This window comes from Vigna unguiculata, chromosome 7 (assembly GCF_004118075.2).
Source record: "Vigna unguiculata cultivar IT97K-499-35 chromosome 7, ASM411807v1, whole genome shotgun sequence".
NCBI lineage: Eukaryota > Viridiplantae > Streptophyta > Magnoliopsida > Fabales > Fabaceae > Vigna > Vigna unguiculata.
The window spans coordinates 2821761-2893849 of NC_040285.1; the positions used below are offsets into that span (position 1 = coordinate 2821761).

Here is a 72089-nt window from a genome sequence, read left to right on the forward strand (position 1 = left end):
AAAATGTTTATTTTAAACTGTGTGAAGTTAGTATTATGAATTAATCAATTTTAATACTCATTTTGTTAGTTAAGTTGAAACATTGCCACGTGATTTAGGTGTTAAATAATGATATCTATTAAGTCGTTTTATTTTATTACTCGGACTGACAGTATACGTTATGCTATGACGAAATTTATAGCAGTGGTAAAATAAAAAAAATAAAAAACAAGATGAAGAACCAAAAGAGTGATTAAAAATATTTCAGAATCAGTTAAAAATAATGTAATATTAGTAACACAATACAAATAAATGTTCTATCTTTTGTTGAGTCTTATATCGAAATTCTGTAATTTATTGTATATTCAATTTGGAAACTTAATTTATTGGGTACTTAAAATAGGTAATAAATTTGGGCCTAAAATTTGTTTAAACAAACATGATTTGAGTTTTTGCTTTATGCACCCCCATCATTGTTAACTTCACCCATACTAACTTCGCCTTTCTCATTGCCACTGCACCACGTTGTTCAGAAAAAAGTTCATTTTGGAAAATACTTTTCGAAATGTGTATCTTGTTTTTTGAAAAGTTTGTTTAGAAAAAATTATTGAAAGATAAATCCTTTTCAAAATGTATTTCATGCATAAATCCTATTTCATGCGTTACAGAAATTCTATTCCATAAATCTGAATCCATAAACCTCGTTCTAAAAATCTTGATTTGAAAATTTCAGAAGTTTTGTTTCAGAAAAATCTCCACTGATAATTTTTTTCTATAATCTAAGGTAACATCTTTTTATTAGTTTTTTATTTTCTTATTTTCTCTTTTTTATATTCTAAAATTATTTACAAGATATTTATCGTTTTATATTCTAAGAAAAAATTATCAAAAATATAATCGTGCATCTAAAAAATCACTTTTACAATAGAAGAAATAATTTATTTTGAAAATTATGGAGTATAAAGACTGCAGGAAGAAAAAGTCTTTCATCAAATTTTGAATGGTCCAATTATATATTTTCAAATGATAGATATTAAAATCGACTTTACATAAATAGACCTGGTATTTTTTATAAAATTAAAACTTAAAACCTAACTTATTATTTGCCAAACATATTTTGTAGAGTTTATTTGTGGTTTTTGAACAATGATATTTTGACTATTAAATTTTGACAATTTTTTTTTACAATATAATATATCATTTTCTAAGTGATTTTAAAATATTAAAAATAAAAAAATAAAAAATTACTTAAAAAATATCACTTAAAATTATAAAAAAAAAATTAAAATTTAATAATCAAAATGTTCCATAAGGACAAACTAATATGTCAAACTCGCCTTTTCAAAAACCACAAATAAACTCTACAAAATACGTTTGCCAAATAATAAGTTAGGCTTTTTAAGTTTTAATTTCACAAAAAAGACCAGGTCTATTTGTATAAATTCGGTTTTAATATCTATTATTTAAATACTTCAATAAGATAAAAAATGATGAAACCAAGATTTCAATATTCCAGACAAAAATCACAGTATTTTGTTTATAATCAAATTCTTTACGGTACACATAATCAAAGAAGAAAAAAAAATCTCTCAACTTTTTCAATTTTTACTTCTCCAATGTGATGTTTAATATAAAGAAGTCAACTTATTCCTAACCTAGCATAATTGGTGTACTAGGGGCATTAAGATACAATAAATTAAATTTTAGAGTTAATTTGTAGGTGCATGAGTTAATTATAATCAAAATACTTATAAATATAGATAAACACATAAGAATAAGGATTAATTTGAGTATTAAAACATTTTAAAAGACTAAGTATTACTAGAAATACAACCACTTTTAACCAAGATTTAATAATTTTTGGAATTCAATTTCTCTTAATAAACTAGAGGATATTTTTAAAGTACAACCACCTAATTAAAAAGCTTTGATTACAAATGAGTGTGATAAAAGATCATTGGATTGTTAAGTAAAATAAGTAAAATTTTAAGATGGATATGAGATGATAAACACTTAAGGTTGCCATGATGTTCTTTGGAAAGATTAAGGCATGATAAGAAGAATATTTTTTTTTAAGAATTGACTATATCTCATTGTGGTTATTGTTCTTTAACCTTTATTTATCTTGAAATATTCAATATATAAATGCTTGAAGAAAGTAGTTTTTAGAAATCTAAAAAGCCTAAAACAAAAGTATTTTCTTTATCTTGAATTTATCCACACATAACATCTTATTAGTAAATAAGGGATAAAGACATTTTTTTGAATCGTGTTAAAACAAACACAGGGATATTTCGAATTGTATAATGTTAAATTACAATTGTGAAATGTAACGTCCCAAAATAACCTCAAATAAATAAAACATCACATATATGAATATTAAGAGACTATGGAGTTTAAGATATAAGGGTATATCATACGTCAGATATACCCAGATTACAAAAAAAAAAAGGACTCCACACTGTCCAAGCAGAAATACTCTGGAAAAAAAATAATTAAACTAGGTATTATTCGGAAAAGGGAAACGTAAATAATAAAATTCTTCAGTGATGGGCCCCACAGTGGGCCCAATATCCATCCAATCCATCAAGCTGCAACATCCCTATTACCATTACTACTGATAGGGGTTCTCGCATCTGCTCACATGATCATCACAAAGATAGAGGCCACACATAACACACAAGCAAGCAAAATGGTAAGCTAGCGAAGAAGTCATCATATCATGCACTCAACATACCATTTCACATTCAGACATACATAGTAGACACCCACATGTGAAGTACCCATTAATATAAAACCCCAAGTTTTAGCTATCCGGATATGTAACTGAGGCACCACCACATAGTAGTGGAATTATGTCCTAGCAATGAGGCGTCACCGCGAGGCCTTCACGGAATTATACCCTTACAGGAGGCACCACCACGTGGCCTTCGTGGAATTACGCCCTGGCTCTGAGGCACCACCACGACCCTCCGTGGAATTACGTCCTTTTGTTGGGGCACCACCAGGGACTCCCCATAAGAGGGTCCATGGAATTACGTCCAATCGATGAGGCGCCACCAAGATCTCTCACTACAAGAGTCATGGAATTATGCCCTACCCATACTTTAAACATGTTCCACCCACCAATCAAGAATTTCCCATGACATAAATATCATGCATAATCAACAACTCATACAACTCATGCTTTCCAATTCATACCCAATAAAATAACATGCTATTTCCATTTCAAATGTAACATATCAATCATGCTATCATCACGCAATCCCTCTAGTAAAGTATTTGGGTCAGATAAACAAGCCACACATCGGTGAACCACTCAATAACAACATCAAAAACTGCCTTCTGCCTCGCTCAAGCTAACAGGGCTCGCTCAGGCGAGGGGAACCCTCTCGCTCAGGCGAACCCCATCTCGCCTAGGCGAGGGTCCGACAAAGGGACAGGGGACTCTGCGAGGTATCACTCGGGCGAGTCCCTTCTCGCCTAGGCGAGAGCACTCATCGCTCAAAACGAATACAAGTCGCTCAGGCGACAATTCGAGTGGAAAGTCTTGGGCGAGCCTATGATAATCTCGCTCAGGCGAGACTAGCTCGCTTGGGCGAGAAAACCAGCACTCGCCACTGTTTTCTCATACAGTAGCCAAAACCACAAACCAACACATGCTTTGACTCCAACCAAAACGGACACAACGCCAACCAATCCATATAGACACAAAATGATGACCAAAACAGCGGAAAACACAAGCAACAAAAGGTTCTAGCTTCCCTTACCTGGAAAACAAGTTAGCGGAACACTCCAACACGAACATAATGAACACGACGGTCCTAAGAATGGCCAAAGAGCTGAAATGAACGGTACAATAGAAACAAGGACGGGTTATTACCAAATCCTAATGGTAAACAGTGGTCTTAGACCCAGAAAGGGGAAACATGAGCTGAGAAAGACTTACGCGGAGTAGGAGCTGGGTTTGAGTTAGCTCGAGGAAGGTTTAGAGCAAACCCTAAAAGAGTGTTTTGTACGAGAGGCGCAAAGATGACGGCTGATTCTTCTGCAAGAGTGAAAGTGCGAATTATGGTAACTAGGAACGATTTTATCTGCTGGACCAACCCTTAGACTCACTTACAAAGACAACCCCTTTAATTTAGGGCAGAAAAGAAATATCAGATTTTAATGGGCCTTACATGAACTTATTGTTTGACACTACAAAAAATGTTCTTTGAAACGAATAAAGATCACAATTGAATTTATTACACAAAACACTTATATTTTACGAAATTACTCAAAGTATTTTTTTTAAACATAATATGCTCTTCCACTTTTTTCTTCTCCTCATACACCATCCCACCTTTAACGATGATAATATCTTAATTCACGATTTTATTAATAAAAATATTGTTTTATGAATTTTTTATTTTTTATTTTTTAGAATTGAATTTAACACCAAGATATATATATATATATATATATATATATATATATATATATTACTTTTCTTTTATATATCGTAATTTTAAATTTTAGTTTGAATTACTAGTATATTTAGTTTAATTAAAAGAAATAAGAAATATATGAAATAATCATTTAGTGTATACACACATAAGTTTACAATGAAAAAAGTTTGAACTACAGTAACCAATGAATGGTCAGAAAAATGAAAGTATAAATGACTCCTTCTTTTGCGTTTTGAAATCTTCGTCATTCCTTCAAAAGAAAGAAGAAATGTGCATCACTAGATATTGATTTTTCTAAAGGGAATCTGCATTTGAATATTAAAAATGGAATAATAAAAGGATAGTGTCATTTTTTCTCCCTTCTGCATAATTGAATGGGTCCACCAAATGGCCAAACCTATGTTATAATAATAATAATAATAATAATAATAATAAAATGAAAGAGTTGAATAATTTAGTTAACAATTTATTGCTGTCATTATACATGCAAAACAATTTGTTTAATTTGATGCTAACAAGTTATATTTAATTGCAAGTGTTACACTCTACAAGATTTTATTTCACCTCCTAAAAGATAATTAATTCTTATTAAAATACAGCTACATGTTAAATATAATATTTATTTATTTTTAAGTTAGTAAAATTTGTTTTTTTATTGAAAAAGTATAATTGTGTTACGAAACTTAGTTACACACTACATCATTGAATTATTCTGAGCATAAAATAGTGAAAACCCATAATTGCCCTCACCGTCCTAATGTGAAAAATAATTAATATGTTTGGGAGAGCATTGAAAATTTTGATTTTGGAAGAATTAATCATTAGACGCATAGCTTCTCTTTGGACTTAAATTTTGTAGTTCAAAATCAATTTTATAACCAAACAAAACATGATTTTATTTTAAAAATTAAAGTCAATCTGACATGAAACCAAAATCACTCGATGTTTGTTTCATAATTTTATGTTTATTAACTTAAGACTACTTTTCCAATATTACTGTGCTACACTTTTTGAGAATTGTTTTTTTTTTCTTTACCAATACTACTGTGCCACGTGCAGGGCAAGCAATTATTGGTTCTCAAATTACTATTGGTTTTGCTCTAATTCGAATATACTATTACGTTTGGGAGATATATGACGTGTTTATAAAATAGTAAAATTACTAAACAAAGAAGCTCATAATTAATAATATAAAATAGATAAAATTTACACACTATTATAATATATTTATAAAGTCGTCCAAAATAATTATAATTATGCAAACATAAGAAGGAAACTCAAAATTTTTAACTATCGTGGATTTTTACCTTGTACATATATCCTATCAAATATTTTCAAGCCTTAAGCTAAAGGTTCCTCAACATTCATTTATGCATTAATTATCATCTCCTCACACCACATTGGTGATTATAGCAAGAAAAAGAAAACAAAACATAAGACCAACAAAAAAAGCACATAAGGCAAACTAGTTGAATAAATCATACAAATATATTTTTAAACATTTTATATGTGTATCAGTTTCATTGCAGAATATAAAACACAATCATTTAACATATATTATTAACCAAACTATTGTAGACTCTATATTATTCGAATAAGTGCACATGATTTAGACTTAAGAAGCCAAACACTTGTGGTGATATAGACTACTCTACTGAGCTGCTTTACCGAATTACCACACATAAGATTAATCATTGTTACAATCATAAGAATAATGGAATCATCATCCTTGTGACAAGACCTCCTACTACTCTCACCACCTAATTATTGTCCTCTACATGAATATGAATAGCTAATAGAGTTCAGGATAGCTTCACAAAATGCAACCGTTATAATCTCAAGACACACCTTAGTGAACACACCTCAATAATGGAATTTCCTCCCCAAAAAATACCTTACAACAACTCAAAATATACCTTTCTATCATAATATAAACCAATCATATACTTTATTTTACAATTCCACGACATTCAAAGAAAGCAAAACAACCAAACAGTGAAAACCAGCAAAATTGGACATATGGCGCTCAGTGTAATTTGCCTCGTAAAGACCAGTGCTCAACACCCTGAAATTAAATCACTCTCAGACCTATAGTGAACACTAGCGCTCAATGCCACCTAGATGTCGCTCAACGCTAATTAATTCGTAAAATTTGGCGCTTAGTGATGGAAAATGTCCCTTAATGCCATATTAGAAAACATCAAATGCATTTTGTGGTTTTTAGGCGATCCAAACCTAATTCATAGTTCAAATTGGTACTCTTATTTCAGGATTGATCTTTAACAGTTTTTATAACATAGAAAGGGTACCAATTCAACCAATGACTCAAATTCATTTTTCTTCTAAATATCACTAAATATCAACAACATACAACAAGAATTACAATTCCAATTAAACATGATCATCCAAAATCATACCAATTCAAACTTTACCAATCCAAGCAAATGCACAAATCATAAACACTCATTTAAATACAAGTTTAATGATGGTTTTCCTTACATGGTGAAATTGCTCAATTGACTCTAACAACGCCAAAACCTACCTCAAGTCTCAAGGTACTCTATTTACAAGTAGAAATACCATAGAGACGATCAAATCATACTATCATGACAATTGATCAACATAAAACTAAAAAGAATACCAGAAGGACGTATGTGACCTTAAAGAGAGACACATGCAAGGAAGAATAGAAATCAACCAACAAAAGGGTTGAAAATCAACTTATTCAAACGGAGAAATTGATCGGTCACACTTGAAAATCTCACACGAGAATCAAACAAGCGGTCTCTGATCTTCAAACAGATGATCGCACTATTAAAATTTGTATAAAGAAGAAAGAGGGTTCTATAGAACTTGTTGTTTCAGAGATTAAATGTTTTAAAGTGATGAAACTCATTTATGAATTTTCTATTTATACCTAAATATTTTATTATTAAAATAATTGAGTTTCATTATTTTAAACACAATACCAATTTCAAAATATTATTTTCTAGGCTTTTACATTTGAAGGTCATTAAAGTTAATTAATAATTCGATTGGTAGATTATTTTTACCAAGACTTGTTTGTTTCAATTTTTGACTTGTAGTTTGATGACGGAGTAAGATTTTCTATTTATTTATTTTTACATATCAAACCACTTCATTTTTTTTTTTGGATAATGATTGAGTGAGCCAAAATAAGTTAGATTGACTCGTTTTGTCACCCTAAAACTTAACACAAATGTTACTGACACATTTATTTCTTAATTTTGATTCATGTTTTTTCTTTTAAATCATCGTAGTGCAGATTTATATTAAATAAATTAAGCATTATATTTATATCAAAATAAATTTTACAAACTACTAACTAAAAGAAACATAATATTTTTGCATAATAGGAATAAAAAATTAAGAAAATTGAACAATTTTTTTTATATAAAATATTTAAAAGTTTACATTGCAACACTTAAAAAAAATGAAGGAGAAGAAAAAATAAAATAGAAAAATACTATGAAAAAAATATACTGATAGAATTATTCTAATCACGCTTAATAGTATTGTTTGGTATTGGTTCTTTATCATTAAATCCTTAAAATATTTATAATGCAAAATTATAACATGTCATATTTAATAAAATTAGAAATATACTTATGTCAAAATATAGTTTATAAAATATTAAAACTAATAAAAAAAATTAAAATGCAATAACAACATAAAGAGATAACAAAATGTTTTTAATATTTATAAATATTAATATCATTTTAATCCTTAAAACAATATATTTAATTTTATTCTGTCTAAAACTTAAAATGCAAACATTATATTCACTACACTACCAACATTCGATGTTAATAAGGTATCTAGACTTGGTATTAGAGATGTAAAAAAAATCCGTACTCGTGAATATTTATGGATCAAACCGCAACGGGTAGGAAACAGATATTAAAAATGGATATCCGCTATCCGCAGATACGGATATTTTTGATACCCGCATGTTAATGGGGCGGGTACGGGGATCATAATATCCGTACACGTGGATATCCGTACCCACCAAACTTTAATTCACAAAAATACCATTATATATATATATATATATATATATATATATATATATATATATATATATTAGTAAAAAAACATTTTTATCTAATTTTTTCTAAGCTGCATATCTTGTCTTGTCTTTATTCTTTAGCTTCAAGTATTGCAACACTGTCTTCTTCCATGTACACCCCTTGACATTCTTCTCTTTCCTTCATTTGAAATTGGGTATATACATCAAATACTATATAGACAATGACATTTATGGTTATGCTTGTTGTCAAATGATGGAATCAAGATAAGAATACTTGACACGTGGCAATTGAGGTTTATTATTTGTTTATTTTGTTTATTTTTTAGGAATCAATTCGAGAAGGTGGGATTGTTGATTAAAGCACTAATTAAAGAATTTTCACTGTGTGTTGAACGTCATTTTATATTTACCTTTATAATTATTTGGACTTGTATGAACTTGAGTTTATTTGAACTTTATTTAAAATTAATGATAGTGATATATTTTATTTTATTTGAATTTATGATTAAATATTTATTTTTTAAATAATTTTGTAAATACCCGCGGGTACCCATGGATACCCACGAATATGAAAAAAACATACGGGTACCTACATAACGGATATCCGACAAATATAAATACAAGTACGAGACAAATATTTATCCAGCGAATAAGGTACGAGGGAGTTACTATCCACCGTCCAGATAACATCCCTACTTGGTACAGTAGTTATATCATTAAAATGTCTATGACGCAAAAATTGTATATAAGAATCATATGAAAATATATAAAAGTAACGAGGTTTTATCAATGCTAATATATAAAATGTATATAAGAATCATATGAGAAACTAACGAGGTGTTATCAATGCTAATATATAAAAGAGAGAGACGCACTATTTGGTAACTTTCTCCAATGTCATTTTAATTGGAGAATTTTTATCCTCTGATACATTAGAAATAATTTATTTCTTTATTTAATAGAACAAATAATAAAACATTTTTATTTTAAAATAACTAAATAACTTTTTTTGGATTAATCCATATCTTTGGAATAACTTTTCTGAAAATGTTTTAGATTTTACTTTCCACAACTTACAATACATTTATTCTGGAACTATTGTTCCGAAATATAAATTCAATAATATAAATATGGAAATATTATTTGGAAGTATTATGTACGGTTATGTTTCGGATGATTTTTTTCAATATTATATTTTACTCTTTTTAAAATAGAAATCAACTACTATTTCATCTTCCGAAACAATTAAGAATAAAAGTGGAATTTAAAAAAAATATCGGATAACATGTGTTCCGGTACATGTATCATATTTCATTTAAGAGAAAGAATAACATTGATATAAAATATATTTAGTGAACTTAATGTAATTAATATTGTTGATTGTTTAAATCATAATAATAATATTATTATGGTAGTAATATAAAAAAAATAAAAATAAAGAGTGACTATAGTATAATTACTTTTGGTATTTGAACTATTTTAATTTTAAATATAACTAAGAATAAGATAGAAATATTATACATTTATTCTCTTTATATATTATTAGTGGAAAAAATGTGCTTTCACTGAGTCATAATTATAAAAATAAAAAATAATTATATATTTACACAAAATAATCATAAAATAAATAACTTTTAGAAGTTATTGTTAATCGTTAATTGAATTTTAAAAAAAATTCGATAACGTAAAAGCTAATTAAATCGGTAATTAAATATATATACTAAAAACAGTGTTCTCTAATTTTTATATATATATATATATATATATATATATATATATTAATATTTTTTTTGTGAAATATAAAGACAAAATTTTATTTATGTATTTTATATTCTTTCTTGACTTTGACTTTACTACGTGTAAAATAAAACTTCAATTGCTTTAGTTAAAGAGATAAGATAAATAATATAAATATGTAAAAACTAATATTATTTTTTATTAAATTTTGAGTTTTTAATTTAATATTATAATATTTTATTCAAAAAATTATTTGTAGTTTTACTTTATAAAAATATATTCTAAATAATAGCATCCTTAATAAAAACGTATTAGTAAATTTATAAAAATAATATATGCGTAGGTATAAATGTATATATTATGTTTTAGTTTACTTTTCTGAGAAAGGTCACCGGAACTGAAAATGAAAACATTATTCAGTTTAATATGATTTGATTTGAATCTAACAAAAGGGCATTAATTCAGAAGAATTAATACCCATTAAATTGTATTAATATCCATTAAATTGTAAGATTAAAAATAATTAATGTCTTGAATTTTAAAATAGTACATACTTAAATATAATATTAAATAAATATTCTTTTACTTCTAGTTTTATTTTAATTTTTGATAATATTAAAATATAATTATTTTATTATTTATTAATTTTTTAATTAGTAATGTATCAAATAAATTATTAATAAAAATTATATTTATTTATCTTTTAAATGAAGAAAATTTCATTTCATTTATTTAATATTATAGTTAATTATGCAAGGTTGTAAAATTTAAGACACATTAATTATTCTTAATTGGTGTCGATTTTTGTCAATCATTCAAATTAATTTTCTTTTTTTACGTTTAATTATATATTAATTTTTAATAATATTAGAATATAGTTATTTTATTATTTAATTAATTTTTAACTTTTTATAGATATATATCAAATAAATTATTAATTGGAATTATATTCAATTTTAGATATTTTATCTTTTAAATAAAATAAATTACATTAATGATAATTATGTCAATAACTATACAAATTTGTAAAATTCAAGATATATTAAATAAGATATATTTGAGTCAAAATTTATTTGTTGACACACTTAATTATGATCTATGATTAACATTTTTCATTAAGAACGTTGTTTAAGGTATAACTAATAAACGTTAAATGATATAAATGTCCATAATTAAATGTAATATTGCAGTTTTATTTTATTTAGAGAAAAAAAAATCATAAGTAATATACATTTATAATTGATGATTTATTCGATACACACAAAAAGGTAAAAAAATAATTAAACAATAAAATTATTATAATTAATCATAAAAGAAATTAATTAACAGAACTTAAAATATGATTTGGATTTTTAATACTGATAATATTATTTTAATCAGTTTTCATCTTCTTTATTAAAAAACAAATAATAATTTATTTTCCATTAATTTAAGTTTGTTTATATTTAATTATATTTTAATTTTTAACAATATTAAATATAATTATTTTTTTATTTAATTACTTTAAGTTTTTTTTATGTAACAAATAAATTATAATTATAATTATATAATATTTGTGAATAATTTTGTTTTCTAAATAAAATAAAATTGTATTAATAATTATTTAGGTTAAAATTTATTTAATATTTTAATTAATTATAAATTTTTATAAAATTTAATGTTCATTAATTATGCATTAAATAATATACTTAATATCATTAAAATAATACCGTTAAGTAATAAATGTATCACTAAATGTATACTTAAAAATATGTTAGTATGTGTGGCTGAATTTATCTTTTGAATGAAAAGTAGTCAATAGATATAACATTTTGTTTAATAACATTTAACTTGCATGTAATATTAAACTTAAACAAATGACGTTCTTAACTAAATCGGTGACTAGGCAATAGCTGAACTAAGCATAGTTATGTCATTGGATTGTTTTCACATTCAATAATTTTATACACACACTGTAACTATTATTTCAATTTCAATGTTTTTCTGTGTTTATAAATACAAAAAGTTAATTTTTTTAATCGCAAAAAATATTCATAAAATTGTGTTGTATATGAATCAAAACATTTTCCTAGGTAATCATTAGATGCTTCAATGCCGGAAGGGCAAAATGGTCTCTTACATTGACGTGCAAATCAGTGGGTCGGGACCTGATTCATTTCCGAGAAGGATAAGAGAACCTTGGCGGCTTCTTAATGGGAAAAACCAGAAGATTCCATTCCAATCTCTTTAAATGGGAAACCAAAATTGAACTGAGAATCTTACATTAAGAAGAACGAGCCAACGACAACGAAGTGGTGGTCCCATGTTCATAATTGAAGTGTTAACAACGTGGGTCGAGAAAGTTGCCGGAGAAAAAAAAAAAAACAGAAAAATTAAAACAAACAATTAGTTTTGGTATTTTGGTTGACCCTTTGTTGATTTGAGGTAGCTGGCATTTTAAAGGAGCAACCTTTATAATTTAGTTGCTGAATTGGGCAAACTGGTGCTTGCCCACGTTGAATCTCCGAATGAGGTTCTGTGTTTTGGTGATTCAGATCCGAGTAAGGTGAGTCAACTGTCTGCAGATGTCAGAATACTAATGTAGGGTCATGTGATGGTTGCCTTTGTTTATTGAACTTGTGATTCTTCAGATTTTTGTGTTTAAAATTCAAAATGGGTTTGTGCTTTGCAATAGTAGTAGTAAATTGTTTCCATTGTTTTATTCTCATAATTTAATAACGAGGACAAACAAAGGCTTTCGTAGTTCTAAGCAATTGGACCTAGTTGAGCTTTGTATGGTGTTGATCATTGTGAGGAATAGTGATTTTATTGATGCTATTTCAGGTTATGATGTCAAGGCAGCCTGGTGAATCAGAAGGGTTTGAGTTTGTTTTGTAGTGTAGTGTTGTGTTGTGGTGTGGTTAGTATGGGAAGGGACATGTTAGATTTGTTCTCCGTGAACAAATGGAGATGTTCTTGGTCCCTTGCAGCGACAATTGCTTCTGTTCTGGCATTGGTTTCTGTAGTGCATTTGGTTTCGTTCCCTTTGACACCTACTCTCAATAATTTTAAGATAGCTCAAGACTCTTGCATCTCAGCTAATGTTTCGGCAGAATTTCCGAGCAAACGTGATCAGGAACAACCTGCAGTTGATTTCAAGCTTCAGTTTCCAGCCGACTTGCACGGAGCAGTTGTTTATCAGGGTGCACCATGGAAGGCTGAAATTGGCCATTGGCTTGCTGGTTGTGATTCTGTTATTAAGGAAGTCAACATGACTGAGGTGACAACTGATGCCATTTTCAATGATTTTGGTCTCTTTTTGTGTAAATTCTTGTTTTCTTCGACTTTTTAATTTAGAGGCTTCATGTTTCTGCCAATTAGTATTTCAGAAGGGGCATGGTTGTTATTGGCATTGACTTGATATCTTGTTATATAAAGTAATTTTTTGCCTCCGTAATAATATTGTTGATTAACAGATAATAGGTGGCAATAAGTGTAAAAATGACTGCAGTGGCCAGGGAGTTTGTAATCGAGAATTGGGACAGTGTCGATGTTTTCATGGTTATTCTGGTTAGTTCGCTTCTCTCCTTCTGTTATTTTATTAACCTGATACATCATGCTTACCTCATGTTTAATGAGAAGCGAGTGTTCTAGGATTTACTCTGACAACCTTGCAGTTTTAGCTTGATCATATAATATATTAACACTCTTAATAATATAGCTATGATGAGGCATTGATATTCACCCTCATGCTTTGGTGGCTGGTAAATCACACACACTCATTACCTCCAGGATACTGCGTATACTTTAATCCGAGTACTCGAGAAGTCACTTTTCTAAAATGAAGGGGCGTTGCTACTGGATAGAGTTAATCATTTAAATCCAGGATATATCTCCAGCAACATTTATTTTACCAGCTAATGACTGATGTGTTTTTTCCTGTTTGTGGACTAATATTAGGTTAAATCTAGAGTATATATGTTATTTGCTTGCTCATTCTTACTTGATGGCTCTACTTCCATGTCTGAACCTTAGCTTTGTTCACTGGGGTACGTTTCCCTTCCTCTACTTCCTTCTGAAGGACCTTTGACAACTTTATTGTGCCTCTGCTAGCCTGTTTCCCAGTGTTCAGACCAACAGACCCACTGTTAGGAGTGCTCTCATTTGTAGACACCAATAACTTCTCTCAGGATTTGCACATTAGTACCAAAGTCTTGAAGGATGAGAATTGAATTCAAGCCACAAATGAGGAAATGAGTGCATCACAAATTAGTCAGATTGATATAAAAAGTGCCTTTGTACATGATGTAGTATTGGGAAAGAAATGTATACAAGATCCTGCCTGGATATGGTTCTCTAATGGAGGGAACACATCGTACAAATTGGAGAAGATTTTGTTTGGACTCAAACTGTCTCCATGTGCTTGCCTTGAGAGATTCAATGAAGCCATGATATACTTGGGACACGGGCAGAGACAAGCTAACTATTCCCTTTTTATAAAGCATTCACAAGGCGGTAAACTAACACTTCTCTTAGTGTATCTGAAGATGTGGTTATTTCAGGTGATGATGCTGAAAGCATATTTTGTAGAAGTTAGTATCACAATTTGAGATGAATGATCTTGGCAAACTGGAATACTTTATTGGGAATGAGGTTGTTACTACTATAGATAATAATAATCAGATTGGGATTGAACAAGGAATTCCAACAGTTGAAAAACGCCAATATGTGAGGCTTGTTCGAAAGCTCATTATTTAGTCCACACCCAACTTGGCATAGTTTATGAATTTAGTGTAATTAGCCAGCTTATGCATGATCCATGGTAGAGACTTTTTCAGGCCATAACTAGAATTCTTCATTATTTGAAGAGTACTCAAGGATGAATTTCTATTTAAGAGCAAGGGTGGACTATCATTAGAGGTGTGTACAATTGTAGAATATGTTGGATCCATTGTTGATAGGAGATCCACCTCACAATAATGCATTTTCTTAGGTGGTAACTTGGTGAGTGGAGGTGCAAGAAACAACATATGGTTGTAAGGTTAAATATCAAGGGTTGTGGATGAAGGTAATTCTGGAAGACCTCAAGAAAAAATGGAGCATTAAGAGATTTTCTACGTAACTACAAATCTACCATTATGTTGTTCATTAGAATTCGGTCCAATATGGTATGACAAAACACAAATGGGCTTACTTCATGGACAATGGCCTCATAGCAGCAATATATTAACTAACAGTTATATTAACTAAGGAGCTTTCCACACAGTGCTTCCATGATCTTTCTTGCAAGCAAGGAATAATAGACATCCATTCACCAAATTGACACTAATAAATGTGATGGGAGATATTTAATGTGTTATTTGTGCGTCACGTGAACAAAATATTTCCAAGTAAATTTGTTTTTGTTTTATTTTCTGTAAAAATAGTAGGTTAGAACTAGTATGTGTGTCTGCGTGTGTATATATATATATATATATATATATATATATATATATATATATATATATATATATATGTATGTATATGTGTGAATGTATTATTCCCCCTGTATACTAATCAGAAAAATTTTCAGCTTTTTTAATATTCCAAATCTCTTAATTGTCACTTCTAAGTTTTAACTGATTATTTTTGTTGCTATTGACAACAGCATTTTCTGGTATGATTAAAACAGAACAAAAAAAAAACATAACTTGTCTCTACCGTTTCCTGAATATATTTGGTCATTGCACAAAAGCATGTTTAATTCACTAGTTGGTCTGAACTCATGTGATAATTTGTGGGGTGACAGGGGATGGATGTGCTGAACAACTGCAACTGGAATGCAACTATGAAGGATCACCAGATCAACTATTTGGGCGATGGGTAGTCTCTATTTGCCCTGCCAACTGTGACAAGACAAGAGCAATGTGCTTCTGTGGAGAAGGCACAAAATATCCTAATAGACCATTGGCAGAGACATGTGGGTTTCAATTTATGTATGTAAAATCAGATTCCTAGTTTTGAGTTTCATTGGTGAAGTTTTTAAATTCGTATTATTCAAGACTCACTCCTTTTCATCTGTTTCAGTCCACCTTCTACACCTGATGGTCCCAAACTAGTGAATTGGACACTAATTGACCAAGATGTGTTCACAACTAATGGTAGCAAACGGGGTTGGTGTAATGTGGACCCAGATGATGCATATTCTGGAAAGGCAAAAATTAAAGAAGAATGTGACTGCAAATATGATGGTCTTTCGGGCCGACTTTGTGAAGTGCCTGTAGAATCTGTTTGTGTTAATCAATGCTCTAGACATGGTCATTGTCGTGGTGGATTTTGTCAGGTGATTCTTTTATTTATTATTGGGTTGGGGCACTTGGATTTTGTTGTCTGTTTACTGGAAGAAAAGCTTTGTCAATCCTCTATTGTTTTCATTTTCTATTTGTAGGGATTGACTAGTGGTAAATAAATTACTACTAAGGCATATATGATAAAGGAAATTATTTTAGAACATTTGAGCCCATAGTGAATATTCTATTTCTTAGAAAAGTTGGACTGACTATGTTTATTTAGAAATCAAATACTTGAAGCTGAAGGAGAATAAGCCAATAAAGAATCAGTTAAACAAGTCAAAGGAATGAAAGATCAGTGAAGGACTAAAAATTCATGAACAAAAATGTGAAGCTAATTGACATCAACTGTTACTAGAATGGACTCTGTTTGAAATACTAAATGCCAGTTATTACTTGTCCAAAACATTGTGTATATGAAACTACTGTCATCTTTTGGTGCTGAATAAATTCAATTTATGTCCATTCATTGTATATAGATAAAAACATTGTGTAGTGTGAGAATGCTCACTTCCATCCAATGTCAGTAAATAAGTTGAATATAGTGTATTTTCAGTGTGACAATGGCTGGTATGGAGTAGATTGCAGCATGCCATCTGTCATTTCCTCTATAACAGAGTGGCCTAATTGGCTTCGTCCTGCTCGGATTGATATTGCCGACGATATTCATGCCAACGGAAAAATGATTAATCTCAATGCTGTGGTGGCGAAGAAAAGGCCTCTTATATATGTTTATGATTTGCCCCCGGAGTTCAACAGCTTGCTTCTTGAGGTCAGAATAATCTGAATGTCACTTTTTGGTTACATCTAAGATCAAAACTTTGATTCTTTTTATTGCTATTTTCTTATCTTATTCATTTTTGGTTTCTGCAGGGACGCCATTTTAAGCTAGAGTGTGTAAATAGAATTTATGATGACAAAAATGTAACAATATGGACAGATCAATTATATGGTGCCCAGGTATTTCATGACTTCATATAGGAGCATTTCATTTGGTAAAATATAACACTTATAAGAGTATATTTATCCAGTTCGGCTACATGTCTGCAGATGGCAGTTTATGAAAGTTTGCTAGCTAGTCCTCATCGAACATTAAATGGTGAAGAGGCAGACTTTTTCTTTGTTCCTGTTCTTGATTCATGTATCATAACTCGTGCTGATGATGCTCCCCACTTGAGTATGCGGGTATGTTTTACTAATTGTTGTTTTTACCAGAATGTATCTCTAGAGTGTCTGTTATTGCATATGGCATGTGTATAAAGACTAACTGCATCGGTGTTTCAGCCTGTCCATGCTCACAGAGCTTTCAGATCATTCTAAGATATCTGTGATTAATTGGATGGCGTGTCAGTCAACACTAACATCTATGTTATGTTCCTGAATAGTGATACTTTCAAAATGGGAAAAGACAGTTGCATGTGATGTTCTTTTCCCTTTTAGAATGGAAGGATATTAATATCCTGAGTTATCTATTACTTCTTTGTTATATGAGTGTGTGTGTGTATATATTTATGAAGTATTGGTTGCAGATTCCATGTTTTTACTGCCATTTTTCTCCTTTTGCTACATTTTATTTTATGACATTCAGGAGCATATGGGATTGAGGAGCTCTCTCACTTTGGAATATTATAAGAAGGCATATACTCACATTGTTGAACAATATCCTTATTGGAATCAGTCATCAGGAAGGGACCACATCTGGGTAATGAGAATTGTTTATCCCATGTTGATAATTTTTTTACTAAAAATTTATATACTGCATTTGCATGTGAGAAGCATATGCTAATTAGTTTGCATTTGTTTCTGAAGGCAGTTTTTTTCTTGGGATGAAGGTGCTTGCTATGCTCCTAAGGAGATATGGAATAGCATGATGTTAGTTCACTGGGGAAACACAAACTCAAAGCATAATCATTCAACTACAGCCTATTGGGCTGACAACTGGGATAAAATTCCTTCCGACAAAAGAGGCATTCATCCATGTTTTGACCCTGACAAAGATCTCGTGCTTCCTGCTTGGAAAGTTCCTGATGCTAATGTGTTGACTTCAAAACTTTGGGCTCGGTAACGTTTAATTTTCACCTCAGTCATTTGCCTTTTCTTTTCATGGTTGATTTTGTATTCTATTCATTTGAGTTATTCAAGTAAAACAACGCAACCATCTAAATATCTGTTTACAGGTCCCATGAGGAGCGGAAGACACTGTTCTATTTCAATGGGAATTTAGGACCAGCATACCATAATGGAAGACCAGAAGATTCGTAAGTTTACTGGTGAAATATTTTTGAATCTGTAGAAGGAAGCAGTTATATGGCATATACATGTTCTCATTTTCCTAATTATTAACCTTGATATCTTGTTTGCTTAATGTTTTTATGAAATTGAATAGCTTCTCACTTTGTTGTCATCAAACATTGTTGGATATGTGGGTTAGATATTATTACATGTTATAGAAGATATCTGGTTTCAATTTTTCTGGAAATGGTGCAGGTATAGCATGGGTATCAGACAGAAGCTGGCAGAAGAGTTTGGATCAAGTCCTAACAAGGATGGAAAACTTGGGAAACAGCATGCCAAAGATGTCATTGTGACTCCAGAGCGTTCTGAAAACTATCACCTGGATATAGCAAGTTCTGTTTTCTGTGGAGTGTTTCCTGGAGATGGTTGGAGTGGTCGTATGGAAGATAGTATTTTGCAAGGATGCATTCCTGTGGTCATTCAGGTACTAATTCAAGCTCTTTTTCATTTCTTAACATTCACGATTTCAATGTCCATTGATGAGCTTGTTCATAATGTATTGGATATGATTTCTTATTCATCTTTGGAATGTTCTCATCACTTTAGATCCACGAGTACATAAGAAATGATTAACTCCTATTGATTAGTGTTAAAAGTAGCTTATATTCTGTTTTCATGTTAGTAGTCTGTTATATGTTTTATCAGTAATTATTTAATGACTAAAATTACCAATGATGATAACCACATTCCTTTTGGATCTTTGTTTTGTTGTTCTGTAGGATGGGATTTTCCTACCATATGAGAATGTGCTTAACTATGATAGCTTTGCAGTTCGATTATCTGAAGATGAAATTCCAAACTTGATAAAGATTCTCCGGGTATTTATTTTCCCAGTTTTTTCTCTAGTTATTGAGTTATTGCATAATTTATGATAGACACTGCATAAAGTTGTCATCCTTGGAAACATTGGTTGAGTGATTAGAAATCCATGTCTTGCAGGGATTCAATGAGACAGAAATCAAATTCAAGCTAGAAAATGTTAAAAAAATATGGCAAAGATTCGTGTACCGTGATTCTGTTTTGCTTGAAGCTGAAAGGCAAAAAACTGCTATTGGACATGTTGATGATTGGGCAATTGAATTCTTAAAACTGACTGAGGATGATGTCTCCACCACTTTAATGCAGGTATTTTTCTTCATTTGTCAAAACCATTTGACAAAGTGTAAAATAAATAATCTTCTAAGTGTGATTATATGTATATAATGTTTTGACAAAATGGTGTTTGTGTTAAACAAGATTTTGCATTACAAGTTACATAATGATCCTTGGAGGAAACAAGTTCGTCACAACAAACAGTTTGGATTACCTCACCAGTGTCTGGTAAGCACCAGCTGAGGAACTTGGTTGATGTGAAGACCAAGATCAAGATACTTCTATAGGAGCAGGGGAAAGGATAAATTTTCTGCTTCATTTTTGCGAGTCAATTTTCAATCATTTGTAAAAGTTCATCAAGTTCCTTGTAGATGTTTCCATCTCCAGTGCAGAAAATCATACATCATTCTTTGTCCCTTTTCACATATATATAATTAGTGCATTTTACAGTTCTTTTTTCAAAGGGTGCTACCATGTGCAATTGTAAAATTATGTCATTCACATGAGATTTTTATGGTGAAAGAAAGAGGAAGAAAAATGGTTACATATTTGTTTTACCTGTTACATTTTTGTTCCCTGGATAGTATCATGAAATAGGGTTGGCAAGGTGGTGTTATGCTGTACTCAGTAATTATATGCTTATGCTGATTACGTATTTATTGAATGTTTTGGGTTTTTCCATTTCTTAATTAAGTTTAATTATTAACAAATAAGTGATATAATGATGTTCAGTTCACTCAGATAGGACAATGGCAAAGACATTAATACTTTTTGGCCAAGTAGAGTGGTGGATTTTGGTTATATATAAGTACTTTTCTTATTTTATTATCTTTTATATATTTAGTATCTTAAAAATATGTTTTGAAAGTTTGTGACTGATTGTCGCTAGGATAACGTGAAATTATTATGGAGAATGATACTTTGCCACTCAAACAATTTTTACACTCATTAGGTATTATCTTTCATTACTTTTCATTTTTTTTTTCTTTTTTCTTTGTTAATACTAAAATTGTTAAATGATAGTTATTAATGTCAAATCATATTTTTTTCCAATTATTATTATATATTTACAGTACTTATATCAGGAGCTTGCAGTGTAGTTGGTGCACTTTTTGGTTTGGACATTTGAAATAAATAAATTTGTGGGGTTTAGTTTGATATGATTTGGACATAAAATAAAAAAAAAAGTTAAATATGTTTTTTTTTTCAAGTTGCATCGAAATCTGGAATTAGTCTATTTTTAAAATTTTTGATCAATTTAGTCCTTCATCAATAGAAATACGTGAATTTAATCATTCTAATCAAATTTTGTTAAGTACGTTTCAAACGCCTCTCATGCTAGTATTTGAATTGTTTACACCGTTTGACACATTTTCGCTTTAATGTTAACTCAAATATTATTATAAAACACATTTGAGATGTCAAATAAACTTAACAAAATATGGTTAAAAATACTAAATATGCACATTTAAAGATGAAGAACTAAATTAGTCAATTTTTTTTAAGAAAAACTAATTCCAAATTTTATTGAAACTGGAGAGACTCAAAACATATTTAATTCTAAAAAAAAATAAAATCAAAGTTACATTAAACCAATTTTTATGGGTTGTTTTAAATCAATTTTGTGGTTTTGTTGCATAATTTTTTTTTTGTATATATAAATCTTGCTTTTTTACAACAATGCTATATTATGATCAATAATTTTATTTCTTATTTTGTTATAATTAGTTTTCTTCAATATTGTGTACGATATTGTATAATTTGTTTTATATATCAACTTTTTTTTATCAGTATAAGAGATAGAATGAAATATAAAGACCGAAGGTGTCTATCCTTCGCAACAAAAGAAAAATAAAGAACAAAAGTGATTTATATTATTTATATTTATACATTGTAACATAAATATTGTGGATTTACATAAGTCTAACAAACTTCGTGAACACATTTATATAATATTACACAATTCTAAATAGAAATATGAAAATAAGTACCTTTATATTTTAATTTGTTTCAATACTATTTTCTTCTGCAACTATATGATAACTCTCTCATCGATTCATTCATATGTTAAGCATATTAAACTACTTCTCTGCTACAAATTTATATGAATAAATTAAGCTAGATATACATTTTTTTTCCACACATATCTATATAATATAATAATATATGAATAATTGGTTTTAACTTTTGAATTAGATCGGAGATGTTAAACCGCTAAAGTGCAAAACTAATCAAAGCTCTCTCGTATCTAAATAAAAAAAATCAAAGTCGATCCAAAATTTTTGTGTGCTTTAAAACGATTATAATTTGTTTGGATCAATTTATTATTATTATTATTTTAAATGAGTTATGATCTGATCACTCTTAATTTATCCAAGACATTTAAAAAAAAAATACAATTATTTATAATCATGTTCTACTAAATTCCACAGTCTTCCCCGATACACCCTCGTGCACTTTCGGGTTATATAACACAAAAAATTTAATTATTTTAATATATAAAGATATAAGTATATGCTCCTAAACCTTTTTTTAAGTATATGCTCCTTAATATTTTTTTCTAATCTATCTATTTGTTTTTTTTTCCTCTCACATATTTCTTTTATGGCTTATTTTGAAAGAATTTGTTAGAGAATCCTAATCTCCTCTTATAAACTAATATCCATCAAGAAGTTGGGTTGAGTTTTATTTTATCTTTTAATTTATTTTATTTTATTACAATTTCACATAATTAACCAATAGGTCCTTATATTTTATTAAATCACATTTGGATCAATCATAATAATTTAAACGAGTCATATAATAGAATTAATTCATCAATTAATTTCAACAAATCATGTCAACCTGAAATGATTTCATTATAGATGAACTAAAGTTATGTTAAGTTATGAGGATAATGATACTTTAACCTACTTTTTTTGACTCATTTTTAACCCACCACTCTTAGATCATCATATCACATCACTAGAAAAAATTAAAATAGATGATCTCAGGGTAATGAAAGTGATGGGTTAAAAGTGGGTCAAAAAAAGTGGGTTAAAATATCATTTTTCTAAGTTATGATAACTTCTACGAAAAATGATCTTGTAGTAAAGTTATATTATGTTGGCACGACTTCAGTTCTTGAATGAAATGAATTGAAATGATGTGATGACTTCAATTTTGAATAAAGTGAATTGAAGCCGTATCATACTGCGATGACTTCAAGAAATTAATTGAAGTCGTGTCATGCTATGATGACTTGAATTCTCCATAATTAAAATTGTGACAACATGACAAGATTTCGTTTATTTCATTCAAAATGTGAAATTGTCTTTTTGTGATGACCTTATTTTTAGATATTTTTTACCAAAATCATCATAACTTTGCACGATTTCGGTTCATAATAAAGTCGCTTCAGCTTGACACGACTTCACGTCGTGAAATCGTACCAACCAACTTGACATAACTTGTTCACATGTAATTTTTTTTCTTCTAAAAATTACACAAAAATGGTGAAAATACTCACAAAAGTGAATATAAAGGTGCTAAAGCTGTTTTACGACTCCATTATTATTATTATTATTATTATTATTATTATTATTATTATTATTATTATTATTATTTTACTAATTGAGATCATGGACAACAACTAAAAAACCATGCTTCGAAAAGAAAAAAACAAAGTATTATATGCCTTTAACAATTCTTTTATTCATATCTAAAGATTAGATCCCCTAAATCAAAAACATGCTTAATTGTGATCTTCGAGTTAAGAGAGAGCAAAACATAAGATGAAGGAAACACAAAAGCAAGCTACACCTTTTTAACCAAAATCCTTTTTGTTGAAGACTAAACTGAGCTCCGTTTTTCTATGATAAACTATTTTCCCTCCCTCTAAACATTGCTAGCTGCCAACACAAAGAAATTTTATCCTAAAAGACACAATCAAAGTCCAACACCTTCTGATCATAGCCATAACATTGGTTGAACACTTGATCCACCCAGAACCTATGTAAAGTAGGTGTATTTTCTTCAGTAACTTAGTAGTTCCAAATGGAAGAGGAGAAAGTAAGATCCTCGTTTGTGTCATATGCTTCAAACTGAATTTCTTCTGATGCAAGATAGTTACACACAACTTCATGGTCATGCATCTCAATCAGTTCCTCCCAGTTAACACTACTCATGTCAGAAAACACTCCTGGTTGTTCATTCTCATCTCTTGATGCAGCTTCTGACACTGTTGAACTTCCCGAGCTATCAGTTTTCTCATCTTTTAGTATTCCCATCTGTTGAAGAAACTCAAGCAGGTCTATCTCACGTTTCTCCTCAAAATCACCATTTACTTTTTGCGGTGAAGCTTGAGAATCTTGGGGAAGTGAAGGGAGAATCTCTGAATGGTTTTGGCTGACCAAGTTCTCAAGTTCCACCACCTTTGAATGTGGTGGTTGAGTTGGTGCAGGCACCCCATTGTGCTTAAACTGCTGCAGCTTCTGGTGGATGACATGGAGACTCGGTTGAGCATTGAGGTTGAGAAGTCCACGTGAGGGGAACATGGAGATGAAGTTGTTGGAAGGGAACCACTTGAATTTTTGAGATTTGGTGGAGTTGATGATGTTTGGTTGCATGTGGGGGAGGTTGAGGTAAGCATCAGGGCCATAGAGTCTCCTTGCAGCTTGATCATAGGCCATTGCAGCTTCTTCTGCTGTGGCAAAGGAGCCAAGCCAGAGTCTTGATCTTTTCTTAGGCTCTCTGATCTCAGCCACCCATTTGCCCCATGTTCTTTGTCTCACACCTCTGTACTCACAGGAAGCATTTTGGGGGCCACCTTTGCCTCTTGTGGGGCCTTTCTTCCATGGTTTCAGAGGGGAGTTTTTGCAACCCTCCATGGTTACAGTGATGGGAATTGAGCAAGGAAAGGTGGTGGTGGTGGTGGTGATGACACACTTGGAATTGATGCATGATGAGGGAGGAATGGAGCGGGATATGTAGGAGCAAGAGTCAAGTTTTGTGTTAAATGTTGTCACGTTTGGAGAAGTGGCCATGTGACCGTTGTGCTTTGTGAAGACACAGATATTGCTTCAAGTTTTCATTTTTATTTTATTTTTTTTCATTTTCTTCTTTTTACATGGAATTTTCTGGGTTGAATGCATTCTTTTGTTGTTGTTGTCAACTTTGTAAATTACACGTGTTGGTTACTGTGACTAAGTGTTGCATGTTCTTACATGTGGTGGATAATCATACTTTTGTTGTCAGTTTTGTATACAATACTTTAGCTGTCTAAACCAAAGATATCTTGTCTAACCGAAAAGTTGAGCAAAGAATAAACTTTTTAATAACTTGTGCTCTTGGAATTAAGGTCAAACGCTTTTTAATTGATTCACCTAGTTGCTTTTGGAAGTCACGGATAAAGGATTGTTATGGCAGCATATATGCCAAATATTTTTCAAACAAAAAATAAATGGACATCTTAGAATAAATGTTATTTGGTCTTCTGTTTTTTCTTTTTTTTTTTCATAATTTTGGTCGCTCTACTTTTGGATTTTGTCATTATATATATATATATATATATATATATATATATATATATATTATAAATGAATATTTGTTAAAGTATAATAAAACTAAAAAATGAGTGTTTCTGCAGTATATATTAAACTTTGAATATATTAAAAATAAGTCAGGAAAATATAATTTATATACAAATATAGACATTTAAAAATAAATACTTGGAAGTGCAGATATCTTAGTATCCGTCATGGACCGGTTAACACTCGAATATCCAATTGACTAGTCATTTTCATAAAATAGCAAGTCCAAATATTCCATTTAGGAACTTGGTTTTCATCCTTAGTTCTTAGTAGGATCGATTATCAACTGTTTAAAACTGAACAACCTACGATTTTGAAATTGAATTGACAGGTCAAAGGGGTTTTAACAGCACTTCGTCTATGTTGTCACCTAAAAAACAAATTATACAAACACCAGGCAAGAGAACCATCTTGAATTATGCAAATATACATAAGTTTATCAGTTTCTGATGTCTAAACACTTTAATTAATAGCAATGTTACAAGATAAGGCTTTGTAAATGAAGAGCTCTATAATTGATCCGATGAGGAAAATGGAAGAAAATATGGTTATTAGATGTGGAGGCAGTGACTACAGTATACATGGAAATAGTTTTTCCAAGTAACTGTGAGTGCTTTGAATGAACTCTGACACTCATCTTTGGATTCTATAAATTAGCTGAATTTGACCTCAACGGAAGGATTATAAGAAAGATCCACCTCAACATTTTCCAATATCACGAGCCACATTTCACATGTTTTCCTGCTATACACAGCCTGATTCTCGAGACCTACTTCACCTTTATCCCATGCTTTTCCTCTATTTACCCAGCTATGTCATCTGTGAATTACATTCTTATCATTTAAGTCTTAAAAATTACCACTTAAAACCAAAGAAAACGAATTTAGAAATTACAATGAAGTGATGGCAATGAAAAATTGACGCTGAAGGCAACGGTATGACACAAATATACATCGATTACGAGACAAATTAGAGACAGACTATTTGAGGAAAAGAATGAAATCAAACTTGTAAGTGAAAAAGAAAATTCACATGAAACATCTGGGTAAAACATATTGAGATATACCATGAAGATTTCACATTTTCACTAGAACCTTATAATACAAGCGACTAGTTTATGTGAACATTTACACCGAAAATTGATTCAAAATGGTAGAGCTGAATCAACAACATTGGCAATCAAAAGGTCTGGGCTGATCAACCTAGTTGTTAAATGGCATGTAAGGCACCACTTCAATGATTCCCTTCTCTTGGCAAAAGATTGTGCAACTTACTTGTAAGGGTAAAGGCGATGCCGTAAATGTAATAGGAGACTAGCTGTGACAATATAAATATCATCTGCCAAGTTTCTTGAGGGAATAACAAAATGCAATGCATTAGATAAGCAAACAACATACATACATAAACTAGATGTCGTACACTTGATTCAACCAGAGTAATCTGGTAAACCAAAATGATCCTAGGATACGAAGTAAATATCGAAATTTGAGCACATCCAAAACCAGAAAATGAATACATATTCAACTACTGAATTTTGAAGGTATAAATAAAGATCCATAAACCATAATTCTTGTGTTTTGAGGTCAAGATATTATGGCACAAAACCCTCGTTTGAACCATATATGTTGGTATGGATACTGTGTAGATATGGGTCCTGTCCATTATATCAATTAATAATATGTTACGAGAGGAATCAATGCAACATTTTCTCCTTTTTAAAAGGACTAAAATATCCCCTGAAGTGAACGAACATGGTACAGACAATTCCCAAAATCGGTAAGGGAGTGCATGACACAGGCGCATTTCAGATTTAATAAGATAAAATTTGAAGTAGTTTTGGTAGAATTGGGACCATGTATAGAGAATACTAATTTTACCTAATTTTCGACTACTGCCAGTCATATGAGAATGAGGAACAGCGGCAGACAGATGACCACTCTTTCAAGTATAACTTGAGATGAAGCCCTTCATTTTTATTTTGGGGAAGCTTTGCACATGTTCTTCCATTTATCCTTCAGGTCTTGTGGTGTACGACGCTTACCAACTTTCTCAAACACATGAGAACCAAATGCCAAAATGTTTTTCCATTTCTTTGGGTCATCCAAACCAAACTTCTGTACTCCTTCCTTCACAGAGAAAACAAACAATTATTACAACACACACCCACACGTGCGCGTACACATACACACATATATCCTTGAGATACATTAAACCTCAAAAATCAAGGTGAAAGAAACACACAGGAGGTCCACATCCTTTAACTTTCTATTATGCTATAAGATTGTTCTTACTCAAAGAATTGTTGTGGAAGCAAATGAAATACATGCTCGAGGAATGCTATTTACACAGAAACATATGTAATTAGATACTAATAAGATGTGAAGTCATACTAGTTGGAAGAAGTGATGGAAGAAAGAAAAATGATACCCTTAACATCTCTTCCTCCTCTTCTGTCCACGGAATTTTTTTTCGTCTTAATTGATTAGCCAGAAATGCAGGGTGTGCCTCAGGTTTGCTGTCAGTCAAAATAACCAAATAAATTAGAATTAGAATAAATACAATAGTATAAGTCCTTCAAACGTAATTATTACTATAAGGCAGCATTTGGTTCATGAACTATTTTTGCATCCCCAAAATCTTAAGGTGAGATGACACATTCGCAAATTTAGAATAAGATATGAAAAATTGCCAGTAAAAGACTTATTCTCAGAGATATTTTATAAATTAGCATTCCCACAATCATTTCCACTGGAGAAAGGGGGACGAGATCATTCCCATTTTGTCATGGGAACAGTTCTAGATTGTTAGAAATTGAGGAATAGTTCAACTTGGCACCCCATCATTCAGCATACAATCTACCAATAATGAATCTAAGGCATTGTAAGAGAGAGGTTATTAGTCATGGGATATTCAGGATTTCCGATGGGATAATGATGAGGTTTTGAAGAAAACTGATTAGAGATTGCAGAACATAACGAAGGTGGGATTTTTCATTTTGGCTTTTGTTAATGTGTGTATCAATGGAAATCTTGTTACATCATATTTGTTATTGTAAGGAAATTATCAGTTCTCTTTGGAAAAGTTGAATTTGAATACAAAAATTCATGACACCCACTAGCACTGAGAAGGAAGGAGGTGAAAATTAGAGATCATAACATACCACAAGTATAGGTATCTAGGATCTATCATGATTTCGTAAAAGGTAGTGAAGAATATAGAGAGAGATATAAGTCATTCAAGCTGGATGAAAGAAACTAAAAAAATGCATCAGATGTTAATTGTCACAGAAAGGTGTCTCTTACGCTTAAAGGAAAACTTTACAACAGCCACAAAGCCAGTGGCGTTTTATGTTGGAAAACAGCATTTACTGCAATTCATGGATGGTGATAAAGTTCCACAATGAATTGTGATATGATTAGAATGAAGTATATAACCGAGATGTAAACCTTATCTTATAGGTTAGTTTTGTGAGGTTAAGAGGAAATAGAGATAAGATTAAAATGAAGTATATAACCAAGATGTAAATCTTATCTTATAGGTCTGTTTTGTAGGGTCAAGGTGGGGTGTAATTTATTCTCATTCACTAGTGATATGGCTAAAATAAAGTATATAAGGTACAAACTTCACCTTACTCATTGGTTTTGAAGGGTTGAGTTCGGTCCAAATCCCAAATTTCTAGGACTATATTTTTAGTACTGAATATGTCGCAACAAGGGCCAACAAGAACATATGATCCAAGTCGTAAGTTGGATGAGTGTTCATACAAGAAAAGATATGAGTGAGAACGGATATTAGAGAGAAATTTAAAGTGTAATAGAATTAGAGAATGGTTGAAAGAAGTATTTCTACTAAACTGAATCAGAGATACAATAGTCTTTTATACACTAGATCACTTAGAGCTTAAGCACTCAACTCACTAGATAGGGATTACATCAGTCAAATATAAAGTTGTACAGGACAACTGCTGTAGAAAGAACCAAAGAAAAACAGAGAGTAAAACAATTCTAATAAAGTGATACCTACCGAGGAAAAGATGGTAAAATTGTGTTGAGCCTAAGATAGTTTAGACACATGTAAAAAAGAAAAATGACAGACTAGTTAAGAAGAGCTAATCTAACTGAAGATAGCCAAAAAAAATTGTAGATGTTGAGTTAAACCATTGGTTTTGAAAAAAATACATTGGCATCTTTGGATCCATCCCCACAACATAACATAAAATATTCATGGCATAAGAAACAAAAATTACATCCTTACAAAAATATTTTGTTGCCAAAAGTATTTAAAACTTGGCACTTAACCAAATACGGTAGAACACCTTAGCCACCAAACTACTCAGATTTTAATAATCACATATGGTAGGGAAAGTGTAGGAACTTACCATTGCATTTTGTGTTTACGGTGTCTCAAGGTGTATCCAGAAATACTATCCTTTTCACAATCATTTTCAGACATTTCCTCTTTTCCAGTATTATGTGCACAAACTGGTTCAGTTGCTCCATCAATATCTAGCTGTTTTGTTGTTTCTTGTGAACTTTCATATCTAGAGTTGCTTTTATTAACAAGGGCAATATTTGTTTTTTCACTAGTACATGTGTCACCAACAAGTCCATCTACACAGTCAGTTGGCACTTCATTTTCTTCACCTCTTACACCAGTTATGTTCTTTGCATTTGGCATTTGACCTATTTTCTCTTCTCTTAAAAATTCAACTGATCTATTGCTTATATTTTCCTTTTCTCTGAATGATGAATGGGTACATGATATAGGCGCTTGTTGCTGACTTCTTCCAAACTGAAGATTATTGGTTTCATTTGCATGCTCACCAACATGATCTTCTCTATTGTCTCCACACCTTGTTAACTGTTCATCTTTGTTGTTTTTGACATGAATATGTTCATACTCACTACTCTTTCTTGAAAAACAATGTTCTTGTGTACGAAATTCATAAAGAAGACTCTCGGCAGCTTGACTCATTTTACCTTTACTAATAAAGATGGCCAATTCCTTCCTTGCCAAGGAAGCTTCTTTCTTAGCTTCAATATATTCTGAAATAGTGCGAGAATATGCACAAAATGGGCAAAAAAAGTCGCCATTTGCATCGAATTGTGCAGAGGCACCTAGACAGTTTTCATGCACCATGATTGGGCAAGTAGTTGTTTTACAAATCAATAATTGGCCACCTTGATTATTACACTTCATGCAAAGATTTTTTTCATTTGGTTCATTCATTGCTGAGAAATCTTGATCAACCATGCAGTGGGAGTGCAGGAATTCATGCTTTTTTGCTTCAAGACATTCTTTTTCGTTGTGATATCCATCACTATCACTTGATAACTCTGCTCCACAACCATTAACCACACCAACTATAGTTTCATCACAAGCAACTGGCTCTTGGAAGAGATTTAACGTTGCGATATCTGGTTCCGTCTGTTTGGGTTGGTGTAGATTAATTGTTTGCTGATTTTTTTCTGCATTAGCATCATTTGTTGGCATGGTAGTTGTCATACCGAGACAACATTCAGTAACCACTGGTTGGACGATATTTACATCACGAATTGGTAATTGGTCACCTTCATTACACTTCAAACAACGATTTTGTACTGTCTGCTTCTTCATTTCAAGGCTAGTTTTTTCACCTTGATACCCAATATCACCTGATTTCTCTACTCCACAACCATTCCCACTATGATCTAGTGCTTTAACACCAGCAATTTGATGCGGTGAGTCATTTGGATCTTCAAGTTGTAAATCTTTTTCATGTTTAGACGTGGGTTTACCTTCTGAAATCTCATGTTGGATTCCATCTGCAAGTGCTTCATGTGGAATTGACTTAACCAGCAGATGCTGAGAATTTTCACCATCAAATATATGTTGATGCATCAAAGCATCATTAAAAGGAATATTTGATTCATCAGGGGGAACTTCAATATGGCTGCTGGGTTGGCACAATTTTGAAACAATGCATCTATTGAGAATATCCTCTAAGGACCCACAACCCACAGTTTCCTCGTTATTATTTTCTACAGGATGATCTCCCTGTTCAGAAACTAGAAGAATTCTTTCAGTTAAATGTTCCGACACTTCCTGTCTTTGTTGAGAATCTAGCTTCTCTTTCTTAGGCTCAAAACTTGTAGATGCAGAAAATTTAACCCTCTTTGAAGTTCTAAAGAAATCATCACATTCCTTCTGACAGACTTGCTTTGCATAAAAGTGTTTTTTAAGATAATCATCAACTGAGTAAACCCTACTCCTCTTAGAGGGTGAAGGATTATCATCACGCAAGTGTTCTCTCGAAGATCTATTCCCATTCTCTAAAGTCAAGGACACTGAGTTATCTTTTCCTAGCATGTTTTCTGTATTGGCAGAGTTCCCAGCTTCCTTAGCTGAATGATCACCACGTTTGACATCATTTACAATCACTGAGTAACTGTTATTCTGCGGAAATAATCCACTCCTTTCTTTCAAGTAATCGGTATGAGGATGAGTACCTTCCAAGATTGTTTGTCTCAGCTATTCAGCATCAGGAAAAGAAACAGATCACACAAAACTGGTATGAAAACGTACAAATCTCATACAGGAGAGTTCTCAACAAAAAGGACACTTTCATTACCTGCTCTAAGTGACATTTAGAAGTGCCAGCTCTTTTGTGATTTATAAACGGGTAAACATCTGATTTCAAAAGCTGCGCTCCAGTCATTTTCAGATTTGATAATGGGATCTGCTTCATACGTTACATTAATAAAAGAGGGAGATTTATCTCAATTAGCATATTCATGAAGATCCATCTTCAAATATTAAATAAAAAAATACTAGTCTGGAAACAACAACAATCACGTTTTCATTATTTCCAATATATATCTTAAACAGGAAATAAAGTAAAAATGAAGTGCCACCAGTGTAATTGTTTATACAAACACAGCAAAGGAAAACAGGAAACTATTTTCAAAACAAACATAAACACAGTACGAGTATTCAAATTAGTTCAAATATCTTCCAACATTATACGGAGTAAGTAAACTATGTCATTCACATATCAAAGGTGATTTAGTGTATATTTGGGTGAACAATTATAAAATTGAATTGGGTTAAACTTGACATTAAAGCTAAGTAACTTATGCTTGTATATTTTATCCCAAAAGCAAATTTCAAGTAAAACCTAAGCGCAAACTTTTCACCTTAACATAAATCACCTTTTATTAGTTCTAGCCAAACCAAGATTTAGATGCAAAATCAATTTTACCCAACAATAACCAACAGCCATGTCTACATTAAAATCAAACCAAGGTAAACTCAATTCTACCGCTTCCTACTGTGATATCAAACACACTTAAAATTTGAAATTGTTTTACCTCATCCAATATTTCCTGGAGGACATCTTGACAACTCCGCGAAAAATCAAATCCAGCTCTGGAATCCGATGTAGAAGAAGCTACACGGTCAACCATACTAGTGGACAGTTTCTCCAAGCACCTCAAAGAAACCATTTCCTTTGTATTTTCACCAAATTTATCCTTCGCCACAGGTGCTGCATCAATCAAACCTACATAATGACCAACAACAGCTACAGTATTCATGAAATTATTCATAACAAACGAAATTAAAAAGGAAAATAAACGAGTATGATTCCTTTTACCCAGCAAAGTGCTATCCGGGATTTCTTTACAGGCTGATAGGGCTTCAATGACCCAAAGCCATGCCAATGCTGAAGGGTCATCGCCACCGTCCATGGACAACGGTGTTTTCAAGTGCACCGAAACCCTATATGGCTTTGAATTGTGGTTACCAACGCTGTTCGAGGGTGTTGGAGAATGCGAAAGCGTTCATTCCTAACGCGAATGCATCATGGGAGTTGCGAAGAGGAATTGAAAAGTGCGATTTCTATTTGAACTGGAATCGCGTTTTGGTTTCAGAAACGCTGAAGTGGTTCGAAGAGGAGGAAGATGGGAAGCACTTCTGCGAAAGCTTTCTTAACACTCTTCCGCTATTATTGTGTGCTATTTCAAATCTCTCTGATTTTAATTGGGATTCTCTCCACTGTAATTTTGTCCCTACCCTATCCAGCCAGCATATTATCCATTGGATTAATTGAACGGCTCATATTTTTTTAAAAGGAAAAAAAAGACGAATGCTTAAATTCCTTCCATTTCATAATAATAAAAAAATCACATTTAATATTTAATTCTTTTAGAATAGTAAAATTTTATAGGTGGTCCGCTACAAAAAGAAATACATTCATCCAATAAAATTATACATGAAGCAAATTCAGCATAAAATATTCATAACAACATTTTGAAAAATAGTTAATTAGATAAATTAATCATGAAAAAAATACAAAAAACCCGATCATTTGTAGGTATCAAATGTTAACATTAGGAAAAATAATGGGTTGGGTCGAGTACAGATAATGTTTACCCGTAATTGATCTAAAAAAAATAATTCACCTGCTATCCATCGTTTACTCCTCAAATACCCATTTAAAAAATATTTATGGATTTTTTTAAAATTTGCGGATACACGTGGATACCTACATACCCACGAATATTTAAAAGAAAATTATAAGTTTTTTAATTAAAATTTAAATAAAATAAAATAAAATATAATGTAAATTAAATTAAATTTTAACTTTTAATTAAATTTAAATTAATAAAACATAATTTTAATTTTAATTAAATTTAACTTAATAAATATAAATTAAATTTTATTTTTATTATTTTTGCAGATAACAAATATTTATATGTACCGTTTATAAATGAGTATTAAAATATTTTATTTCTAAATATTTACATGCACAAATATTTTTATCATCTTTATTTAACATTTTATATGTACTATTTATGAATGAATATTAAAATATTTCATCTCTAAATATTTGCATGCACAAATATTTTTATCATCTTGTTTAACATTGTATATCGAAAAGAAGTAACATGGTTCAGATTAAAAATACGACCTTTCGCTAATCATATATGTTAGAAACAAAATTTCAAGTTTTTTTAAAGATGAAAACTAAAGAAACTTTTTTAATAGTAACTAAAGTCAAATTTTACTAATTATATATATATATATATATATATATATATATAGTATAGTCTTACAATATTTATATATAGTGCATATAAAATACATAACAATAAATATATATATATATATATATAATATTTTTATACAGGAAAATTTTAATACTAATATATTATATGTTAAACTTTCAATCTAAAAACTTTAAGATGTTTTTTCTATTATATATAACCGGTTAACTTTCTCATTCTGATTACTGGTTCAAAGTAGAATATAAAATGTTATAAAAAACTTATTTTTTTCATATTTGGTAACGAGTACAACATGAGATACAGAGTGGTTAAAATTATAAATATCAACAACTAATCTTTAATAGAAAAAGAACTCCCGAGAAGTCGGTTGAATATCTATTCCTACGTAGAATCGAGATGTATTTAAATTCAAATGATTACATTAGATTTTAGAATCATTTTTTTTTTCAGAATTAGTTTAAATTTTTTTTAAATTCAGATTTAAATATTTGGATAAAAATTTAAATTTAGATCAAAATATTTGAATTAAATTCAAAATTTAGAATCTAATTTTTATAAAAAAGATTTAAAATAAATTTTTTAAAACTTATATCGTCAGGGATGATATTATTAAATTTGGCAAAATTTTAATCACGGCTCACTCGGTTGAAGTCGTCTTGGTCAAATTTTGGTATGGACCAACGTAGTTAAATTTCATCGAAATTCTATCATAGCTAACTTGCTTGACTTTCGACTGGGACAACTTGGACGAATTTCGTCCGTGACAGATTATATCGAATTTTGGTTAGAGTAAGATTTTCGCCAAACCAAACTACAATTTTAGATTGAAATTTTGGATTAAATATTTTAGATTTTCTATATTTGAAAATATTAATTCAAAAAATGGATATCTAATGTAAAAAATATATAAAAAATATAGATTAGATTAAAATCCAAATCGAATAAAATAAATTTTAAATGAAACAATTTTTTTATAAAATAAACTGGATTGGAGTAAAAAAATCGGATCGGAACTAATTGTTAACTATTTGACAAGTGTATCAATTCGTTATAAGTAGTAAAATGGAAATCAAAGTATCGTTTTTCCAAAGAATTTGTGTTTGTTTGTCTAATTGTAATTATTTACTAATTTTAGCAATGATGTCAACATAAAAGATTGATTTAAATTAAGAATAACATGCAAAATTAGTAAACACTAAAGTTATAGAAGAATTTAGGAAAAACTTCATCAAGGTTGGATTTCATGAACCATACTAACGCAATATTTCCTACACAATTTCTCTATCTTACTCAAACATCCTCATCATAAGCATATTAGCCCCTAATTCCTTATAAGCAAGTTCTAAGTCAAATATGCCAAAACATTAATTCCTTAACTATTTTAACACATGACTTGACTTGCATTAAGATTTGATGTATAAAATGACCTAGAGATTACGTCTATTCCTAGAACCCAATCTCATAGTTGTTCTATCCCAGGTTAAGTTCCTATTCATTTTCCAATAATTAGATACAACCAAATAGCAAAGATTTTCATCATGCACATTAATAATTGAGATAGAACATATGAACAACGAAAGAGATTACATTGCATAAGAAAATTACAGAGAGTATAAGTTCGTTACATCCAACCCTAATGAAAGAGGAGTTTAGTCACTCTTAGGCATCTAGAGAACAAATAATGGATGAATTTGATGGAATGGATGAATTGATGTGAGTTCTCCTTGCCCTAGAATGGCGTTTCTCGTATTTTTCCTGGTCCTGTCGCGTTCCCACACTCTAGCACACAACAATTTTGTGTAACTTTCGAAACTATAACCACTTCAGAAAACCGTCCACTCACTGGCGACCAAGGCTATCTCGCTGGGCTACTGGGCATGCTCGTTGGGCTACTGGGCATGCTCGCTGGGCGACTGGATCCTTCCAAAACAACCTCACTTCTTCTCCAATCCTTCACTCCCCTGTACAATAATCTCTGATAAAACACAAAATATACCTAATCTAAAAGAAATCTAAAAACAACCTAAATCTTTTCACAAAACACATGAATAAATACAATTAAGATATCCAACCAAAAACTTTTCACTAATGAATTTTTTTTCCATCCCTGCTGCGAACTAAAGTTCGTAAAATTCCTTAAGGGTATTTATTTTCCCAAGAAAGTGGTGGAACCAGATCTTAGATTATTGGAATTGAGAGAAACAATTTAGTCAACATCCTTAAGAAACTCAACTATCTCTTATAAAAAGCATTGTCATCACTCTTCCAATTCACCAACAAAAACTTTTTTGATGTGAGATATTTTGTGGTAATCCTGTCCAACCCCCGGCTGATATCTTTTGCATAATTCAGGACAGCTATTAATCAGTAAATTTTCAAGATTTATGAGGTTATCAGGGAGTGACTGCAGGGATGAACAGTATTCAATTACAAGCAGTTTGAGAAAAACCGCAGATGAAAGCCACTTAGGAAGCTCTTTAAGATTGTTGCAGTCAGCAATCACCAAAGAATGCAGAGTGTTCACAGATCCTTGCAACCACTGAGGCAAAGTGACCAACTGTTGCAAACTTTTAAAAGCAAGAGACTTCAACCTTAAATCAGGGATTTGGTTGCCATTGCCAAAGCCCATTGACAATTCCAACTCACAACAATTGTCGATAAGCAAATGCTCCAAATTTGCTATGACATGAAAGGACAAAGTCTTCAGTTTCCCGCAGTCATGCAAAGACAAATTTGTAAGACTAGAAAGTTGTATCCCTTTCAACAATGACTCCAAATTATCACAAGAGTTGAATGTTAAAGTCTCTAAAGAAGTCAAAGTTGAGATTTCTTGGTCTGGAAAATGAAGTTGCTTTGTGGTTATATGCAGCTGACGCAGGCTGATAAGTTTGCTTATTCCTTTGGGCAATTCTTGTAGCTCTGTGCATTCATTAAGGTTCAAATTTTCCAAATTTTGCAGGTTGCATACTGAACAAGGGAGACCCTTAAGGTTTTTATTCCCAAAGAGACAGAGATATCTTAAATGTTTCAACTTTCCAATGGACCGAGGTAAAGTCTCGTATTTAGAGTTACTCAGTTCCAAAAACCTCAAGTATTTGCACCTTGACACCAATGTGTTCAAGAAAGCTTCATTGGTGGCTTCATCAGGAAAAATTATAGTTCTCAGACCTGTTGGAAGAACAGCTTGGTCTAGCAGATTATTATCACTGAATGCCAAATGTCGAGCATTGGGAGATATTTTTGAACTGCGGGGGTATATTGTCTGAAACTCACCTTTGGCAGCATACATAGCAAGATCATGCACTAAATCATGTAATTTAAAAATGTAGCAATGGCTCAGTTCAATGAAATCTGTGAGAAAAGATCTTGACCAAAGCTCACGCAGAAATTGAATGGCAACATCATGCATTGTCTCATTTTCCTTTGGTGGTGGAAGAAAACCAAGTGCCTCCCACAACTTAGCAACATAAAAGCTGACAAATTCAGAACCCTCACCGAAAAGGGAGAAGCAAACAAAACAGGGTTTCAAATGTGAAGGAAGTTGATTGTAACTTATCTCAAGAGCAGGCAAAATGTCCTTTTCTTTTTGTGGCAAATTCCAAATCTTATCGTCCCTCATAGCTTCCCACTTGGTTTTATCAACCACAGAGAACAGTGAACTCGCTAAGGTTTTCACTGCCAATGGTATTCCTCCACACTTGTTCACAATTTCCTTCCCAATCTCCAGCAACTGTGGATATCTTTCCTCTTTCCCTTCTTTAAAAGCCGTTTTGACAAATAAAGAGAAGGAATCCTCTTCAGAAAGGCGTTCTAGAAGGTAAGAGTTGGAGGATTTGGTGCACATAATGGTAACTGTCTTGTGGCTACGAGTTGTCACTATGATTTTACACCCTTCAACACCTACATCTAATATTTCCTTCAAATCATCCCATCTAGCTTGATACTCGTTCCACACATCATCCAGCACAAGCAAGAACTTCTGGCGTTGAAGTGTGCTTCTCAAACGATTTTGAAGCTGCTCCGTCTCAAAGTTTTTGAAGTTTTCGTTAGTTGGGTTTAGAGCAGAATTGAGAATCTTAATAAGCACATTCCTAAGCTCAAAATCACCAGAGACACACACCCACATCTTCAACGGGAAACACTCGTCAATGGTGGTGTCATTGAACACCAACTTTGCCAGTGTGGTCTTTCCCAAACCACCGAAACCCTGAATGGAAACAACCGAGAGACTTTCGCCATGACCATGTTGTAGTAAAAGGTTTAGTATTTCCTGTTTTTCATGTTGTCTTCCAACAACGTTGGAAGGGTTTACGTGGGAATGAGTAGTATCCGTCACATGAACGACACGTGTATCTTGATCAATGATTTGAAGGCCGAACGTGTTCCCATCAGCTGCAACTTTCTGCAACCTCTCCTTGATGTCTTTTATCTCATGTGCCATTCTGATTCGGTAAATGAGAGGATTACTGGTTGAGAAAAAGCGACGTACCTTCCCTGTGAGGCCACCGTGAGTGTTGACAACGTGCTTCCGCAACGCTTCACACTCGAAATCATCAACTATGTCTTCTGCGTCGGAGAACACTTGCTTGATCTGTCTCAGCCATTCACTCAATGAATTGTTCAGCGGCTTCTTTTGCTCAGCGTCTAATAGGAATGCTCTGATGAGTGACATGCTCTCTTCCATCTGTTGAAGATCTGCGTGCACACCGAGAGCAAGAGAAGCTTCATGAACGGCTCCAGAAGCAAGCTTCCCTATGAGTGATTCTGCGAAGCTGAAAAGAAGTGATTCGGCCATGATGTTTTTTAGGGAGATGTGTGGGAATGCAAGGTTTCATGAGCTTGGTCTAGATGTCATTGTTTCGATGTACAAGTTCAGTGGTTGAGAGAGTTACTGGTAGAAATATCTATGACAAGTAGTTCAAATAGTGGTTGCATAATAAATACAATGGGTTAGTGTGGAACACCCCTATTTGATTACCTTAGATAGATAGTGAATCATAAGTACTTTTCAAAGATACTTATTTTAATTACTAAATTTTGACAATTTTTTTTAGATGTCGTCATCTTTTAAGTGGTTTTAAAATATTGAGAATAAAAAAATAAAAAATCACTTAGAAAATAACACCTAAAATTGTAAGAAAAAGTTATTAAAATATCGTAGTCAACAAATTATTACTATATATATAGTTTATATACGAAGATATTCTCTCGGTTGATAATATTTTTTTTATTTAAATTAGTTTATAAGAAATTTTATAATTGTTTATAAATATCTTTTAAATAAATATGAAAAAGTCTGACGATTAAGGAATCCACAGATAAAATTAGACATTGCTATCAAAATAAGATTGTTGGGTAAGGAGTTTCTTGATTCCACACTAGTTGAAAAAAATTGTGGTATGAGTACTACTATATGAGACTATTACTTTGTTGAAAAACATAAAAACTTTGTTTACAATTATTTTTTTCTAAAAATGGTACATGCCTCAGAAGTAAAGGAGCTCACTTGTTGAAGGCACTTTACTTGATATAGTTCAAGTTGGTTTCAAAGTCCATAACCAAAAAAGAGAAAATACAACCAAAATAACACGTGTTGGTGGAAGAGAAAATTTGTTTAGGTGTGAAATTAATGTTTTATATCTTATATATTTCTACATTAATAAAAAATTGTTAAGTGTTAAAGAAATGTTATAAGTTGTTTCTTGAAAATAAGCTTTGCGTGATTAAAGACGCAAACAATCTAGTGTTAGATTTCTCAAAGAGAGACACCAAATAAATTTTACACTAATGAATGGTAAACAAACCCGTATAAGATACCAAGTCACTACCTTCAAATTGAAACCTTCGGACAATAAGTTTAGAGGTCGTTATAATATTGTTCATCTTACTCATTTATAACCAAATGTGAGACTTTCAAATCTCGTTGAATTCCTAAATATCTCACCTCAAGTGTGAATCTGTTTCACATCAAAAAACCTCCCTCTCAAGTATAAACATGTTTTAAGTACTTGTATATTTGTGAAAACCCATTCTTTGTGTCGCTCTATTATGGGACACATTTTTCTAAAATAGAAGACTTTCGATACAAGAATTCTCAAACTTTACGAGGAGTGTTGCAAGTTATCTTTTGAAAACAAACTTGTCTAGTCCCTAGCATGCTATCAACACTTCTTTGCATCCTTATGCATAAACAATTTAGATACAGGTTCAAGATCTTCCAATTGAGAACCAAAACATTTGTATTCAATTAAAAATGAAGATATAGTTTGCTCTGTCTTTCCTAAAATCTGATCTATACACAAACGTTGTCTTTCATATACATATATACACGTGTAATCATGTGTAGTATAAAAAAATCACTTCAAATAAAAACTATCATTTGAAAGGAGCCACCCCCTAGAAGAGGAAGAAATAGCTGAAGTAGTGGTACTCCATGATAGGGTATCTCTTCAATGTTGCTTGTGCTGTGCACGTTAGAATCAGAATACCAAAACTCACAATGGTTAAAAGCCGCATGGAACTACTGGCACAAATTAGAGTTTTCAGTAAGGAAGCTCCAAGGTCCTGATGCAGTACCAATCCTGCATACCAAAGTTCATAAATGTTTACATCTTTCAATCCAAGTTCCAACGTTATAATTTGTTATGTTAATACTTCTGTTGTTGAGTTTCTTTTTGTTTGAAGAGAACAGTGGTCTCAAATGAAATGAAAGGAAAATGTCTCCAAAAGTATTGCTCAGAGGGTGTCTTTTATTTGTAGCAGAAGTTACCTCCAAAATCCTGCAAATATCCTTAGAGCCATGTAAATAGACAACGCAATCCAGATACCAGTGAAGCCAAAGCTTGAGGACAGCACATATAAACTACATATGCTCACCACTGCCACCATAATCTGGGAGAAATAGCAAGTTCATATAAGCCATAATGGAAAATAAACTGATTCACAGCACAAAGGAGTTGGGGGTTGGGTAAACTTTGCAATAATTCTTTCAAAGTACAAATTATGAAAAAGGAAAACATAATAGGAATTAACTGGTTGGTCAACATTCACAATATCATTTTTTTCCTTGTTTCCTAAGGCAAAGGGTTGATCATTATTACGAATCATGAACACAATCTAAGATACTTGCTTCAATCTACAGAAGAAGTAGTTTTCCTAATTAACTTACCATTGAGTAAGCGGAGTATGTGAAATCTGATGCCCCATAGTTGATTCCATCAAAAACAAAAGCCAAAGCATTGATAGGTTGAGTGGCAGCAACATACTGACCAAGTATTCATCAAGTAAAAGAGGAAAAACAGATGAGAAACTATGAAATCATTGGAGTGTTATTTTCTATTGTATTGATGTTACTTACTGGAATGCCAATACTGATAAGTTGCAGAACACTTCTGTCATTTGTAAATAACTTAGAACCAAAGGGCAATAGACTGATAAGAAGAACTGAGAGCACCAGCCCAAGAATCAAACCAAGCTGCATAATAATATTACTCAAGACAGGTGAATTAAGAGCATCAACAGCTAAATAAATAATATTAAAGTAGCAAGTTGAAATATACCTGCAGCACACGTGAGGCAGATTCGATAACCTTTTTGTAATCCCTTTTAGCAAATTCACTTGCAATAATAGCCTGAAAATAATCTCATTATTATCTATATTGACTTGAATGTACAAAATGAACTTACATTTGGTTGTAAAATTAATGAACCATAAGACTCTCCAAAATTATCTATTGCTTTTATTTTGACATTTAAAATAAGCTTTTGAAATAGGTTTTGGACTTATTATCAACTACTTACTTGTCCAGCAACAGCCAATCCATCAGCAAGCAAAGATGTTGCCATCCAAATTTGTAAGCAGATCTGAAATGCAGCCATAGTTGTTGATCCTTTCCTTGCTGCTAGGGATGCAGACAAGGTCACACAGAAAGTCGCAGCTCCAACTTTAACCAACAACAGAAACCCTACAACCAAGGGAACAAAACTGAGTTACAAACTTGTCCTTAAGAATGCATAAAAAATATTCACACAAGACTACAAGAGATTGATCAAATTCAAGCAGTAGGAAGAAAAGTAATTATAAGAAATTAGGAAGCAGGAGATTTTAAAAGCAGAGAAGGAATAGATAAAAATCATAACCATTTTTCAGAATCTTCCCAAATTGAAAGTCTTTCATTGTCGGAGGCAGAAGAACAACTTGCTTCATCAAACTCCACAATAGCAATATGGATATCAAGTACCTGTTAAATCATGTCACCAGTTAGTGAAATGAGAAATAAGAGTGCAATGTGACTTCAGTTGAATATCTTGTCTGTGTGATGATATATCCTTAATCATAAATGAATCTCAAAAGGTGAACTTACTGGGAGAAAATGTGGGCAATGGCTGCTCCACTGACTCCCAACCGCACTACGAACATGAGCAATGGATCTAAAATGATATTTGTTGCATCTCCCATTACTGCAATCAAGTTTCACAAGTTACTGAATGAGAATAAGGTATTTCTCATTTTTTGTGTTTACAAATAAATTTTAATTGATCTCCACAAACCCTCTAGTCTCTATCAAGATCTGATTCAAGAAATTTGAATTGATGCACATGAAACAACATAAAGAATATACAAAAATGCTAATTAGTCCCTTTTGTATCTGTAGCATACTGATCCAATGTATAGAAGACGTGAAGTACCTGTAGCATACAAAGGAGTTTTTGTATCTCTGATTCCACGAAAAACTCCTTGAATTGCCATAGAAATAATAACTGCTGGTGCACCGAATGATCTCAGTGTCAAGTATTGCTGTGCTGGTTTGAACATAGGAGAATTCTGCATGAAAAGCAATATGACAGTCATTTAAAGTCTTCTAAAGCTATAAACCAAAAATTAAAGTTACCTTCAAACAATTATTAAAGGGTTAATAGTGTTTTCACTTCTTGGAAGATGGGCCATCTTTGGTTATATAGTCCCCTACTTTTAAAACCATAAGTTTTCGTCGCTATAGTTTTGAAATAGCCAAACTTTAGTCTCTAAAACTAATAATGCAGAGGACAAAAACTCATGATTTTAAGGACTAAACTCTGTTAAACATATAGGAATGAAAACTAATAGTTTTGGAAGTCAGGGAATAAAACCAAAGATGAGTCACTTTCTAGGGACTAAAAACAGCATCAACACATCATTAAATCAGCCTAAGTGATTCATTTCATGATTTTTCCAAAAAGTACTCACAGAATCAACGCCCATGTAGTTCAACATCGGTTTAGCTGTAAAAATGAGAAAGAGAGTTTGTAGGACCCCAAGAACACCGCCAATAACTATTCCTGAGGATGCTGATGGAATATAGGCTTTGCCACGGCCAAGTGCATCCCTTTTATCAACATTTCTTGAAAAAGTATTGCCTTCAAAACACAAATAAAATTAAAATTAATACTTATAGAGTAAACAAGAAAAGCTTCAATTGAATGAACCATAAAATACAAATTCATAAATTTGAATGGTTTTTTATCCTTGAAAAATATATATACCAGGTTTGTCTTCTTGGCCTTCTATATCCACCTTTACACTCTCATTTACAACAGATTCCTCTAGCAGAATTTCTTTTTCTGACTGATGTCTCTGTTCAGCAGCATCTTCCTCTGCAACCAAAGAGGTTGTAACACTGACGAGTGGAATTATTGTAATTTTTGAGATTTGATTGAAAATAGCAATGGAGACTCCCACAGCAGCAAGCTCCACAGGACCTACAAAATAGCAATAAATGCAGTCAAATGGCAAGCTGGTAACTGGAAAATGGACAAAAAAATTATGGAAGGGTACTTCCTACAGTAAAAGCTATAGTTCTTCTAACGGTTCATGGAAATATTTAGCATTGTTTCATCCCTAATGGGATAACCTTTTGCTGTTCACCACTTTAATTAGTTATGAACACAAGGACACAAGAGAAGTCTTAAGACAATAAACATAATTAGCCACATTTGTAACCCTTCTATAGGCCCCTCAATCTCCAGGACATATCCTACTAGATTTTAATTCTATGACTTGTGAAAATGTTACCATTGTGACCATTCATATAGTTACATATGTATCAGTCTAACAAGTTTTCTGGGAAAATGTAAATCAAACCTATATGGCCGATGAATGCAGTATCAATTAGAGAAGCAATAGGATCTGCTGCCAAAGCCAGAGTTGTAGGGAGTGAAATATGCAGTATTTCCAGGCCTAATTCATCATCTGCCAGAGCGTTCCTGAAAGCATAAACAACATGGCCTCTTCAATTATCATGAATCCAATTTCAACCAAAACAAGTACAACAAAGAAAACTTGATCCAAGTTGAATCAAAGTCATAAAACATTGCAGACCTAAAGAAACACAGTTAAATTGAAAGAACAAATACAGTGCAAGCAATAATATGTACCTTATGCCCGAAAAAAACATTAAAAGGGACATGATTCTTGAGAACGATTTCCTCTCAAACAATGGAATTCGCTTACACAAGTTTACCACCTTTCTTCTGGTATTCAGTAGTTGATCAACCGACAACCAATGGAAACTAGAAACAGTGAAAGAGCACACAATGAGGAATTGGATCAACAATCAACACCACTTTGACACGAAAGATAAAACTGTGAATATATCAGAGCTAAAAGAAATTGAAAGGCTTCCATGACTCCATACTTTTCTCTCATAGAAAACCCAGATGAAACATGATCTCGAAGCAAACAAGCAAATCAAATCATGTTACGTTTATCATATCACATGATTTGATTCAATATGAAAAAGAAAAATCAACTTAAAGTGTTGAACAGGTTGTATCTGTTTGACCCGAGATGGGTGCACACTTCACTGAAGCCTCCCTCAGTTGAATAAAACCCAGATTGTACAAAGTTTAATGTATATTACTTTATATATTATAACTAGTACTTTTGCACACTAAATGTTTAATATATACTTGTAAATTTGTGAATAAAATAAACAACCTTTTTAAATATAAATTTTAGACTTAAATAAATTTTTACTATCCAGTAATATATGAAATCCTCAATGAAAAGAATGTTTTGTTTTATTTAGGGTAGCTGTAGTTTCCATTATCAGTCAAAACAGTGACGTATATACATATTACTTTACAATATTACTATTTTTGATGAAAAGTTGTAATAATAAAATTCTAAACAAAACATTTTTTTTATTGAAAACTCATTATATTATTTTTTTGTTGGGTATTGAATTTAAAATATCAGAATTTATCTGCTACTTAAATCTTATGTAAGTCTGAATTTTAGCTTGCAGGTGTCAAATCTGGGCTATTTTTTAAAATTATTTATTATATGAAATATCAATTATAATTTGACAACTACTTCAATGTCAATTAGATGACCACATTAATATTTCAATTATGAAATTACTCAAATAATTTTTAATTCCAAGTTTAACGATGACAGTTAATTATTTTAGATGGGAAAAAAAGACTAATGTTGGTCAAACACATTTAAACGTAATATCGCAGAAAAAAAAAACATATCTTTAATTTTTCAGAAAAGAAGGACTTTTGCATCTGGTTATTATTTTGGTTTCATTTTTTGTCTAGCTTTGTATTTCACACTTACTTTAGGGGAATCGATATTTAAGTGCATTCTCAAACATTTATACGGTAGTTGGGGTTTAACATTATTTTATTGTATTTGAATTTTATTGAAGTTTATTTATATTTTAATTGGACAGAAGATAAAAATTTGTATTTTTTAATTAAGTGAGTCACTGAGCCTGTTTAACCCATTCGTGGTGGGTCAGACCAGGTTATCATTTTTTTAGTCACCAATAAATGAGTTGAGTTGAATTGGTTCATTATGGTGAACCGAGTTGGGTTGGACTGAGTGACCCATTTTGACAGCTCTAAAAAAAAGGATAAACTATTCATGTTAACTAGTAAATCAATGATTTAAGAGATTGAATACCAAGAGTCAAACATTCTTATAAAGAAAAGGATATTAAAAAGGAGTAGAAACAATTAAATGTGAGTATTGTATCTAACAAGATTGAAGTTTGTGTTTTCTGTTGCACTACACCATTTAACCAAAACACACAAAGTAAAATGTATAATCATTTTAATAAAAGTAAAAAATATATCTTAAAAATCTTAGTGAACTTTGTGAATTTTGAACAAGTTGAACAATTGAGAGAAAATATAAAGAATTGTGTAGAGAAAGAAAATAAAGAAAGGTTTGAAATTAAGGAAATTGTAGTAATTTAAAATAGAAATTACCATATGGATAAGAATGAATGTAAGGATGGGATGAGGATAAGGACAAAGATAGATATAGAAACTAGGACAAGATGATGTACATATTATCTCCATTCTTGTACCCAATTTTAAAAAATAAAATCAGATATTACCTATATCCAAATTGATGAATACATGAATTTTTCATCAAATTTGGAACAAGTTCCACCAATACCTCCAATATTAGAATTACTTTTCACGCCTATTTGTGAACCTCATCATCAATTCAACTCATTTTTGTCGAACTTGTTAAGGAAGAATGATAAGTAGAATCATAAATTTTAATACGAAAGATAAGAGTGATAAGGTGACTTAGTTGGTAGATGGAAGGGAAGGGAGGAAAAGGTTATGGGTTTGATCCCTTGCTAACAATTTGGAGAAATAAGGTTAGTTTGGTAGATTTAATAACTAACATTTGTCGATAAAAAAAACATATGAAAGACACTTTTATTGATACTTAAGCATAAGTAGAATGAGTAGAAAAATATGTAAAATGAAGATACTTTTGTGTGCTAAGTAAGAAAGCTCCTTCAAATAAGACAGTAAAAAATAGAATAAAAACCTTGAAATAGATGTTAAGAGACAACCCTTCCAAAAAATTATTCATAAGTAGATGAAAATGGCACAAAACATTGATGATATATTGCTAAGAGACCTTTAGAAAATGTCTCAACTTAAAAGCTAAGATCGTTTTTGGTTATGTACTTCTTTATATTCTTTTTTGTTGGCGTAATTATTTGGATTGAGATCTTGTTATAAGTGTGTAATCCTCTTAATTTTGTCCAGGATTCCCTCATCCACTTGCGTTAGCTAATTCAATTTTAGAATGCCATGTTGCACTATAAGAAAATCTCTCATTAACAATCAATTTTAGTGATAAAAAATTGTTAGTCACTATTGTGACCAATTGAGATACCAAATTATAAAATAAAAAATTAATGATTACTAAAATAATCATTATTATGAATAAAAAATTATAATTGGTCTCTAAATTGGTTTACAAAATTTAGCTACCAAAATTTTGACTACCAAAGAAAATTGGTCAATAAACATTAACGACCAATGTTTTTGCTACCAAAGAAATTAATTTTTAAATTAGTGTCTAATTAAATAGTGACTAATTTAGTGACCAATTATGATTTTTTATTAATAATAGTGACTATTTTAGTAACCAATAATTTTTTTATTTAATAGATTGATATCTAATTTGGTTATTATAGTGACTAACTTTTTTGGTCACTAAAATTGTTGTTAATGAAATTTTATTTGTATATAGGAGTAGGTTAAGGATCTGCATATAATTAATACGTCATATTTAATCATTAATATCAATGTTTATTTACATACCATAAAAAGGCGTGATAATGAAGAGAATAAACAAATATTTTAAAAAATACTAATATAGTGGATGATATCCGTCGATAAATTTGAATTTGTATTATTGAAAAATATTTTCGCCGGCGATGTATTAATTGGGTAAATTTTGTTGGTAAATTCTTTCAATTTGTGCAAAATTTATTAATAAAATCTGCCAATATTTATATATCTTTAAATTCATCGGTAATTTATATTTCTTATTATTTTTTGGTGAATCCCTAAGTGTAAAAAATGGTCAACTTCCCACTCGATCTAATGAAATATTTTTATATATTAAGTGGAGATGAGAAGAAGAAGAAAAGAAGAAAGAAGAAGAAAGGGAGGAGACGAAAGAAGAGGAGAAACTAGAGTTGGAGGCGATGACGATGATGTGAAGATGGTCCAAGGGCGAGCAGCGGCAGAAGTGGCAGTAGGAGGTTGGAAAGAGGTAAAGAAGGATGAAGAGGAAGAAAAAGGAAAGAGGAGGAAGAGGAGGAAGAGGGAGAAGAGAAAAGAAAAAAGAGGAAGAGGATGAGGAGAAAAAGAAGAAAAAGGAAAGAGGAAGAGGAAGAGGAGGAGGAAGAAAAGAAAGAAAAAAGAAAATAATGAGGAGGAAAAGGAAGAGGAATTGGGGAATGATGAAACTAAAATGAAGATTATTTGATAAATTTAAATTTGTTTGACTAAAACAAAGGAAGAGAGGTCATGAAACTAAAATGAAAAAGACTCTAAGCGAACCAATTCCGCTTAACAATTATAAGAAAAAAGAAGTAAGGAAATCAAAATGCAGGAAGTTCGTTGTGAGAATGAAGGAAACAGGAAACATGAAACATTGTCCTTGAAATGGAAAAATCGTTTAATAAATCAAAATTGGCTTATGTTTGGATGAGACAATTTAAGAGAGTAATTCATTTATTTGAAGGATTTGAATTTCTTTTAAGAAAAATTATACGTTTGGATGAGAAAATTAAAAAGGAAATTGAAATTTGAGGAATTTTAACAAGGTATTTCAACTAACTAAAATAGTAGAATTAAAAATTCACTCAAAAAAGAAGGAAATTAAAATTCCTCAAGTTGTGGAATTGCTTATTGGTTAGGGCACAAAAAGTCTACAAGTCCAAAAAGTTGAGTTGAGTAGAGTAAAAGGTTGAGATGAGCCAGTTCCAGACGAGTTAGATCGAGACGAGTCAATTCGAGTCGAGATTGAGTCAGGCCGGTTCGGGTCACGTTGAAGGTCTAGCTGACCAAGCCCGAGTCGCGCCGAAGGTTGAGCCAACTAGGGCAAAAGATCTTGTCGGGTTAGGCCGAAGGTCGAACTAGACTGGCCTGAGCCGAAGGTAAAGCTGGGCTAGCTTGAAACGAAGGTTGAGTCAAGTCGGGTTGAGCCAAAAACTGAGTTAGGCTGAGCCAAAGATCGAGTCAGGCTAGTCCAGATCGAAGGTCGGGTCGGGTCGGACTAGGCCAAAGGTCGAGTCAAGCTGGTCTGGGTTGGGCCAAAGGTCGAGTTGGGTCGGTTCGAGTCAAACTGAAAGTCGAGTCAGGTCTGGTTGGGTCGAAAGCTGGGACGGAACAAAGGTCGAGTTGTGTCGGGTCAGGTCAGGCCAAAGGTCGAATCGGGTCAGCGGTCGGAAGTCTAACCAGGTCGAAGGTCGATTTGAACCAAAAGTCAATACGAGTTGTACCGAATTGAAGGTCGAGCTAGGTTTAGTTAGACTCAAAGTTAGAGTTGAATTCACCGTAAATTAGATATTAAATTTCTTTATCCAAATAAGAAAATTGAAATTTAAAATATTTCAATTATTTCTTCCAAACTACTTATTTAAAAAATGAAGAGAATTGAATTGCAAGTAATTTAATTACTAAATATTTTAATTTTTTGAAATTGTTGAAATTTCCCTCAAAAACTAGGTAAATGAGTTCTTCTAAACATTTTAATTTTTGAATATTCGCTCAGTAAATCACAATTTACTAAGTGAAGTTTATAAAGATTAAGTTTATAAAGAATATCTCCCGAAATTGTAAATAAGTTTCTATTTAAAGATTAAGGTATCTACAGTATTGTAGTTATACTAAGAGAGAGAAAATTGTGGAGTGAGAACAGGCAGAAGAGGGTATCTATATGGAAGCTAGAAAACAATTATAGAAACATTTTCTTTCTTTCTTTGATGTGTAATCTTCGTTGATTATGTTTTATATAACCAAACATTTTTTTTATTAGAATCAAATGTAATCAAATTACAACTCATTCATATAACATTATCATACTTATCATATTTATATCATTTTAAGTAAGAACTAATTAAAAAAAATTAAGTACTTCACCACATTCAAAATATATGAGTAAAAAGTGAAAGAATTAAGATTTTGATGAAGAGATTCTTAATTAACTACCTCTTAGAAGAAAAATTCTTCTATGCATTCTTCTGTATAGCCATAAACAGATCTTCCTCTTCACGTAGTTTGGAATTCAGGTTGTTCAGAATTAGGGTTTGTGGACAATGTTTGGCAAGCACATGCCCTGTTATATATAGAAAATCAAATAATTTTGTAAAAGACAATAGAATTTTTGTAGGAATCATGCAGTTTGATAAAATCAGAGAAACTCGGAAACATAAAGAAAAGAACTTTATACCTCACCAGTGCTAAAGTTTGGAAGCCTTGAACCCTCTCATGTTAACCTTGTTTGCTGTGATATATATTGTGCAGAATGAGAAATGATGAATAATGGGGTCTTGTTTGTTAACAATGGTAACTTTTTGAGGAGAGGTTGGAACTGTTTTTAACAATGAGAAAGATTTGAAGGAATATGTAAGAGGGTGAAAGAATGTGAGTGAGTCAATGCATATGTAAGATAAACAAATTGTCTGATTAGGAGAAATTTAAGGTCTCTTAAGTTCTACACTTCAAGCTTATTAGGTTATAAATAGATTTTCTCCATTTTTGTATAAATCCATGTGGCCATTACCAATTCTAGCATAAATGGTGCTAGTTTGCTTCTCCTTTCATTCTGTGTATTCTTTTCTACTACACACTATAATAACTTTTTTAATTGGATTTTGTTTCCTCAAACTTCAATGTTTAGTGTTGAATTCTTCTCACATGTACTACTTAAATAGAAACTTATATTTATCTCAAATTATTTTAACTTCACATATACATTTTTAAGTATAAATTATATGGTTAATTATTATTATTATTATTATAACTAATGAAATCAAATGCACTTAGGTGCATGTGTATCCATTTTTTTTATTAATATAATAATAAAAAGAATTAATTTTTATCATAATTATTTAAGAAAAGGAGATATAAAATAAATATTTTTTTATAATTTTATTATAGATAATTAATTAAATTTAAAAAAACAATAATTATTCATTTTTGTTTCATTTAAAAAACTATTTTGTTTCGCTAAAACAATATTTCATTATTTTTCAACCATTGAGTATATATATGTTGATATTTGAAAAGTTTTCTTATATCTCTAAGGTATTTTTAATCTTATCATACCATTAATTATACATTTATTTTTCTTTGTGCGATTTCTTTCGATCGTCTCTCAAATTGTTTCTAAAACACACATTTGTTAATTTTTTTAAATTTTTATTTGTTGTTTATGTTCATCATGTAGAATACTATTTTGATATATTTTATATAATTATTTTATTTTTCTAACTCATTATTAATTATATTGTAATTTTTTCACTATAATTGTATAAATAAATTTTATTTACTACAATATAAAAATTTAATGTAATTACCATGAATATATTTTTATCACCATCCAACATATATTGGAGTTCAAAAGATATAATATCTATGTCAAAATTTTATTATTATGTTTATTATTTGTTCTTTGCATCATTTTGATTAAGTGATGTATTATAAATTTTATTAGTGTATAAAAAAGAGATTAATTAGAATTTAAAAAATTGAAGTAAACAAACATTTAAAATATATTTTAGTTTGAATATTTGTTTTCCTTTTATATTTTTAATTTTATCAATTAGGTTTCATTAATGTTTGCAAATTTAACAAATGTTTTGGTTTTCATAAAATTACATTTGGTATTCTAATATAAAATGTAAACAATTATAATTTATTTCAAAGTATTTGATATCGAAAAAACAATCATCCTCCTAATATTGAATATTTTATAATATTATGTTTCTTTTACCATAATTTTTTATTATTTTATAATAATTAATTAAAATTAATATTGAAGTAGTAAGAAACATATATAGGTATGAGTACGATATATTATACCCATGATCCGGTAAGGATGTGGATGAGACAAAAATTTAATATCCGTTGAATTTGGGTATGTGAATGAAGTTTTTCTACAAAAATAGGTATGAAATAGCGAAACACATCCTCATTCTGCCTTATTGTTATCCCTAATCATCCCCTCATCTCCTATGTTGTCTTTGTAAGGTGTTATGTTATTCAAATTTTTCTCAAAGGAAATTCACATCCTTTTTAATATATTAAGAAATGATATTCTAAAGATATATCAAGATGTGTACAATTGATAACATATAACGGAAAAGACCTTTACCAAAATTTTCTATTTATTAAATATTTCATTACATGAAAAACTTTATTAGGTCCAGGATAACGAGGATTTAAAACTTGATTAAGCTTTTAATTTATATTATTTATAGTAGAGTTATGAAAGTTTATTTTTGAGGTTAAGTTACCTCTATCAAAACTATCATATATTACTTTTAATGTAAGTTATTTATCTCACTTAATTGTGTCATAAGATACACTTTTATTATTTATATTTATTTCAATTGTCTACATCATTAGGCAGTCATGCGTCTGAATAATATTGTTATGAGGCACATTCGCATAATTATATTTGTTCACATTATTGAATAAACATTTATTTTATTAAATATGTAGATGTAAGTACTCGTCTAAAAATATTAAAATGAGTTTCAACATGTGAGTCAACTCAGTTCATCACAGAATTGGGTTGGATCGAAAAAGATTCAATTTTTTCAAAAGTGGGTTGAACTCAACCTGCCTCACTTAATATACGGGTTGAAGGTGGGTTGACCCACCTAATCCACCAACATTTTTTTACATTTTTTTATAACATGATAAAAATGTGTAATTTTTTTTTTATATTTTGTTGAATAAAATGATAAAAAATGCGTAATATTAACCATGTTTTTTTGGACTATATGATACTTTCTTGGAAACAATTTATCATATATTGGTGGTGGTGAACATGATGAAAATATTTGTTCTTAATTTGACTGTAATTATCATCTCATGAGTTGTTTAAAAGTTATTTAAATATTTGAATATTTAAAAATAAATAAATAAATATTTTTTTATGTGGGTTGGTGAGTCAACCCACTTAACCCACCAACCCGTGACGGGTTGACAAAATTTCTGACTCGTCATAAAATAAACTGGATTAAGTTCACTCATTTTCAACCTGACTCGTGATAAGCCAACCTGAGCTCACTTTGACATGTCTACTCATCCTTGTTGAAGGATCGAATAATAAAGAAGGACATTCGAATGTTGTGGATGGTATATTTTTTTAGTTCATCTTAACTTTGTTTATGATTTTATGAACGTTAGGATTTGCCCTGTGTAGCATTACATCGGTGGACCGTTTAATTTTTCACTATGTATTTCAGAGCTTTCAAATAAGGTTTATGACCAATTTTAAAACGATATTATAATTAAAAGGTATTTTTTAATCATTTATTTGAGAACTTTCAAATAAGGTTTTATGACCAATTTTAAAACGGTATTATAAGTAAAAACTTTTATATATAATACTTATATTAATTCAAAAAGGTAACTTTTAATCTGATTAATGTGTTAAATTAAGTTTTTTAAATGTGGCTTAAATACCTTTTTGGTCTTCATTCTCATCGTGTTTGTTGCGGATGGTCCTCATTTTCACAGAAGGTTTTAAATGGTCCTCATTTCTACCGAATGTTTAGAATGGTCCTCATTTTCGCAATTCGTGTTTTATTTGGTCATTTTCTGTAATGTCGTTTAAATCATTAACAGAACATTGTACAGGTGGCACAGTTTGTATTAGGGTGTGTTACGTGTACTGTACAAATGGCTAATTAACGTTAATTTTTCAATTTAGGAAAAATTTTGCAATTAGGGAAATTTCTTTATCTTCGTCTTTCTTGAGTTCAGATTTGCAGAGGAAGCAACTAATACTTGCCATTTCATTATTGGATTGCAGTTGCACTCTTCATTTCAATTTTCTAATTAATCATCATCAACGAGGTAAGTGGGTTCAGGGTTTTCTGGGTTGTGTTTGCTCGTGGGTTAGGGTTTTCGTAATTCTATTTTTGGGTTTGTTTGTCTTTCGATTGTTGTGATGTTCTGCATGGTTTCTAAATTACTTCTATGATTTTGTGTAGTTTGTGTCAGTGGAGTATTATTTTAGTTGGTTTGTTTGTCGGTTGTCGATGTTGATGTAATGGTTCCCATTATTTTATTTGTAATTGATTGTAGCAGTGGTCTCCCATTGCGTTAAAGTAGGCTTAATAATACATCTTTTTTATCTGTTTAATTTACTTTAGGGCAATGAGTGATGATAGGTTCAATGTTATTGTCCACCACGGTGATGAAGTAGAGGCCCATGAAGAGGCTGTTGAAGTAGAGATTGAGAATGCCAGTGGTCTGAATAGTGATGTTGAAGTGGAAGGTGAAATTGAAGTGGATGGTTGTTTTTACTCCTGTTTAAAAGCATGTAAAGATTCCTTTGTCTTCTGTAGACCCATCATAGGTTTGGATGGTTGTTTTTTAAAAGGAAAATACTGAGGTGAGTTGTTGAGTGCTGTGGGTAGAGATGCTAATGATCAGTTACTGCCCTTAGCGTATGCTGTTGTGGAAGTTGAAAATAAAGAAACTTGGACATGGTTCTTGGAATTGCTTATTGGTGATCTTGGAGGTATTGACGTGTGTAGGACAATGACCTTTATGTCTGACCAACAAAAGATATGTTTAATATATGTTCAATTTATTAATTTTTGTTTAATGTTGTAAGTACTAATAATCTTATCATTGCACAGGCATGAGTGACTGCCATTCAGGACCTATTACCCACTGCTGAGCACAGGTTTTGCATGAGGCATCTGTATGCAAATTTCAGAAAAAGATTCTCTGGCCAAAAACTAAAAATACTCATGTGGAAGGCTGCTAGGAGTACACACCCAGCAGTTTGGGAAATAGTGATGTTAACAATTAAAGAGTTAAATATTGATGCTTACAGATACCTTATTGCTATACCTCTAAGGTATATCTCTACTATACAAATACCTGATTTCTATACAAATACCTGATATCAATACTGACGTTATTATTTATGCAGGTTCTGGTCCAAGTCTAGATTTAGTGGTCGAGCCATATGCGACACAATTGTCAACAATATGAGTGAAGCTTTTAATAGTGTCATAGTGGATGCAAGAGGAAACCCATAATCACCATGCTCGAGGAAATCAGAGTTTATTTAATGAAAAGGTGGGTCACCAAGAGAAAAAAGGTTACAACTTTTGAAGGAAATATTTGCCCAAAGGTCCTTGACAGACTACATAAGGAAAAGGAGTTAACCAAATATTGGATCCCAAGGTTAGATTTTTGTCTTTTTTTAACACAATCAACTTATTTGTGTACTGATATGTGTAATGATATTTGCAGCTGGTTAGGAGAAAAAATATTTGAAGTGAGGCACATATCCATGGTTGGAGATAAGTACACAGTGAATGTGGATGCTCAACATTGTAGCTGTAGGAAATGGCTTCTGACTGCTATCCCTTGCTGCCATGCTATTGCAGCAATAAATTTCATCAATGTTGCTGCCATGCTATTGCAACAATAAATTTCATCAATGTCAATGCTGAGGACTTCATACCAATATGTTTCAGGAGATCCACCTATGAAGAAATATATCGATCAATCATCTTTCCAGTCAATGGTGAAGTCTTATGGGAAAGAACTCCCTACCCTGACGTCCATCCACCACATAAGAGAATCTTATCAGGAGACCCAAGAAAAAAAGAAGGTTGGAAGAGTGGGAGTTGAGAAAGGATAACACACAAATCAACAAAGGAGGTCATAGAAAAAAATGTAGCATATGCCGTCAGATTGGACATAACAGGAACAATTGCCCAGATAAGCCTGTGGATGAGCAGACTGCAACACCTGCTGCGACTGCACCAGATGTCCAAACTACTGAGAATGCACCAACTGCTGAAACTCAAACAACTCAACCACCAAGGAATGAAGTGGAGAGTCAAGCAACACCACTACCAACACCAGAAGAACCATCTCAACAGTTTAGGATGAAATTACAGACTAGGAGGAGGCCATGATAGCAACTACAAACGTCTTAGTTATTTTTTAGAATTTCTGATGTAGAATTCATTATTGATGTACTGCATTTTGACTTTCCTTAAACTTCGTTCAGTTTCACTTTTGCCAAACATTGATGTAGTGCATTTTGATGAGGATGAATTAATGTTATGAATTTAACTTCTTCCAGACTTATATCAATTTAATTTTTCCCAAACTTAAATCAATTTCACTTACTTCAATGCTCAGATTAAGATGTCATTTTGAACATGTTGGGACTAATATCAACATAATCAAACTAATTCATTTCTTCATTTAACAAGAGTACAAAACAGATTGGACTTTAAAAGATTACACACAATAACAGTACGAATAATACAATAACAACTCAAGTGAACCATATTACTAATTGCAGCCTCTTCTCAGCAACCTTCAATGACTTCTCCAAATCATTAATCTGCCTCATTTGTGTCATGATGATGACATCCTTTTCATTAACACCACCATTTGAAAAAGTTGCAGCCCACATTATTGGAACCACCACTCTGTAAATCAATAAACCAAAAATTAAAATCAATTTATTATTAACACAAAAATAAAAATAGATTGTACCCAAAATTTTTTACCAATATTCTTTGGAGTTCTTGTCATCCTCAAAGCAGCCATCTCTCCGCAACTACAAATCGGGGTTAATTCGTTTCTCGTTGAACCACCAATAGTGCACGAAGTGATACAACACGGTTGCCTCCAACGATTACAACCAGAGGTAAAGGAAGAAGATTGGGATCGTAACATACCTATATAATGGGATTGTAGGAAGAAGAAGATTGCAGCAATACCAATTGGAAATGGAGGAACAAGATTGCCAAAACTCACAAACTGCCCAAACATTCCCTACCAAAACCCTAGCTCACTTATTTATCCCCAAATATCTAATTAAGCCACCTGTACAGTACACGTAATACACCCTAATACAAATCGTGCCACATGTACAATGCTCCGTTAATGATTTAAACGGCGTTACAGAAAAGGACCAAATAAAACACAAATTGCGAAAATGAGGACCATTCTAAACATTCGGTAAAAATGAGGACCATTCGCAACAAACACTACGAAAATGAGGACCAAAAAGGTATTTAAGCCTTTAAATGTAGAAAGTTGTATTACTTTAAACAATGACTCCAAATTGTCACAAGCACAAACATATAAATTTTCTAAAGAAGTCAAATTGGAAGATTAGTTTGTGTGGTGATAATAGCCAAGTGACGAAGGGTAATTAGATTTTGTATTCCTTTGGGCAACTCTTGTAACTTCATGCATCCACTAAAAAGCAAAGTTTGTAAATTTTGAAGTTTGCATATTGAATTAGGAAGTTCCTCAGGTTCTTCATTGCTCGTATTTAGAATTCTGTAAGTCTAAAAACCTCAAGCATTTGCACATTGACAACAATGTATTCAAGAAATCCTTATCGTTCCCTTCGTTATGAATAATGGCAGTTCTGAGACCAATGGGAAGAACACCTTCGTCATAAATATTATTTTCCACAAATGCCAAATGTTGGGCATTCTCAGATATTTTTGGATTGAGGAGATTTATTCTTTGGTTTTTTTTTTTTACTTGTAGACAAGTTTGTTTCCGTTATTACAAAATGGACAATTTTTTTAAAAATTATGAAAATAGACAAATTGTGCAATTCCACACATTTTTTAAAAGAGAAATCGTGCACCCCTCACGTTTTGCTTTGCACCAAGTAGTCAAATGGTCAAATTAAGAAATCGTATAGGTGCCACACATTTTTAAATCGAAGTCATGTAGGGAGTAGACGATTTCAAGTTTAAATCATGGGGGTTTAATGATTTTTTTTAAGATTAGGAAATATTCGTAATCGACTACGACTTTGATTAAGGGAGTGCACAAATTCAAAAGAAAAAACGTGTGGGGAGCAAGGTCTTCTTTATTAGAAAACATGCACGGTGTGACATTTTTTACTGTTTCTAGTTGCACCCCCTTTTCCCTTCCAAATAACTTCATTTGTGCTATGTGAATGACATATGTACAGTATTGGTTAAGTTATACATATCCTAATCTTATGCCAGACACTCAAACCAGTAAGACTTTCGAATAACCATCCACTACAAGAATCCATAACAAAATAGATCAATCAAATTCGAATAAACCATGAAAATGTTCTAACTATCATGTTGAAGGTCATTATAGGGTCAATATCCATATCGAAAATAAATTGGATTGTTTTATAATTCAATAACAAAGAGTATTATGGACATGGATTACAAGCATACAAAAATTAATCATATAATAGATTACATATCTATTGTAATCAATTACAAGTACATAAAACTTGATAATATCTTTTAAAATATTTAATCATATTTATATATTTATTAATTATTAAAATTTATAAAATCTCACAAATTTAATTTCCTTAAATTTTTATTATGCGTCTAATGATATAAGACCATTTGCCTTTATTATATCAAATGAATGACTAAAGATGAAGAGGATACAAGTAGGGATGGCAACGGGGCGGGGCGGGTACGGGTATCATGATCTCATCCCCATCCCCATAATAAAAATTCATCCCCATCCCCATCCCCAAACCCAACGGGTATACAACTTTTGACCCATCCCCATCCCCACCGGGTAACGGGTATTTTCTTATACCCATACCCATACCCATTTTTTTATTGTTCCATATATCAATTAAATATTTTTTATAAAAAAAATTTAAAAATCACACCAACGGAATCATGATACTATCAAAATATTCAATATTAAAATAACATACTCTTTTTGATTTTCATGATGTCAAATATTAAGAAAAATATTATAATAGTATAAATCTCAAATTAAAGTATCAAATAACAACTAAATAAAATTCAAATAATTATATAAAAGCTAAAAAATTACACATTACTAAAATTTTATAATAACCAAAATATTTATTAATTTTACAAATGATCAGTGGTTTCATTTGCATTCGATCCACCTACACATAGAAAAAAAATGAAAAATTAGATATGATATAATAATTGAAATTGAAAATTTTAATTACTAGAATATAATGTACCTTCTTCATCAGATTCATTTTCACTCATGAGAACATCTTTTCCTTATAATTTTTTAACACCTACAAACACCAAATGTAGAATATTAGATGAGAATTCACAAAAAATACTAACAAAAAATATTAATAAATTTGAGTAACTTACCTAGATGGTTTGAGTTCCATATCCAACTTCTTGTACACATCAAAGCCTCTATAGTAATATGATGAAGTCGACTACGGTGAGAAGTTAATATCTGACCACCAGTACTAAAAGCAGATTCAGAAGCTACAGTTGTTATTGAAATAGCTAAAACATTCCTTGCAATTGCTTGAAGGGTTGGAAACTTTAACCCATTTGTTTTCCACCATGATAGGATATCAAATTCTTGTGTAACTGGCAAATTATCTTCTTCCAAGTAATAATCCAACTCTGTTTTCATAACTGTAGTTCTAGATTTTTTCTTTTTTGCCATAAACTCTAAAAATTCATTCGCATCATTATCAACATCCTTTCCCAACTCCAATGATGTAGCTCTATAAGAAGAAGTTTCATTCTTTTTTGATTGATATTCCAAAACCAAATCATAGCACATTTGACGAATCCTACTAAGTTTCAGATCAAAATCATTACAATACAATTTATAAAAATAATATTCTAACATGTCCATCTTGTACCTTGGATCTAAAACTGAAGCAATTGTCAATATATCATGAATAACACTCCAGTAACTTTCAAATTTCTTTAACATTTGTATTGCCATATTTTGAATGGTTATCTCAGGAGATTTAACCCAATCATTTATTGCAATCTTGATCTCACAAATCTTTGGGAAAAAGATGTTGGCAGTTGGGTATTTGGAGCCAGAAATGATTTCTGTGATGTCATTAAATAATTTTAGCCTTCGACAAACATCCTTTGCAAATTCCCACTGCATATCAGTTGGCAAAGAAGTGTATTGAGCTTCACGTTGCTTTAACCTAAAAAACACATCCTTATAACATATGGCAATATCAAGCATCTTGTAAGTAGAATTCCATCTAGTTGGGCAATCCAAACTTAACTTTTTAGTGAAAGAAATTCGCAATTGTCTAGCTGTTTCCTCAAATTTTTCCATTCTTTTAGGAGTTGCTGTCCAATATGCTACACTTTCTCGAATTTTTTCCACCCCTTCTTTTAGGACGGCTAACCCTTCTTTCACAATCAAATTAAGGATATGTGCTGAACAACGCATATGAAGCAAAGACCCTTTCTTAATGAGTGTGTCCAACTTCAACTTATCCTTAATTTTTTCAATCATGCTATCATTTGTGCTGCAGTTGTCTAAAGTGATAGTAGACAATTTTGTATCAATATTCCAATCGAACAAACAATCAATTAATACATTGCAAAGTCGATCAGCTGTGTGAGGTGCGGGAACATAAATGAACCTATAAATTAAGCAATATTTTGTAAGACATATAATCTTTCTAGAGGTGCATAAAAAAAATTACTGGAAAATTTATAAATTAAAAAAGGTGTACCTCAAAATTATATTTTGCAATGTCCAATTGTCATCAATATAGTGAGCTGTGATAGACATATACCCTTTCTTTTGATTGCTTGCAGTTCACATATCCGATGTAATTGTTATTCTTCCTTTATTTGTATCTATCAACTTCATAACAACTTGTTTTTCATGTTCATAGATGCCGAGTATCTCTTTCTTTATCGTATTTCGTGAAGGAAGTTGAAATAATGGTTGAATTGTTGTCACGAATCTAATAAAACCAATATGGTCCACTATTGACAATGGATATTCATGCAATATAATCATTGTTGCAAGTTCCCTCTTGGCATTTTCTTCATTATAAGCTCCACAAGCCAATTCCTTTTTGCCACTTGAAATCTTAGAAAAAAGTGTTTTTTGTCCCCCTTTTCCTTTTGCTAAAGCCTTCTTTTGAATACATATGTTTGTATGATGGTGCAAGTGCTTTGTTCCATTCTTTGTTTCTCCACCAAGCAGTTTCTTGCAATAGTTACATTTAGCTTTGTATTTTCCATCAACTTTTATCTTTTCAAAGTATTCCCACACAACACTTTTCAATTTTCCTTTCTCAGGCTCTACTTGTGTTGTTGAATGTATTTCATCATGAACTTCTGAAGGTGTTTGCGTAGATGGATTCAATGGAGATTGACTGTCATTATTGGAACTTTGAAAGGGAGTTGGTTGTTGTGAACACTGTGGTGGACTTGGTACCTGCAAATCTTGATCTCCTGTGCTCATTTTCTCTAGAAACTAACATACGTAACAAAAAAAATCAAACAAAGTAAAAAGGTTAATTTCTTTTTTAACAAAATATAAAAGGAAAACCAATAATCAAGTTTAAAAATATTTCAAATATTTTTTATACTATTAAAAATTTATATTATACCACTTAAACGAAATAGCACAAATAACAAAATTAAATTAATAATAATTCAAATTTAAACATAGATTCTTCATCTTTTGATCTTGAATTAAATTAAGGATTTATGCAATTGAGCACTTAAAATTGAGAATTAAACATTATCATGAAACAAAAAATAAATAATAAATAAAATTATCATAAAGGAGTAAAAATAATTAAATGTGTGACCCAAATTTGAGAATATCCATTTGAACATAACATAACGGAAAAAAAAATGTATAATTAAGATTATGATAAAAGGAAAAGTACCTTGAAGATCTGCTTAAACCTTAAAGAACAAGCCAAACAATTAAAAGAGAGTAAAAAAGTGTATAACCAAAGTAACAAAAAGAAGAGCTACAAAATAAGAGTCAAACATTTTCATGAAAATAAATAAATAAATAAAGATAATCAAATGTGTAACCTAAAAATTATTTCATAGAATGAAATTGAGGAACACCTATTTGAACATAACCATGTACAGAGAGTAAAAATTATGTAATAAGAAGAAGAAAAATTACCTTCAAAATTAAATCTTGAAAAACAAACCAGACAATTGAGAGAGTAAACAAAGTGTATAACAAAAAACAAAGAGAATGAGAAATATGTTATATATATATATATATATATATATATATATATATTATATATATATATATATATTATATTATATTATATATTATATTACTATGTATATATATATTATATGTGTGGATATCTTATGTTTATATATATATATATATATATATATATATATATATATATATAATTATTTATATATATTATATTATATTATATATTATATTATTATTACTATGTATATATATATTATATGTGTGGATATCTTATGTTTATTTATATATATATATATATATATATATATATATATATTTATAGATATATATTTATTTTAAGTATATATTATATTATATTATATAATAATATAAATATAATAATATATATTATATTATTATGTATATATATTATATGTATATGCGTAGATATTTTATGCTTTTATATATATATATATATATATATATATATATATATATATATATATATATATATATATATTTCTTTTAAATTTTTATAAATTTGTAATGTTATAAATTTGTTTATAAAAGATCTCACTAGTTAAATGATTAATTTGTTTATACGTATATATTATATATATTATATTATATTATTATGTATATATATTATATGTATATTATATTATATTATATTATATTATATTACATGTATATGTGTAAATATATATATATATATATATATATATATAAAAGTATATTTTATTTATATGTATATATACTATATTATATTATATTATATTATATTATATTATATTTTATGTGTAAATATATTATTTATTTATATTTTTTTTTAGATTATTTAATAAATTATAAATAGTTTAGTAATTTAAGCGGGGACGGGTATTTGGGCGGGTATATATATATCCCCATCCCCATCCCCATCCCCAGTTGAAAATTTCGGGTATTACCCATACCCAGTCAAAGCGGGGATTCCCCGTCAAAACGGGGACGGGTTCGGGTGATACCCACGGACACGGGTTTATTTGCCATCTCTAGATACAAGAGTCAAGACGCCGTGGCCTCCCAAGATTTTTAAATACTTTATTTCATATAATGAAAAATTATCTTTTGTACCGAAAAACTAATTAAAAATTTTAAAATGTATAATTATAAAATTATAAATTATTGTAATTTTATATTTTATATTTTTAATTAAATTTAAAAATAGTTTCTATTAAATACATCAAATTTTTAAAAGAGATTTAATCATTATGATATCTTGTAATATAATATTATGTGATAAATTATGATATCACATTATTAAAAAAAAAAATCGAATGATTCAATTGAAATTTTTTAAAATTTTTAGAAGTTACTACAATATAAAAATCTAATAAGAAGTTGCACATAAAATTTAATAAAACTTAATTAAAAGATTCTAAATTTATCGTAACACGTCGAAAAATTTTAAAATTTTGAAAATTCATTAAAATATAAAAATTTAACCAGATCTCAAATATAGAAAATTTAATAATTTTTTTTCAAATTTATTATAAATTTAAAACTTAACTAAACCTTAAAACTAAAAAATATATAATTTTAAAATTCAAATTATAAAATTTAAGATATTGAAAATTTAATAGTATCTTTTTAAAATAAATTGTAAAATATAGAATTAAGTCAAAACTATAAATATCCCATGAAACAATTTTTTTTATATTAGTCAAAATATATGATATTTAAAATGTCGAAATATAATGAGTTATATATATATATATATATATATATATATATATATATATATATATATATATATATATATACGGTAACATCCAATTTAATTAATAATCATAATTAAAAGAAACGCCACACACACATAGTACAATAGCGCAGTCCTGGGGTCCTTAACACAACCCCTATAAAACTAGACACACTACGATGTCAACAAAAAAAAAACAGATGAAAAGTCTAACAAATGAATGTAGAGTATTAAAGCATAAAGCAATACATGGGCCATAGCCCTAAAGAAAACCCATTAAGAAATTAAAGTCCAGCCCATGGAGACTATGCAGCGGAACCATCACCTCCCTATTGCCCACGGGTGTTCCTCACATCTGTTCACATCAACAAGTTGATGATCATCGCAAAAGAGAGTACCACACAGCAGAACACACAATAATAAAAGTAGGGTAAGCTAGAGCACAAAAGATTTCATCCATGCAATCAGATATATTTTCACAATCTCATGCACTCATATCAACCAAGCATGTTATGACTTCCCAGACAATACACTAAGACATGACTCGACTCATCCGGATACGTATAACCTGGTTGGATTCAACGGATGCTTGCACTTGTGGTGGATACCTCTACTCACCCCTAAGCTATGTGTTATAAGTGTTACAATGAATCAATTTCCCTCATCACAAGGTTAGCCCTTAATGAATTTCAGGCTTCCTGCTACTCTCACCACAGGAGTTAGTCCGCTCTAGGTGAGACTAACTGGCTCCTTAGAGTGTCAGGATGCAACCTTACCTTGAATCCTTACCAAGTTATACAGATGGGGCACCACCATGGACACCCACTAATAGGGGCCATGGAATTATGTCCCGACCACTGAAGCACGACCCTGGAGTCCTACCTAGAGACTTCAAGGATTTACGTACTGACCCCATACTAATCATAAACAAACAACCAAGTAATAGTTACAGATATCATGTATAGGAACCTCATACCAACATTCGTAACCAACCCTTATTTATCACAGGTTAAATCAATACCAACTCGTCATTACCAACCATGAGTAAAATGCTTCCTCTCATACCAATACCATGCCACTGGATTACCAATCATCAAGGTCCATTGTTGCTCATGCCAAATTCGTGACCATACACACACACACACACACACACACACACACACACACACACACACACACACACACACATATATATATATATATATATATATATATATATATATATATATATATATATATATATATATATATATATATATGTATCCAACTTCTCATATACAATTCATATAGAAATCATGCCAAGCTCACAATTCCCCACATATAATCCTCTCCCAATCATGCATATTCATTCCCATTAATCCATCATACAATAACTCATATAAGCACAAGTTAAACATCAAAGCACAGAGGGAAAACAACTCGGGACGCATCCTCGCCCAGCTCTTCGCTCAGGCTGGAGGGTCTCGCTCAGGCGAGCTCCCCTCCGCCTAGGCGAGAGCTCGACAAAGAGGACAGTAGCCCCTGTGCAATCTTGCTTAGGCGAGACCCTCTCCGCCTAAGCGAGACATTCGCTCGCTCAAAACGAGGGTTTGGTCGCCTGGGCGACAACTCGCGTAGAAAACCCTGGGCGAGCCTCTACTCATCTCGCCTAGGCGAGGCCAGCTCGCTTGGGCGAAATTATCAGTGTTCGCCACTGCTCGCGCCTGCATAACACATACACACATACCAAACAACAACTCCAGACAATACAGGCATTCATGGCAGCACACAAACTCAAAAGAATGAAACTACAATGGTACAAGTCAAAATCACATCAGACAAGGAGGTTCTAGCTTCCCTTACCTGGAACGAGCTAGTTTTAATACCTCAACAGCGAACAACGGAGTACCACATCTCTAGGAGGAGATCACAAAGCTGGAAAAAGTGAACAAAGGTCGTTTACTACTGAAGTTCTAACACTACACACGAAAATAGGACCAGAGATTTAGAAGTATGGGTTGGGAATACTTATGTGAGTCAAGAACGGAGTCAAGCGGAACGTGAATTGAAGTATGCTTCGGAACCCTAGCAGAGGCGGCAACAGCTCTAAGAGAAGGGGATCTGTTTTTACGGAAGTGAACAAAACGTTTAGGGTTAGGGTACATTAGGTCTGATTTCGTTTTGGGCCAACCCTCGGGCCCATTAGATTGGGACAGTCCTTGAAAATTAAGACAACGAAAAACTGGGCCTTACATACCCACAATGTATATCATTTTAAAATTAAAATAAATTTGGCATCTATATAAAGTTTCTAATTTTAAATATATCGTTGCTTCGTTTGATGTTTTCTTTTTTAAATTAAAACGCATTTCTTTAAGTTGTCCTAAAATTTAAATACAGTTACAAGTTTTGGTTAAATAATGATGGGAGACACTCACACATTTATAGCCAACTATAATCATTCAAATTATAAACGTTCTTATCTTTTATCTTATTTTCTTTGTTTATCCTTATTACTAATATGTCCTAAAATTATTTCTAAATTTACAAAGATAAAAATAAAAAATATTCACATAAATATATTTAGAATTTAACAATATATATATATATATATATATATATATATATATATATATATATATATATATATATATATTACAATACTTTTCAATTATGTAATTTTTTTATCTAAATAATCTTTTGTAAATGTAATTAATTTTGTATAACTTAGATATATAGAAACTTTTAATTGAAATATTAACAATAAAAAAGTTTTGTTATAATAGTTTATAAGTATGAATTTATGTTGAAGCGCAAGAAAGTTTTCTTTGCCGATAAAAAAAAAAAATTGTTTTCTTTTGTCATAAATCTTGGGGAAAGGAACAGTGTCATGTGGTTCAAAACATTTTTCTTCGTATTGCTTGAATTTGATCAATGTCTTGCAGTGTTGCGTAAATATGTTGGATACATTGTTACGGATGACTTTCTGACAATAATGGCTACACTTGTCAGCATTAATTCAACAAAATCTTTCCTACAAAAATGAGGAGTTCTTTTCTTTTGATGTCAAATGTCGATATTAATTTAATAGTTGAAAAAGTGAAAACTTTGATTAATCCAATTTGAAACGATAAAATTATTGAGTCTACTTCTACTGATTTTTTTTATATTATTTTTTTCTGAAACATTAAAAATATACTGTATTAATATTTTAAATATTTTTTTAATATATTTTTAAATATTAAAATTAGTGAAAATTAGTGTATTATGGAAATACAATAAAAAAATAACACCAAAAAATTTAATAGAGAATCCAAATTTCTAACTCACTCTTTTACAAATTGAATGATAAATTTAATACGAGTAATTCTAAATTCACTTTTATATTTGTGTTATGGAGAACTTTTATATATATATATATATATATATATATATATATATATATATATATATATAAAATTAGTACTTAACTTATTATAACCTACTTAAAACTTTAAATTAACTTTTGCAAAAATTAATTTATTTCTAATTAAGTTAATACTTAAAAATTACAATTTTTAGCAATGAAATGCTTTTCAAAATAAGTTTTAATTAAGTTGGATTAATTGGGTTTAACATAAAAAAATGCATAAAAACTTAACTCAACCTGAGATCCTTTCAGTGGATTAAGAAATAAGTGTGTTCAACTTATATCCAACCCAACCTATAAACAACCCTAATAAAAGAAGCAACTATATTTTTACATAATTTAACACAATAATCAAACTAAAAATTACCTTTTATAATTAATATAAGTATTATATATATATAAAGTTCCAAATTATTAATTCGAAATATAAATTTAAATGAATAAAAGCGAATGTTTCCAAATTTTTTTTTCTTCCAAATGTTAAAATTTTTGGCAACGAGGATCTCAAGAAACATCTAATTGAGACGTATACTCTTCATCCTTATTTGATCTACACTTGATGTTTATACACTATATATTACAAAATATTAACTTTACCAACACTTTATTTTTGTATTAAAAAACATTATTTTGAAAGTTCAGAAGTGAAAAAATTGTACAAATTTATAAGAAGTACATATTCTGTATGTAAATAAGATATTCAGTAGCTTCTTGCTAGATTAGTCTGGTATGAGGTGGAGAGATCAAGAAAGTGGTATAACCTGTGAAATAAACAATCCTTTCTTTTAAAATTAAAAAATAACTTGTCAAAAACCATAATCTAATAAAAAGTCAAAAGGTTAAAATTAGAAAGGTAACATTAAACAGAAGCTTAGAACATTCTCCGTTCTTTCCTTTGCCTCATCCGAGACCTTTGGTTTTGGATATAAATCAATCATCAGGTTCTATTTCACATCTATCTTAAATATGCTATGCTTCTCTCAAGTTCCAAACCTTACACACGCAACGTCTATTCCTGTCAAAAATTTCACCTGCTGGCTACCAAAGTATTTATGCATCATGCATCAACAATTTATTTCGATTTTGGATTCTAGATTTTTTTAGTGCTGTTTATTTGTTGTGTTTTCATAATACATTAATTTCTACTAATTTTGATATTTTAAAATATATTAAAAAAATATTTAAAATACTAACACAAGTGTATTTTTAATATTTAGTAGAAAACAGCAAAAAAAATCAATAAAAAATCTTTACTCGTGAATTAGTTTATATTGTATCATATTTAACCTAATGATAAATGAAATCCAACTCAATCTAACTAGATTAAACTATTGACCCAGTATTGAGTTATGGATAAGACAACCTAATTTTCATATAATTTATACCAAAGGTGATTCAAAATATTTTTTACTTTTATTTTTCTATACAAATCGAATGTTAAAAAGTTGCATTTTTAAATTGTTTTTCAAAACAACTAATTTAAAACGTAAACATTTTGTTTTAAAGATTTTGGTTAATTTTTTTAATATTTTCTAAATTTGAAAAATGTAGTTATTCTTCTATATATTTTTCTAACATTTTAGTTATTTATAAATGGAATAAAATTTTCACATAAATTTAAAACGTGTTCAATCTATTAACAAACACGTTTACACTAACACAAAAATTGCTGACCATGTCACTGGATCTACGTTTGACATATAGACAACAAATATAAAAAAATAAAATATTTTTATAAATAAATGATAAATATTTGAGTTTAACCTATAAGAAACAAACATAAAAAGAAATTTTATGTATGACATGTACAAACATGAATTTATATATATATATATATATATATATATATATATATATATATATATATATATATATATATATATATATATATATATATATATATATATATATATATATATATATATATATATAAAGCTTTTAGCTGATTCTAAATCGTCGTTAATCCAACCGTCTATAAAGAGGAGATAATTTAGAAATAAAACAAGTTGAAAAATCCACATAAAGTTAGAAAGAATTTTTCTAAATGTTTCTTTGTTTCTTATTTTTGATTTCTAAGATAAATTTGTATTTTTCATAGAATACAGGAGCTGTACTGAATATTTAAATATTGTATTTTTCTGCTGAAAAACTATATTTTCATACATTGAACTCAACTTATTATATTTGATTTATTATTATTATTATTATTATTTTTACTTTAGATTGAGCTGATTCTTGTTGCAATGTAATCTTGACTCACAGAGTTTCAGTTAGAATACTAAAATTTGAATTTTGGAATTGGCAGCTAATTGGAATAAATAATGAAAGTTGCGGAAGAAAAGTAGTTTGTAGTTGATTTTACAATTGGGAGCAATTTTGTAAATTCCCTCATTTAAATGGGCCCAGTCCAATGCACTTTGGCCCATAACCAATCCTACATTTCAGAAATTTCTTTATCTATCCCATGAAATAAACTACCGGAAAGTAAAAATTTCCGGAATTGCTTTTGCATTCCAGAAAACAAATTCCGGAAGTGTTAGAGTGAAGGACGAAAATTGTACGGGTGTTGGAACCAATTCCCTTCGGAACATTATAAATAAGTGATAAATGAAGAGACAAAAATAACAATTGACTTGGCCCGTTATTACCACTTTTAAGAATCTTCCCAAACTGAAACTGAAACTCTTAAATCCTCAGGAGGCAGAAGAACACCTTTGTCCATTAATATAGCATCTGGATATGGAGGAATGTTAAATAAACAAAAGTGAAACACAACTAGAATCTGAAAAGAATCCCAGAAGTGAACTTACTGAGAGATAATGTGTGTAGTAACTGACTCCTAACCGCAGCATGAACAGAAGAAATGGATCTAAAATGATATTTTTAGTATCTTCATATTTAAACCAATGTTCTTTTCTCAACATCAATAACAACAGTACCAATAACAAAGAATGAATATAATGACACGAGTTTTGAGTTGGTGAAAAAATCTGTTAACAGTTAACAATACCCTATGATATCTCAGACAAACATACATATAAAATCACTAACATCATCTGTGTTAGACTGAACATGAATCATGCAGTGATATCTAATCTCAATTTTAATCATTGAAGTTTTCTTTGCTTATCATTTACTGCAGCATCTTTCTTCTTTTCAATATTTTACAGAATCTCTTTTCCATGAATTGTGTTCCCTTGGTTTTTATTGCAACAGATTCGCTTCTAATACTCGTGCAGATGGCAAAATAGAAAAAGAAAGATGTCAAAACCGAAAGTTAATACCTGAAGCTTTTTGACTGTGTAATCCAAGAGTTCCTTCTACTCTTCTGGTTCACCAATTATAACTTGCTTGATGTGGGATATTTTGTGCCAATCCAGTCCAACTCCTGGCTGGCATCTTCTGCATAATTCAGGACAATCATTGATTTCCAAATGTTCAAGGTTTCGGAGGAGATGCGTGGTCTCAGGGAGTGAGATCAACCTTGGACAATGTTCAATTATAAGTAGTTTGAGACAGGTCAAAGTTGACAGCCACTCAGGAAGCTCCTCAAGATTGTTGCAGTCAACAACTAACAAGGAATGCAGTGTGTTCACAGATCCTTGCAACCACTCAGGCAAAGTGACCAACTGTGGCAAACTTTGTAGAACAAGTAATTTCAGCCTTGAATCAGGAATGGAATTAAGGTTGCTAAGGCCCATTGACAATTCCATCTTACTGCATTTGAAGATAACCAGACTCTCTAAATTTGTAATGACATGAAAGGACAGAGACCTTAAACCCCCACAACCAGAAAGATGCAAAAACTTAAGACTTCTGGGTTGTATAGCTTGGAACAATGACTCCAGATTATCACAAGAATAGAGTTCTAATGTTTCTATAGAAGCCAATTTTGAAATTTCTTTGTCTGGAAAGTCTGGTTGCATAGTGGTTACAAGCAGACGACGAAGGCTGATCAACTTTCTTATTCCTTTGGGCAGTTTTTGCAGCTGTATGCAACCTCTTAGGTCCAACGTTTGCAAATTCTGGAGTTTGCATACGGAATCTGGGAGTCCCTTAAGTTTTTTATTACCTGAAAGACTGAGATATCTCAAATGTTTCAACTTTCCAATGTAGCTAGGCAAACTCTCGTATTCAGAATAACTCAAGTCCAGAACTCTGAGGTATTTGCACCTGAACACCAACGTATTCAAGAAAGCACCATTCGTAGCTTCCATGGGAAAAATTATAGTTCTTAGACCCATGGGAACGAGATCTTGGCCAAGCATATCATTTTCAATGAATGACAAGTGCTGGGCATGCTCAGATATAGTTGTACTGTGAGGATACAGTATTTGAAACTCACCTTTGGCTACATACACTGCAAGCTCACGGACTAAATCATGTAATTTAAATCTGCATGTGCTCCCC

The 72089-nt window shown here is 31.0% G+C and overlaps 6 protein-coding genes and 2 long non-coding RNA genes across 18 annotated transcripts in view; 1 reads left to right on the forward strand and 7 right to left on the reverse strand.

The window, feature by feature from the left end:
- Positions 1–2336: 2336 nt before the first annotated feature.
- LOC114190310 lies at positions 2337–4018 on the reverse strand. The gene is made up of 3 exons (XR_003605785.1): positions 3929–4018; positions 3750–3821; positions 2337–2615 (listed from the first exon to the last, which is right to left on the reverse strand). It is a non-coding gene; the product is annotated as an uncharacterized LOC114190310 (long non-coding RNA).
- An 8360-nt stretch (positions 4019–12378) lies between these two features.
- Positions 12379–20519, forward strand: LOC114191821. The gene is made up of 15 exons (XM_028081229.1): positions 12379–12763; positions 13042–13477; positions 13674–13767; positions 15986–16172; positions 16264–16519; positions 17083–17298; positions 17400–17486; positions 17577–17711; positions 18115–18228; positions 18340–18587; positions 18704–18784; positions 19014–19245; positions 19541–19639; positions 19761–19946; positions 20058–20519. Exons 2-15 carry the CDS (start codon positions 13124–13126, stop codon positions 20154–20156), a joined length of 2388 nt encoding a protein of 795 aa, XP_027937030.1. The 5' UTR covers positions 12379–12763; positions 13042–13123; the 3' UTR covers positions 20157–20519.
- A 3115-nt stretch (positions 20520–23634) lies between these two features.
- LOC114192789 (dehydration-responsive element-binding protein 2F-like) lies at positions 23635–24924 on the reverse strand. The gene has a single exon (XM_028082605.1). It carries the CDS (start codon positions 24779–24781, stop codon positions 23936–23938), a length of 846 nt encoding a protein of 281 aa, XP_027938406.1. The 5' UTR covers positions 24782–24924; the 3' UTR covers positions 23635–23935.
- A 999-nt stretch (positions 24925–25923) lies between these two features.
- Positions 25924–33460, reverse strand: LOC114191711. Of its 9 annotated transcripts, none has more exons than XR_003606003.1 (7): positions 33117–33460; positions 32833–33023; positions 32094–32201; positions 29862–31993; positions 27911–27998; positions 27361–27605; positions 25924–26302 (listed from the first exon to the last, which is right to left on the reverse strand). XR_003606003.1 is itself a non-coding variant. In XM_028081067.1 (6 exons), the coding sequence occupies exons 1-6, from the start codon at positions 33208–33210 to the stop codon at positions 27498–27500; spliced, it is 2721 nt and encodes a 906-aa protein (XP_027936868.1). In that variant the 5' UTR covers positions 33211–33460; the 3' UTR covers positions 26467–27497. The 9 variants fall into 9 exon arrangements, 3 of the variants coding, with proteins under 3 accessions (XP_027936868.1, XP_027936866.1, XP_027936869.1); XR_003606001.1 differs by having other exon boundaries at positions 25926–26302; positions 27361–27609; XR_003606002.1 differs by lacking the exon at positions 25924–26302 and adding an exon at positions 26467–26832.
- A 2639-nt stretch (positions 33461–36099) lies between these two features.
- On the reverse strand, positions 36100–39423 carry LOC114190471 (disease resistance protein RGA2-like). Its single transcript, XM_028079368.1, has one exon. The coding sequence runs from the start codon at positions 39323–39325 to the stop codon at positions 36788–36790; it is 2538 nt and encodes an 845-aa protein (XP_027935169.1). The 5' UTR covers positions 39326–39423; the 3' UTR covers positions 36100–36787.
- Positions 39424–40751: 1328 nt separating this feature from the next.
- On the reverse strand, positions 40752–45409 carry LOC114189803 (protein DETOXIFICATION 42-like). Its single transcript, XM_028078501.1, has 14 exons — positions 45204–45409; positions 44944–45078; positions 44651–44772; positions 44053–44268; positions 43757–43926; positions 43219–43354; positions 42894–42990; positions 42670–42770; positions 42331–42494; positions 42090–42161; positions 41888–42004; positions 41699–41794; positions 41300–41421; positions 40752–41111 (listed from the first exon to the last, which is right to left on the reverse strand). Exons 1-14 carry the CDS (start codon positions 45212–45214, stop codon positions 41051–41053), a joined length of 1620 nt encoding a protein of 539 aa, XP_027934302.1. The 5' UTR covers positions 45215–45409; the 3' UTR covers positions 40752–41050.
- Positions 45410–64608: 19199 nt separating this feature from the next.
- Positions 64609–66388, reverse strand: LOC114190194. The gene is made up of 3 exons (XR_003605775.1): positions 66299–66388; positions 66134–66205; positions 64609–64646 (listed from the first exon to the last, which is right to left on the reverse strand). It is a non-coding gene; the product is annotated as an uncharacterized LOC114190194 (long non-coding RNA).
- A 3589-nt stretch (positions 66389–69977) lies between these two features.
- Positions 69978–72089, reverse strand: part of LOC114192783 (disease resistance protein RGA2-like) — a 3671-nt gene continuing 1559 nt past the window's right edge. Inside the window, exons 1-3 of one of the 3 annotated variants that reach the window (XR_003606146.1) lie at positions 70964–72089; positions 70490–70548; positions 69978–70412 (exon numbers count right to left, since the gene is read on the reverse strand). The exon at positions 70964–72089 is cut by the window's right edge and continues 1559 nt beyond it. Coding sequence is in view for 2 of the 3 variants with exons in the window: in XM_028082597.1 (XP_027938398.1) it covers positions 71000–72089 (1090 nt within the window). In the remaining variant the exon portion in view is untranslated. Of the gene's footprint in view, positions 70549–70963 lie in introns of all 3 variants that reach the window. The other 2 variants (XM_028082597.1, XM_028082596.1) reach the window with 2 other exon arrangements.

What these genes read in the sequence shown, in the direction of transcription:
- LOC114191711 (XM_028081065.1), bottom strand. Translation starts at nt 33,210, where the DNA reads ATGGACGGTGGCGATGACCCTTCAGCATTGGCATGGCTTTGGGTCATT. An exon ending in TCCAGGAAATATTGGATGAG is followed by an intron (nt 32,202 to 32,832) that starts GTAAAACAATTT and finishes CGTATGAAGCAG; the next exon opens with ATCCCATTATCAAATCTGAA. An exon ending in AGGAGGAAGAGATGTTAAGG is followed by an intron (nt 27,610 to 27,910) that starts GTATCATTTTTC and finishes TTCTCTGTGAAG; the next exon opens with GAAGGAGTACAGAAGTTTGG.
- LOC114192789 (XM_028082605.1), bottom strand. Translation starts at nt 24,781, where the DNA reads ATGGAGGGTTGCAAAAACTCCCCTCTGAAACCATGGAAGAAAGGCCCC.
- LOC114191821 (XM_028081229.1), top strand. Translation starts at nt 13,124, where the DNA reads ATGGGAAGGGACATGTTAGATTTGTTCTCCGTGAACAAATGGAGATGT. An exon ending in CTCCCCACTTGAGTATGCGG is followed by an intron (nt 17,712 to 18,114) that starts GTATGTTTTACT and finishes TATGACATTCAG; the next exon opens with GAGCATATGGGATTGAGGAG. An exon ending in CAGGAAGGGACCACATCTGG is followed by an intron (nt 18,229 to 18,339) that starts GTAATGAGAATT and finishes TTCTGAAGGCAG; the next exon opens with TTTTTTTCTTGGGATGAAGG.
- LOC114189803 (XM_028078501.1), bottom strand. An exon ending in ATTGCCCACATTTTCTCCCA is followed by an intron (nt 42,771 to 42,893) that starts GTAAGTTCACCT and finishes ATGATTTAACAG; the next exon opens with GTACTTGATATCCATATTGC. An exon ending in ATATTTGCAGGATTTTGGAG is followed by an intron (nt 41,112 to 41,299) that starts GTAACTTCTGCT and finishes TTTGGTATGCAG; the next exon opens with GATTGGTACTGCATCAGGAC.
- LOC114190471 (XM_028079368.1), bottom strand. Translation starts at nt 39,325, where the DNA reads ATGGCCGAATCACTTCTTTTCAGCTTCGCAGAATCACTCATAGGGAAG.